This window comes from Oncorhynchus kisutch, linkage group LG11, assembly GCF_002021735.2.
Source record: "Oncorhynchus kisutch isolate 150728-3 linkage group LG11, Okis_V2, whole genome shotgun sequence".
NCBI classification, from domain to species: domain Eukaryota; kingdom Metazoa; phylum Chordata; class Actinopteri; order Salmoniformes; family Salmonidae; genus Oncorhynchus; species Oncorhynchus kisutch.
Window position 1 is genome coordinate 30980268 of NC_034184.2, and position 72089 is coordinate 31052356.

Consider the following 72089-nt stretch of genomic DNA (forward strand, 5'->3'; position numbering starts at 1 on the left):
TGCATTGCTTGCTGTTTGGGGTTTTGGGCTGGGTTTCTGTACAGCACTTTGGGATATCAGCTGATGTACGAAGGGCTATATAAATACATTTGATTTGATTTGATTTGATTTGATTTGATTTGATTCGTGAATTACAGTGCTACCCTAATATTCTTTCAGTTCATCACAATTGCAGTGTCTCCTAACCAGCCTTGGGCCCCCAGTTGGCCCGAAGGTTATCTTAAGAGCAGGTGAGGTGGCGATGACGGCACTGGCTTCCTCTCTCACATCAAAACATACCTGCAGACGAGTGACAGATGGATAGAGAGCCTTGTTTTTTTTATTATAACACGGTCAGTCAACATAATCAGGGGGTGAAATGCAAAACTGACCTTGGATCATTAACTCTGGGACTACTACATCTCTGTATGTATTTCAATGTAAAGCATCTCTTTAATAATACTTCCCATTGACCCTCTGTGTCAGCCAGCTCAGATGCGGGAGTGGTTCACCAAAACAGCTGATATAACCTTGAGGATTTAGGGAGAAGGGGGAGAGAAATGAAGTTAAGAAGAGAGACTGTTATTGGGTTTGTGTGGTCTCACCTGGTGTCCACACTAAGTGGTAACCGAGTACTTTATGCTGAAAAACAGACACATTCGGACAAACAACAGAAGATAATGTCAATAGAAGATACTGTATGTGACGCAGACACCTATCAGAGTGTACCTGAAACATTTAAATATAGAGGGCTATGTGTCTCACCACTTGGTTATTGCAAGGCTAACCCTCAGGGAAATCATGACTTGGCAGCAACAGATAGTCCAGTGAAAATCACTGTGTTTATGTGGTGTAAATCAAAAATTAGCAGCTGACATCTTAAGTTTTTTTTTAATTAATGCATGTGAGACAAGTTCCATGTACAACAAGACAGACAGAGATGGAGAAAAATAACACAGAACAGTTTAATTACCTCTGGTTATGGACACTTTTGCCAGAAATAAAGCTTCCACGGCCTGTTCCTCGGACAGTGAACATCTGGCAATGTCTACATTTTCGATCCCTTGATCAGCTCGCTCTCTGAAAGTAAAGAAAACAGCTTAATTGTTATAGATATCAAAACAATAATTGAGATATGACCGTTCAATCTAAAGCAGCAGATGTCATTTTTAGGATACGTCAATACAGCCCAGTGCCGCTTACCTGAGATGCCATCTTCGTAGGTGTCCGCTTTGACTTCCTTTGTGTTGAAAAAAAGTTGCTTTCAGAACAATTATTTTTTATTGAAAATAAAAAGGTTTTGCTCTCGACAAAAAGACACAAATGTACCTCCATAGCATATAACAATTTGCCTGTGAATAACCAGACCTTCATACAAACGTGCTACTGTATGCAGAATTTTTGATGCACAACCGAAGATGCTGCCATATCCTGCCAACACGCCCACAAGCGAACCACTCAGGAGCAGAATGATGACCCGTGGAAGAGGGAAAGGAATGAGATGGGAACAGTAATTTGTTGCAAGTTGGGGAGAGGGGCTAATAGCTGAACAATAAACTATTCAACCTTTACTAAAGAAGAGTCTAATAGCCGAGCTAGGTGTGAAATAAAAACCTATCACAGACCAGATTTGCCCTAACAACCAAGGGGTAGCTTGCTACTAAATATAATAAAGTAATGACTTTTCAAATAAGTTACCTAACAAGTTATGTTGGCTAACAATTTGTTAGCTACGCTGTCCTTACGAACCACATAGCATATCATTAGAGCAGTATGTACCGGTATGTTATCTTCTTGGCGCACCCATCCCGTTAGCGGGATCCTTTTCGTCAACATCCACTGAATTGCAGCGCACCAAATTTTAATTAAATTACAAAAAAATATTACATTTTCTTTAAATCACAAGTGCAATATAGCAAAACACAGCGTAGCTGATTGTCAATCCACCTGGCATGTCAGATTTCAAAAAAGCTTTACGGCTAAAGCAAACCAAGCGTTTATGTAAGGACATCTCTCTCAGCAGACAAAACATTACAAAAGGCTAGCAGCAAAGTAGATTGGTCACGAAAGTCAGAGAAGCAGTAAATGAATCGCTTACAAGGGGAACAACTACTTCAAGGTCTCAGAGTCAGTGATGTCACCGATTGAAACGCTAACAGCGCGCACCCCGCTAACTAGCTAGCCATTTCACACCGGTTACAGAAGATAGCCCTATTTGGTAAAAGACCAAGTCCATCATTACTTTAAGAGATGAAGGTCAGTCAATACAGAACATTTCAAGAACTTTTAAAGTTTCTTGAAGTGCTGTCACAAAAACTATCAAGCTCTATAATGAACCTAGCTCTCATGAGGACCGCCAGGGTACGCTCAAACCGGTGTGATTAGAACACTTATTTGGAACGTCCAGTTTCGATTGATGCAGAAGTTAGCATTTGACCTGGCCACACTGAAAAATATAGGCTACATTTATCTTAGTGCTAACTGAGGAAAGATTGATGCAACAAAAGCGGTCATATTTAGATTACTCTCGGCTGACAGGAACTACAATATGAATTAGCTAATAGCAATTACTTTATAATTAATCATATCACGGGTGACCATTGATCTGAGTAAAACCCTTTTTAGAAATTGAAAGTAATCTGACGATAGGTAGTTTGTGCACGCCGCCATGTTTGTTTTTTCAAGGTCAACCATAGATAACAAATCAAATTGTATTGGTCACATACACGTGTTTTGCAGATATTATGATGTGTAGCGAAATGCTTGTGAGGAGACAAGATGAGTTTGGTCTGGTTGCAGTATGCATGTTGAAGGGGGAGTGTTGTCTACCATCGTTCACATCCCATCATTCACTTCCGGATGTTTACTCGAAAAATTTGGGAATCCTCCCTCATCTTATTTTGTTAAATTTTTGGTCCGATAGACGTTTACATAAAACCCAGAATGCATTGCTTGTCAACAAACATGGCTGCACACATTAGCTTAGCTCATTATAATCACTACAACCTTCAAAAAAGTATTTTACACAAATAATACGTGTCCATTACAATCTATGCAAGAATTTGAATGCATGATTTTTCACCAGCACTTGAAAATGTGAGAAAGTGTGCTTCAAGCTGTTTCTGACAAGGGAACTGGTGGGAGACATAGTAGAGGAGACCAATCTCTATGCCTTGGAGCTACAGGAGAAGATAAACAGTCATTCCCATGGGAAGAGTAAAGAAGAATTCCCTGAGAGAATACTGGAGCACAGATCCCATGTTTACAACTCCTTTCTTTGTCACCCTCTTTTCTCAAGACCACTTCCTAATTCGGCAGCGTTGTCTGCATTTCGTCCACAATGCTGCTGCCAACCTAAATTACCCATTACATAAAATAAGAAATGTTCTTACCAGCCTGACATCAGCATTTGGTCGGGTCCTTGTCCCATACAACGACCTACGCACTGATGAGTCCCTGATGTTATGGAAGTTGGCTGGCGGTCCGTTAATATATTCCCTCCAAAAGGTACAGGTTTGGGGTCAAGTTCTTTGTTATGTGCGACGTGAAGACAGGATTCTTCCAGGACATTATAGTCTACACAGGGTCCACCACTGACATCCAACATTATGAGGGGCTTTGGGTGTCCAGGTCCATGGTGATGACCATGCTGGCTCCTCATCTCAGCAAGGGACACAATTTGCACGTGCACAAATTGGTACAGCAATCACCCACTCTTCCAGTATCTGCTCTCCAACAGCACAGGGGGCTGTGGCACAGTCAGGTCGAACAGGAACGGGATGCCAGCATTCATATGCAGAGAGGGAAGTGGAGTTCAAGGAGAATGGTCAACAGCTGGCAGTAAAGTGGCATGACAAATGAAACATCCATGTCCTCTCCACTGTCCATACAGCAACCATGTCGGCCACAGGGAAGGTGGACCACCTGACGGGAGAGAGAAAAATCAACTAGACTGTGTGCTTGACAATAACGCCAAAATGGGGGCAGTGGATAAGCCGGGACATGATAAACAGCTTTGTGGAATGCACTCAGAAACCAACAAGTGTTATAAGAAGATATGTTTCCTTCTAATCGACACTGCTGCCCTCAATGGCCACATAGTTCACCGCCAACTAACAGCTGAGATGATTACTGAATAAGGTATTTTTTTGTAATTGGACATACAGTTCACATAGAAATCGTATACGGTTTCATAATGCAATTATAGTGACAATATCTCACCAACCTACCCACTGCCCCCTCATCCTCTCCACTCCTTCATAGGTAAAGTAATTACCTACCAAAAGTACAGAGAAAACCTGAGAGAGCTGCTGGAGGGGCACCACACCCCTCGGCGCCCATCCACTGGGGGACGTCCTGCTCCATCCTACCAATCCTCGACTTTGGCGATGTCATTTACAAAATAGCCTCCAATACCCTACTCAACAAATTGGATGCAGTCTATCACAGTGCAATCCGTTTTGTCACCAAAGCCCCATATACTACCCACCATTGCGACCTGTACGCTCTCGTTGGTTGGCCCTCGCTTCATACTCGTCGCCAAACCCACTGGCTCCATGTCATCTACAAGACCCTGCTAGGTAAAGTCCCCCCTTATCTCAGCTCGCTGGTCACCATAGCATCTCCCACCTGTAGCACACGCTCCAGCAGGTATATCTCTCTAGTCACCCCCAAAACCAATTCTTTCTTTGGCCGCCTCTCCTTCCAGTTCTCTGCTGCCAATGACTGGAACGAACTACAAAAATCTCTGAAACTGGAAACACTTATCTCCCTCACTAGCTTTAAGCACCAACTGTCAGAGCAGCTCACAGATTACTGCACCTGTACATAGCCCACCTATAATTTAGCCCAAACAACTACCTCTTTCCCAACTGTATTTTATTTATTTATTTATTTAGCTCCTTTGCACCCCATTATTTTTATTTCTACTTTGCACATTCTTCCATTGCAAAACTACCATTCCAGTGTTTTACTTATTTTTGTTTTACTCCATGTGTAACTCTGTGTCGTTGTATCTGTCGAACTGCTTTGCTTTATCTTGGCCAGGTCGCAATTGTAAATGAGAACTTGTTCTCAACTAGCCTACCTGGTTAAATAAAGGTAAAATAAAATAAATAAACAGTACACATAACGTTACCCTGATCCAAGATTGACGTACTTCTTCATTTCACAAAGGAATAACCTCAACCTATTTCCAAAGACTCGTGACATCCAGTGGAAGCGGTAGGAACTGCAAACAAGTGCCTTAGAAATCTAGTTCCCCAATGAAAACTCATTGAATTGACAGAGACCTTAGATTCTTAGTCCTCTGGGTTTTGCCTGCTACATAAGTTATGTTATACTCACAGACATGATTCAAACAGTTTTAGAAACTTCATAGTGTTTTCTATCCAAATATACTAATAATATTCTTGGCATGAGTAGCAGGAAGTTGAATTTGGGCGTGCTATTTATCCAAAAGTGAAAATGATGCCCCCTATTCCAAAGAGGTTAAAACCTGTTGAGGCGAGGTGTTCCCTTACGGGAACTCCATCCCCCGTTCAGCTGAAAAGGTGGCGCAGGGAATGCAAAAATATTCTTTAGAAATATTTAACCTCCACACATTAACAAGTCCAATACCTCAAATGAAAGATAAACACCTTGTTCATCTACCCAGTGTGTCAGATTTTTTACATGTTTTACGGCGAAAACACAACATATATTTATGTTAGACCACCACCAAACCAAAGAAAAAACGTAGCCATTTTTTCCAGCAAAAGATAAAAATCACAGAAGCAGGATAAAAAAAATCAATCACTAACCTCTTGAAAATCTTCATCAGATGACAGTCATATGACATGTTACACAGTACATTTATGTTTTGTTCGATAATATGCATTTTATATCCATAAATCTCGGTTTACATTGACGCCATGTTAAGAAAATCCTCCAAAATATCCGTAGGAATTATAGAAAGCTACGCCAGATAACAGAAATACTCATCATAAACTTTGACTAAAGATACATGTTCTACATATAATTAAAGATACACTGGTTCTTAATGCAACCGCTGTGTCACATTTTTTTTTACGTTACGGAAAAAGCCTAACATTGCAATAATCTGAGACGGTGCTCAGACGTAACAATATTTCTCCGCCATGTTGGAGTCAACATACAATCCCCTACGACTCACTGCGCGGCATTTTCCCTGTGAAGTCCCTCAAGCTGCTGCACACGGTTATCGCACACAGCGGCACTGCAAAGACTGCCTGTATGGCACCAGGAGAAGGAAGCAGATGAGGTTGACAAAGTACATGTGTTTAGCTTGTGACACACCTCTGTCTGTTTCACCATGTGCTCATTGAGCAAATCTGCAGCAATTACTGACTGACTGACTTGACCTGTGATCTTCCATGATTCTATACCTTTAGAGGTAGGGGGTGGACATGCAGTTATTGTTCAATCACTGCATGAATAGGAAATATGGGTTATTTCATAAGTATTTTCTTGCAGTTTTTTCCCTCTGGTAAAACAAGTTTTTGTTGTTGTTGTTCAACCACCACGAAATACGTCAATAAAACAGATGACTATTTCATGTAGACCTGTGTGTTTTCATCCAGTAAAACTGTTAAGGTGTGTACACTAACATAAAAAAGCTGGCCTCAATCTTCAGCTCGAAACATTTCCAGTTCCAGTTTTGAAATTGGCAAATAATGTTCAATGCTGTTTGTGTGTGTGGTTTCTGAAAGTACACAATAAAGAGGAAGTATTAGTAATTAGAATACAATATCAGGATATTGCAATAAAACAACATTACAAAGTAACATAACACTGCGATAAAAAATAGTATATTGCATTGACAAAAATCACAAATATGAGTTATATAACAGTAAAAAACCATAACTGTTGAGCTCCACAAGGGGGCAGGGCAGAACAGAGTTATGCTAAACAGGCCAAATGAAAACAAATCATGGTCATAAGACCAGGGTAGCTTCAAAAGACAACACAAGCTTATAAGTCTCTGATGCAATTAGCATTGTTTTACAGAGCTAATATAAGAATGTAGCTAGCTACATAGGCACGACTGAGTATAACACCATAAAGGTTACGAAATTAGTAACGTAACCACTCGTGTCCGCGTTTATAAGGAATACATACAATATATTTTGCTCCATACATAGTGAGCTACAGTAGAAATGACATAACATGACATACAAACAATTTTAACGTAATAAGGCACTTTGATAGAAATGCACACATGTCCAAAGTTACTATCATGTAGTAATGAAAACAACAATGAAGGCAAAGCAGGCACCAAAACGTTTATGCAGGTCCTGTTCTGACTGGAGATGCGCAAATGTCTGCGTACTTGATCTGCAGAAACAATGGAGAAGTGCTCGGGGAAGTTTGTCCGGCACAGTAATGCCTGAAAAATGAATTGTCAGCAAAAGTAAAATGGACTACTGTTATGTGAATTAATCCGGAGGCGGAACACACCTCAATTCAAACTGTTAGAAAATAAAACTTGATATAAAACTAGAAAATCCTTTCAAATTGATAAATTGAAACAGCCTATAAATAAAAGCAGTTTGAGGGCAGTGCAAATTAACTGTCCTGTTGCGTAATTTTGGAACAGTGAGCGCGTTCTGACATCACGTGCATAAGAAACTCATACCGGGGCGACTGTTAGAGATATTTGGAACTCACACTTGGTAAGGTTAAGACATGAAGATCAGTCAATACTGAACATTTCAAGAACTTTGAAAGTGTATTCAAGTGCAGTCGCAAAAACCATCAAGCGCTTTGATGAAACTGGCTCTCATGAGGACCACCATAGGAAAGGAAGACCCAAGTTCATTAGAGTTACCAGCCTTAGAAACTGCAGCCCCCAAAAATGCTTCAGAGTTCAAGTAACAGACACATCTTAATAACATCAACTGTTCAGAGGAGACTGCGTGAGTCAGGCCGTCATGGTTGAATTTCTGCAACAAAAAAACACTACTAAAGGACACCAATAATAATAAGAGAAACGCTTGGGCCAAGAAACATGAGGAATGGACATTAGACCAGTGGAAATCTGTCCTTTGGTCTGATGAGTCCAAATTTGAGATTTTTGGTTCCAAATGCCCTGTCCTTGTGAGATGCAAAGTAGGTGAACGGATGATCTCCGCATACGTGGTTCCCCCCGTGAAGCGAGGAGGAGGTGTGATGGTGCTCTGCTGGTGACAGTGTCAGTGATTTATTTAGAATTCAAGATGCACTTAACCAGCATGGCTACCACAGCATTCTGCAGCGATACACCATCCCATCTGATTTGTGCTTAGTGAGACTATCATTATTTTTTCAAGACACCTCCAGGCTGTGTAGGGGCTATTTTACCAAGGAGAGTGATGTAGTGCTGCATCAGATGACCTGGCCTCCACAATCACCCAACCTCAACCCAATTGAGATAGTTTGGGATGAGTTGGACCTCAGAGTGATAGAAAAGCAGCCAACAAGTGAATCTGGTTGCGAGAATGCCAAGTGTTTGCAAAGCTTTCAAGGCAAATTGTGGCTAATTTGAAGAATCTAAAAACTAAAATATATTTAGATTTGTTAAACACTTTTTTGGTTACTACATGATTTGATATGTTATTTCATAGTTTTGATGTCTTCCCTATTATCCTATGATGTAGAACATTTATAAATAAAGAAAAACCCTTGAATGAGTAGTTGTGTCCAAACTTTTTTGACTGGTACTGTAATTTAAGGCACCATATCTGTAACGGTTCTCTTGTGGTGAAGGAGAGTCGGACAAAAATGCAGCGTGTAGATTGCGATCCATGTTTAATAAACAAACGTAAAACAATATTAAACACTACAAAACAAAGAACGTAACGAAAACCGAAACAGCCTATACTAGTGTAAACTAACACAGAGACAGGAACAAGGACACTAAGGACAATCACCCACGACACACTCAAAGAATATGGCTGCCTAAATATGGTTCCCAATCAGAGACAACGATAAACACCTGCCTCTGATTGAGAACCACTTCAGACAGCCATAGACTTAACTAGAACACCCCACTAAGCTACAATCCCAATACATACACACCACATACAAAAACCCATGCCACACCCTGGCCTGACCAAATAAATGAAGATAATCACAAAATACTTCGACCAGGGCGTGACAATATCAGTTGATTTTTACTTATTTTGTACCTGTTTCCTCCAGCATCTTCACAAGGTCCTTTGCTGTTGTTCTGGGATTGATTTGCACTTTTCACACCAAAGTACATTCACCTCTAGGAGACAGAACGCGTCTCCTTCCCGAGCTGTATGGTGGCTGCGTGGTCCAATGGTGTTTATACTTGCATACTATTATTTGTACAGATGAACGTAGTACCGTCAGGTGTTTGGAAATTGCACCCAAGGATGAACCAGACTTGTGGAGGTCTACAATTTTTTTTCTGAGGTCTTGGCTGATTTCTTTTGATTTTCTCATGATGTCAAGCAAAGAATCACTGAGTTTGAAGGCAGGCCTTGAAATACATCCACAGGTACACCTCCAATTGACTGAAATGACTCAGAAGCTTCTAAAGCCATGACATAATTTTCTGGAATTGTCCAAGCTGTTTAAACACATGGTCAACTTAGTGTATGTGAACTTCTGACCCACTGGAATTGTGATACAGTGAATTATAAGTAAAAAAATCTGTCTGTAAACAATTGTTGGAACAATTACTTGTGTCATGCACAAAGTAGATGTCCTAACCGACTTGCCAAAACTACAGTTTGTTAAGAAGAAATTTGTGGAGTGGTCTCTCGCCTCTGGGTAAGGGGTGGTAGCTGGGGGAGGCGGGCAAAGTGCCTAAAATGTGTTTGGAAGTGTTTTGATGCAAACATTTATAAGACTCTAATTCAAGGCAAGGTCAGAGATGCACCTTCTGATTCTGTAACCATCTGCCTCGCCTCTCAACTCCACATGGCAGCTTTGGTAATCTCACAGGCACCGTGGTCGCTCTGCCTTTGAAATGTCAGCCTGCAGAGTGTCATCAGGGCAACAATTTACTAGACATTTGGGGGAGGGGTGATGCTCTTTTTTGAGTAAGCCGGGAAAGGAAAGAGGTGTGAGCATAACTGTTGCATCGTGACTGACCCCCACTCCTTGTGCTTGTTAGCGCTGAATTCATAGGTGTGTGTGTGTGTGTGTGTGTGGTATAGCTCTAAACATCTGTTCAAGCTCTTCTTGTCTTCCCAAGAATCTCCCCAAGTCTTCCCTCCTCCTTTTTTCTAAGAGATTCGTGATGTTTTTCTTATGAGGGAATCAGGGGTGAAGGGAGATGAACTATACAATATTGTGTGTGGGCAACATTAAAACTGCACCATGTAACTTTTTGGGTAACCTGACCAAATTAACAAATAAATGTGAGTAATAGATCTGTCATTCTCATTGAAAGCAAGTCTAAGAAGCGGTAAGTCTATTCTATGTGTGTTATTTATATGCTTCCCATACTTGCGTTTTGTACTTTTCGATTTTGTACACCATCTTCAAACAGCTAAAAATACAATATTTCTAATCATCTGATAACCACAGACATTCTCTAACCTTCAATGTCTCACTTTTCTGTTTTTCTCTCTCTCTCTCTCTCTCTCTCTCTCTCTCTCTCTCTCTCTCTCTCTCTCTCTCACACACACACACACACACACACACACACACACACACACACACACACACATGAATTCAGCGCTAACAAGCACACCAAGGGTTTGTCAGTCACGATACAACAGTTCCGCTCACTCCTCGCACCTTTCTCTGCGTCTTGGCTCACTCAAAAAAAGAGCACCACCCCTCCCCCAAGTGTCTAGGAAATGGTTGCCCTGATGACACTCTGCAGTCTCATATTTCACAGGCAGAGCGACTGCTGTGCCAGTGAGATTATCAAAAGTGCCAAGTAGAGTTGAGAAGCGATGCAGATGATTACAGAATCAGAAGGTGCATCTCTGACCTTGCCTTGAATTAATGTCTTAATGATATGTTTGCATCAAAGCACTTCCAAATCCATTTTAGGCACCCACCCCCTTCCCCCATCTACATCAGATGGGAGAGACAGGCAAGCCCTCACACACGTTTTCTGAATCAGGGGAGTAACTTGGATGCTACTGCTGCTGCAGCTTCCAATTCAGATCACACCCTCTGTTCACCTGGATGTACATCCCATTTCATAACAGCATCTGATAAACAACAAAGATTAGTCAGAGGTCAGAGGAAGATGAGAGAACTAATTCATCCAACTCATGTTCCCATGCTTGTGTGCCCTTACAGATCATTATTTTTATTTTACTCACCATCAACAGTGGTGGAAAAAGTACCCAACTGTCATACTTGAGTAAAAGTAAAGTTACCTTCACAGAAGTGACTCAAGTAAAAGTAAAAGTCACGCAGTGAAATTCTAGTTGAGTAAAAGTGTAAAAGTATTTGGTTTAAAAAATTCGTAAGTATCAAAATAAAAAGTATACATATTTTCAAATTCCTTATATTAGGCAAACCTGATGGCACCATTTTTTTTTACAGAAAGCCACGGACACACTCCAACATTCAGACATCATTTACAAACAAAGCATGTGTGTTTAGTGAGTCTGCCAGATCAGAAGCAGTAGGGATGACCAGGGATGTTTGGTTGATAAGCGCTACATTACATTTCTTCAGGAATATAGTGAAGTAAAAGTAGTCAAAAATATAAATAGTGAAGTAAAGAACAGATACCCAAAAAAACAACTTAAGTAGTACTTTAAAGTATTTTTACTTAAGTACTTTACACCACTGCAGACAAGCCCAAACACAAGTTTCCTGGATCAGGGGAGTGATTTGGATGCTACTGCTGCTGCAGCTTCAAAATCAGATCATACCCTCTGTTCACCTGGCTGTACATCCCATTCCATAACAGCATCCGATCAACAACAAAGATTAGTCAGAGGACAGAGGAAGATTAATGACATTTCTTGTTAACTATAGTTTTGGCTTGTCGGTTAGGACATCTACTTTGTGCATGACACAAGTCATTTTTCCAACAATTGTTTACAGACAGATTATTTCACTTATATTTCACTGTATCACAATTCCAGTGGGTCAGAAGTTTACACTAAGTTGACTGTGCCTTTAAAAAAACTGGAAAAATCCCGAAAATGATGTCATTGCTTTGGAAACTTCTGATAGGATAATTGACATACTTTGAGTCAGTTGGAGGTGTACCTGTGGATGGATCTCAAGGCCAACCTTCAAACTCTGTGTCTCTTTGCTTGACATCATGAGAAAATCAAAAGAAATCAGCCAAGACCTTAGCCAAATACATTTAAACTCAGCTTTTCACAATTCCTGACATTTAAAATGTAAAATGTACGCACTTATCAAGAGAACATCCCTGGTCATCCCTACTGCCTCTGACCTGGCGGACTCACTAAAGACAAATGCTTTGTTTATAAATTATGTCTGCATTCTGTAGTGTGAACCTGGCAATCAGTAAATAAAAAAAAATTGAAAATTGTGCCATCTGGTTTGCTTACTATATTTTTTTATTTGATACTTAAGAATATTTTTGCAATTATATTTACTTTTAATACTTAAGTACAGTTGAAGTCGGAAGTTTACATACACCTTAGCCAACTACATTTAAACTCAGTTTTTCACAATTCCTGACATTTAATCAGAGTAAAAATTCCTTGTCTTAGGTCAGTTAGGATAACCACTTTATTTTAAGAATGTGAAATGTCAGAATAATAGTAGGGAATGATTTATTTCAGCTTTTATTTCTTTCATCGCATTCCCAGTGGGTCAGAAGTTTATATACACTGAATTTGCATTTGGTAGCATTGCCTTTAAATGGTTTAACTTGGGTCAAACATTTCGGACAGCCTTCCAGAAGCTTCCCACAATAAATTGGTTGAATTTTGGCCCATCCCTCCTGACAGAGCTGATGTAACTGAGTCAAGTTTGAAGACCTCCTTGCTCGCACACGCTTTTTCAGTTCTGCCCACACATTTTCTATAGGTTTAAGGTCAGGGCTTTGTGATGGCCACTCAAATACCTTGACTTTGTTGTCCTTAAGCCATTTTGCCACAACTTTGGAAGTATGCTTGGAGTCAATGTCCATTTGGAAGACCCATTTGCGGCCAAGCTTTAACTGATGTCTTGAGATGTTGCTTCAATATATCCACATAATTCTCCATCCTCATGATGCCATTTATTTTGTGAAGTGTACCAGTCCCTCCTGCGGCAAAGCACCCCGACTACATGATGCTGCCACCCCTGTGCTTCACAGGTGAGATGGTGTTCTTCGGCTTCCCCCTTTTGCCTCCAATCATAATGATGGTCATTATGGACAATTTTTTTTATTTTTGTTTCATGAGACCAGAGGTCATTCTCCAAAAAGTATGATCTTTGTCCCCATGTGCAGTTGCAAACCGCAGTCTGGCTTTTTATGGTGGTTTTGGAAGTGTCGCTTCTTACTTGCTGAGCGGCCTTTCAGGTTATGCTGATATAGGACTTGTTTAACTTTGGATATAGATACGTTGTACCTGTTTCCTCCAGCATCTTCACAAGGTCCTTTGCTGTTGTCCTGGGATTGATGTCCACTTTTTGCACCAAAGTACGTTCATCTCTAGGAGACGTTCATCTCTAGACTCCTTCATGAGCAGTATGACGGATACGTAGTCCCATGGTGTTTATACTTGTGTACTATTGTTTGTACAGATGAACGTGGTACCTTCAGGCATTTGGAAATTTCTCTCAAGGATGAACCAGATTCGTGGAGGTCTACAATTCTTTTTCTGGGGTCTTGGCTGATTTATTTTGATTTTCCCATGATGTCAAGCAAAGAGGCACTGAGTTTGAAGGTAGTCCTTGAAATACATCCACAGGTACACCTCCAATTGACTCAAATTATGTCAATTAGCCTATCAGAAGCTTCTAAAGCCATGACATAATTTTCTGAATTTTTCCAAGCTGTCTAAAGGCAAAGTAAGCGTAGTGTATGTGAACTTCTGACCCACTGGAATTGTGACAGTTAATAATAAGTGAAATAATCTGTAAACATTTTTGGGAAAAATGACTGTGTCATGTACAAAGTAGAAGTCCTAACCGACTTGCCAAAACTATAGTTTTTTAACAAGAAATGTGTGGAGTGGTAGAAAAACACGTTTAAATGACTCCAACCTAAGTGTATGTAATCTTTTGACTTCAACTATATATATATATATTTATATATATGTATGTGTATATATATATATTGATTCTCCATTTTGGAAGAAATTCATTTGTTTAAAACTGTTCAACTAAAGTCTTTATCTTTCTTTGATTCAACTACTCTACACATTTAATGCACTTTAGTGCTAGCTAGCTGTAGCTAATGCTCTCAGTACTAGATTCTATTCTGATCCTTTGATTGGGTGGACAACAAGTCAGTTCATGCTATAAAAGCTCTAATATGTATGAGGACGTCCTCCGGGAAGTTATCATAATTACTGTCTGTGGAAATGGGTGAGAACCATGAGCCTCCTGGGTTTTGTATTGAAGTCAATGTACTCAGAGGAGGACAGAAGCTAGCTGTCCTCCGTCTACACGTTGACCTTCATTGCAAAACAGTGTGTTTTAATCAATTATTTGGTGATGTGAGTATATTTTGTATAGTTTTATCTAAAAAGGATACGTTTTTAACGTGCCACTATTTTTATTTGTATGATATTCACTGAGGATGATGGTCCTCCCCTTACTCATTTGAGGAGCCTCAAACATGTCATGGAACTTCTGGAAACATGGCCCCATCTTGCAAAGTGGCACAAAAGACGTAGCTCACCCAAAGGAGGTCTCACACTCTTTGCATTGCATCCACTCCGGATGCACACCACACACTGTCTCTTGTGCCCTTCAACTTCACCTGCTTTCAAATAAGTTGCATCTTGGTCCACACGCCCTAGTGCTCTTGGCTCCCTCTTTATGCCACTCTATCCATATCACAAAGTGAATGCACAAGCTACATGGTCCCCCAAACAATGTACACATTTATGATGGCAAAAAACACATACTTCCACTATTTTCTGCATGTGCATCCTACATTCTACTAGCCCCTCAGGTGGTCAAGATGGTCAACCCTGCTTATTTTTTGTTGTAATCCATTTCAAACTCTGGAATAAGTTCCTAATACTTTTTAAAACAACTCCAAACCCCCTGCCACCTGTCACTTTATGCCCAGGCTGTTCACAAGGGTGAATGGTGGGATAGGGCAGACACACTCAAGGAAACGTAGGCTCCCCTCTCGGGTATGCTCTCCCTCTTCCCCTCCCTCTTCCTCCTCCTCTCCCCCTCCATGTTACTCTTCCCCTCCCTCTTCCTCATCCTCTCCCTCTACATGTTCCTCTCCCTCCACTCTCCTCTCCTCTCCACTCTACTCTTCCACTCTTGTTCATTCTCCTCTTCCTCTCTCTCTCTCCATTCTCCTCTTCCTCTCTCCCTCCACTCTCCTCTCACTCCATTCCTCGCTTCACATCTCTATCACTCCAATCATCTCTAACTCTTCTTCCTCCCTGCCTTTTGCTGTTGAGCCCTGAATCTCCACAGCCCTGACTCTCTTTTACCTCATGTTCCGAACGCACTAGACGACCAGTTCTTTAAGCCTTTAGCCATACTCTTATCCTACTCCTCTTTTGTTCCTCTGGTGATGTATGACTCGGGCGCACTCATTCCCCGGGCACACTAATTTATTGACTTCTGTAACCGTAAAAGCCTTGGTTTCATGCATGTTAACATTAGAACCCTCCTCCCTACATTTGTTTTATTCACTGCTTTAGCACCCTCCACCATCCCAAATGTCCTAGCCATGTCTGAATCCTTGCTTTGGAAGGTCACCAAAAATCCTGAAATTTCCATCCCTAACTATAATATTTTCAGACAAGATAGAACTGTCAAAGGGGGTGGAGTTGCAATCTACTGCAGAGATAGCCTGCAGAGTTCTGTCTTACTATTCAGTTATGTGCACAAACAATTCAAGCTTCTACTTTTAAAAATCAACTTTTCCAGAAACTTGTCTCTCAACGTTGCCGCTTGCTATAGTCCCCCTCTGCCCCCAGTTGTGCCCTGGACACGATATGTGAATTGATCACCCCCCATCTATCTTCAGAGTATGTACTGTTAGGTGAACTAAACTGGGACAGGCTTAACACCCGTCCTACGATCTAAGCTAGATGCCCTCAATCTCAGACAAATCATCAAGGAACGTAGCAGGTACAACCCTAAATCCCTAACCATGAGCACCCTCTTAGATATCATCCTGACCAACCTGTCCTCTAAATACACCTCTGCTGTCTTCAACCAGGATCTCAGCGATCACTGCCTCATCGCCTGCATGCGGTCAAACCACCACCCCTCATCACTGTCAACTGCTCCCTGAAACACTTCAGCGAGGCCTTTCTAATCTACCTGGCCCGGGTATCCTGGAAGGATATTGACCTCATCCCGTCAGTAGAGGATGCCAGGTTGCTCTTCAAAAGTGCGTTCCTCTCCATCTTAAATAAGCATGCCCCATTCAACAAATGTAGAACTAAGAACAGATATAGCCCTTGGTTCACCCCAGACTTGACTGCCCTTGACCCGCACAAAAACATCTTGTGGCGTTCTGCATTAGCATCGAATAGCCCCCGCTATAAGCAACTTTTCAGGGAAGTCAGGAACAAATATACCCAGTCAGTTAGGAAAGCTAAGGCTAGCTATTTCAAACTGAAATTTGCTTCCTGTAGCACTAATTCCAAAATGTTTTGAGACACTGTAAAGTCCATGGAGAATAAGAGTACCTCTTCCCAGCTACCCACCGCACTGAGGATAGGAAACACTGTCACCACTGATAAATCTACAATAACCAATAATTTCAATAAGCATTTTTCCACGGCTGGCCATGCTTTCCACCTGGCTACCCCTACCCTAGCCAATATCTCAGCACTCCCTGCAGCAACTTTTTCTGAAAGAACTGCAAAATCTGGATCCCTACAAATCAGCTGGGCTAGACAATCTGGACCCTCTCTTTCTAAAGTCATCCGCCAAAACTGTTGTAACCCCTATTACTAGCCTACTCAACCTCTTTCGTATTGTCTGAGATCCCCAAAGATTGGAAAGCTGCCGCGGTCATCCCCCTCTTCAAAGGGGGAGACACTCTCCCAAACTGTTATAGACCAATATCCATCCTGCCCTACCTTTCTAAAATCTTTGAAAGGCAAGTTAATAAACAGATCACCGACCATTTTGAATCCCACCGTACCTTCTCCATTATGCAATCTGGTTTCCAAGCTGGTCATGGGTGCACCTCAGCCACGCTCAAGGTCCAAAATGATATCATAACCGCCATCGATAAAAGACCTGGCCAAGGCTTTCGACTCTGTCAATCACCGCATTCTTATTGTCAGACTCAATAGCCTTGGCTCCGCAAATGACTGCCTCGCCTGGTTCACCAACTACTTCTCAGACAGAGTTCAGTGTGTCAAATCGGAGGGCCTGTTGTCCAGACCTCTGTCCAGACCTCGCACTCAGTCTCAATGGGGGTGCCACAGGGTTCAATTCTCGGGCCGACTCTTTTCTCTGTATATATTAATGATGTTGCTCTTGCTGCTGGTGATTCTCTGATCCACCTCTACGCAGACGACACCATTCTGTATACATCTGGCCCTTATTTGGACACTGTGCTAACAAACCTCCAAACGAGCTTCAACACCATACAACACTCCTTCTGTGGCCTCAGCCACGCGAATACGACAACAGGTTCTTCGCAAGTTCATTTTGCAATATTGACACAGATAGTATTGTTAGAAAAACAAGGCTGTTCGCTATGGGTTCTGAAGAGTTAAAAGAGAATACATAATGTTTTCACAACTCTTTACAATTTCTTCATATCCGCACTCGCTGAAGCTGTGACTGTGCCACCTGATGAAAACAGTGTCTTTGCATCTCCTGGACCCCAGCTATTGGTGTGTTTTGGGGATCAAGCTCTTCAGGTGTTGGCTTTGGATAATCATAGGGAAAAGTGGGTAAAGGCAACTCTAAGGCCGTTATGCTGAGTTAGACAAAGAAAAACTTTCCTAAGCATCGCTATGTACTCAGATGGGGAGATATAATGGAATAGAATTTAAGGGGCTCTACATCTTGGTCCCAACATCATATCAGAAGGAGTCTAGACTGGAGTGTTTCTACAACCTGTGACCCAGGTTGGGGGGCTACAGTCTGTCATGGCCTCCTTGCTCTTGAAATTGGGACCCAGCAGCACTGCTCCTTGGCTCAAGTCAGTGGAGGGAAGACTCCTGGAGCATTCTACTGTCTCAATACCATCCTTACAGAACTAATTTAGCCTCTGGGCCCATCCATGGCCGTGAAAGTGGTTTCACCAAGAGCTCTGCACACCCGTTGGATGCAGGGCATGGGCCTGGATATATTCCCTGTCCTGCAGTAATAGCCACTCAGCTCAGCCAGACACACCCACTCTGCTGGGAAATTGATTCTGGGGAATTTCCCACTGTGGGATGCCAGATCCTCGATTCCCTGCTCATCTCCCTGCAACACCCAGCATTATCTGCATGGTGGAGTGCAAATCTAGGCCCAGGCTAACTAAAATCCTAGCTTGGAGTGAGGAAATGCTCATTATCACCAGTTGTATTGTCCAGAATCAAACACCTATTCTTACAATGCTATTGGGAAATCTACTGTATAGGACTGACAGTTGTACTGTAAGTGGAGCTATAACTGTCTTATGCTAAGGATATTGATGTTATATTCAAGATCTAATATATGTAATTCAATGTCTAGATGATTAAAACAAGATGTTGTTAGTTTGTGCCCTGGAGCTGATGAACACTACTGTATTTTCTGTCTTGAACAGACAGCACACCTCCTCTTTGCCATTGAGGAGAGGTAATGAGCGAGAATTGATTGCTTCTACTGTACTGTACTGCGAGATGGTGTCATGGGTAGGATGAGTGATTGATTCATACTTACTGTTCTCCCACTTCTGCTACTGTATAGGGAGGTAGAGTAGCACGTGTATAGTCGTGGCCAAAAGTTTTGAGAATTACACAAATATTAATTTTCACAAAGTCTGCTGTCTCATTTTGTATGATGGCAATTTGCATATACAGTACTCCAGAATGTTAGGAAGAGTGATCAGATGAATTGCAGCTAATTGCAAAGTCCCTCTGACATGAAAATTAACTGAATCCCCTCAAACATTTCCACTGCATTTCAGCCCTGCCACCAAAGGACCAGCTGACATCATGTCAGTGATTATCTCGTTAACCTAGGTGTGAGTGTTGACGAGGACAAGGCTAGAGGTCACTCTGTCATGCTGATTGAGTTCGAATAACAGACTGGAAGCTTCAAATGGAGGGTGGTGATTGGAATCATTGTTCTTCCTCTGTCAGCCATGGTTACCTGCAAGGAAACACGTGCTGTCATCATTGCTTTGCACAAAAAAGCACTTCACGGGCAAAGATAAGATTAAGCAAGATTGCACCTAAATCAACCATTTATCGGATCATCAAGAACTTCAAGGAGAGCGGTTCAAATGTTGTGAAGAAGACTTCAGGGCACCCAAGAAAGTCCAGCAAGCGCAAGTTGATTCAGCTGAGGGATCGGGGCACCACCAGTACAGACCTTGCTCAGGAATGGCAGCAGGCAGGTGTGAGTGCATCTGCACGCACAGTGAGGCGAAGACTTTTGGAGGATTGCCTACTGTCAAGAAAGGCAGCAAAGAAGCCACTTCTCTCCAGGGAAAAACATCAGGGACAGATATTCAGATATTCTGCAAAAGGTACAAGGATTGGACTGCTGAGGACTGGGGTAAAGTCATTTTCTCTGATGAATCCCCTTTCCAATTGTTTGGGGCATCTGGAAAAAAGCTTGTCCGGAGAAGACAAGGTGAGCGCTACCATCAGTCCTGTGTCATGCCAACAGTAAAGCATCCAGAGACCATTCATGTGTGGGGTTGCTTCTCAGCCAAGGGAGTGGGCTCACTTACAATTTTGCCTAGGCAAGGAAACTCCACAGACCTTAAACAGACCTTAATCCCATTGAGAACGTGGTCAATCCTCAAGAGGCGGGTGGACAAACAAAAACCCACAAATTCTGACAAACTCCAAGCATTGATTATGCAAGAATGGGCTGCCATCAGTCTTGACTCTGCATCAACTTCATGTAATTGTCAATAAAAGCTTTTGACAATTATGAAATGCTTCTAATTATACTTCAGTATTCCATCGTAACATCTGACAAAAATATCTACAGACACTGAAGCAGCAAACTTTGTGGAAATTAATATTTGTGTCATTCTCAAAACTTTTGGCCACAACTGTATGTTGAGAGTGAGTTGGGTGATACAGAGGCTACTGAGGCAATGTGTAGGAGTGAGGAGTGTCTGAGGACAGCAGTTGCAGAGCCCAGAATGCACTAATTAAAGTTCCTATCCATGGGTTTTTATTCTAAGCCTTTCTTTCTTTCTTAATTTCTTTACACCGTATTGTGTGAGTTTGTGTGTGTGTGTGTGTGTGTGTGTGTGTGTGTGTGTGTGTGTGTGTGTGTGTGTGTGTGTGTGTGTGTGTGTGTGTGTGTGTGGGCTTACAGCTTGTCAGTATGGTGGGATCCTAGCAGAGTAACAACACATAACAATACACAGGAAGTAAGGGCCATCCATGTCACACCAGGAAGAGAGGGGCATTCTTCCCAGAATGCTCCCCACGCTCTGTCTGTGCCAAACCATCACCATGGCGATGACATGGCCCAGTGCTGTATATTGTGGGCGTCATTAATGCTTCTAGGACAGAACAGCCAGTCAGCCCTGAGTAAATGTTGAGTGACACGACACATAGAGAAGCTGTTGCACTCCAATCTGTTCAGTCCTACATCGTGGGCTGTCTCGGATAGCATGGCATTGGCTAAAGTCCCCCTCACTCTGAAAAATGGGTATACAAAATTGCTTTAAAGGATAGGGGCCTCCCAGTAGAGTTCAGGTGATAGAAGGTAGGTCATATATGGTAACAGTGAGATTGCTGAGTCGCTGAAAAGTGTGGCTTGTGGTATGGGTTAGGAGATTATTGAGCAACGTATGTATTGTGTTTCCCAAACTTTTTCAGTCATGGCCCCCTTTCATCATGGGGGAACATCCAACAATTCTACCAGTAGCTATGGTGGGATAATTATTTTTAAACCATTAAATTCATCATAGTGTATTATTGAGAGGGTCAAATTGGCCTGCCTCTAATATAGGGGGGAGGGTGTCATGACCCCCCTGTACCCCCCATAAGTTATGTGCCTGTGTGTGTGTGTGTGTGTGTGTGTGTGTGTGTGTGTGTGTGTGTGTGTGTGTGTGTGTGTGTGTGTGTGTGTGTGTGTGTGTGTGTGTGTGTGTGTGTGTGTGTCTGTGTGTGTGTCTGTGTGTGTGTATATATGTGTTTATGCATGTGTTGTATTTGTCTACTTATCTGTTTGTTTGCCGTTTTGCCCTGTCACTTGTATCCTCATATGCCAGGCAGTGTTTCAGAACAAGCAGTGTTAGTGAATGCCACAGAACAAGGTTTCAAATTATCCAAATGGATCTGATGCATCGACATCCTGCTGTCTTCCACATAATTAATTTGCTGCATGTACTACTATTCTGACTGGTGTTTCATTATGCACTGAGGCTACAGAATATGCTTGTCGGGGTGAGAGAGGGAGAGGGCGAGGGCGAGGGCGAGGACGAGAGGGTAGAGGAAGCAGAGTCAGTGTGAGGGTGAGGAACAGGGACCCCCTGCTGAGGCTCATCTCCATGTGAAAGCATCATATTGCTGACCCCTACCTCTGAAACCACAACTGGGAGATATGGAAGTCATAGGGAGCTCCCATTTACTGAACTGTATCCCCTATCCCCTGAGACAGTGTAATAAGAGAGACACTGCAGTATCCCCCTATGTGTGAAGAGCTCAAGGATTACTGTGTCACCCATGGGTAGAGACAGAGACTGATTTTGCTGTGTAGCCTGCAGGAACATATAGACATGGGCTTTACTTTGTTGCCTGTAAGAGGAGGTGGAGACCACCTTTACTGTTTCCCCTGTGGACATACAGTAATTAGGCTTTAGTACTGTATGTCCCCATTGGTAGGAATCTGAGGCCTGAGTACTTCCCCTGTAGGAATATACAGTCTTCACCGAGTTCTCCATTCGAAAAATTGAGCTGTGGAGTTGTTCACAATGTGGAGATGCACAAAAGGTCATAATGTTAGAGCCTTTCAATGTTCAGACAGGGGATAAAGCCTTGTTCACACTTGGACCGTTTGTTTACTTCACCCCATTGAATCTATGCGTCGTATGTGCCTGTTGAGCCCTGAGGCTAAACTGTGATTCTACCAGTATCTTGTCCTTAATTGTGTTCCTCTCATCCATCTTTCCCCACATTTGAGTGACTTGTGGTTTCAACACAGTGTAAACTTGTCAAACAGTGTACCTGGTTTTGACATGACTACCGGTGATGTCATGTATGATGTTTAACATTGTGAGGCCAGCAACTTCCAAGCTGACCTGAGATGACAGTCAGGCTGAGGCAGTCATGTGGTGTAATAGCCCAAGGCTTCTGATGTTTTTACTAAAGCCAATCAAATCGCTGGATCTCATCCAAGTTGTTCACATGTGCATCTGTGCAGAAAGGCCATGAACATCACATATGGCACGTGCCAGCCAGCTCTTCTAAGCTGTGACTCTTAACGTCCATATGTCTAATACTGGGATGGACATAAGAATACTGTTATATAGGACCAGCTAAATGTAAAGTATCGCTGAGTGGATTCACAACTCTCCCATTGTGGAATAAGAATAGGTACTGATCTGAGAATGTCTGGGACACTGGAACGGCCCTGTTGTGCTGGTTCATTGAATTCCTCCCAACCATTTGGCTTGAAATGAAATTGCCTCTATGAATCATGTCGTACTGTAGCTATTGGATTTCCTTCCACTGCAGAGGATAGCCTAATGGCACAAGCGTCAAAAAATGAGAGGGATCAGTAAAGTTTGTTTTGGGAGTGAGTGCTTGTCTAAGATTGTTTACATTGTCTCTGGAAGTCATATTTGTCTCTCAATCCAACAATGTTCCCATTCATAATAGTAGCCTAATCTTTTGTCCCTCTGTAAGGACAGAGGAATAAATCCATAATGTCACTCCCAAATCTGCTTACGGTGTGACACTGAACAAATATCTAACTTCCCTTATCCCACCGTTCCCAATACTATTCTTAGAAATGTTAATTTTCAGTGATGAGACCTTTTTTCTTCCTTCTGCCTAGTAAACCAGGGTAGTATTTCATCAGGGGAATATTTGGGTGCTGTGACAACCCTGTAAACTGAGGGGAGTGTGACAAGTCACAGGGAAACATTTATTTGCCCAGAGGTTATGCTCCATCTCATGTTTATTTACTTCTGTTTAGGCTTATGTTACACCAAATCAAATCAAATTTTATTTGTCACATACACATGGTTAGCAGATGTTAGTGCGAGTGTAGCGAAATGCTTGTGCTTCTAGTTCCGACAATGCAGTAATAACCAACAAGTAATCTAGCTAACAATTCCAAAACTACTACCTTATAGACACAAGTGTAAGGGGATAAAGAATATGTACATAAAGATATATGAATGAGTGATGGTACAGAGTGGCATAGGCAAGATACAGTAGATGGTATTGAGTGCAGTATATACATATGAGATGAGTATGTAAACAAAGTGGCATAGTTAAAGTGGCTAGTGATACATGTATTACATAAGGATGCAGTAGATTATATAGAATACAGTATATACGTATACATATGAGATGAATAATGTAGGGTATGTAAACATTATATTATGGGGCATTGTGGCTAGTGATATATTTTTTACATCAATTCCCATCAATTCCCATTATTAAAGTGGCTGGAGTTGAGTCAGTGTGTTGGCAGCAGCCACACAATGTTAGTGGTGGCTGTTTAACAGTCTGATGGCCTTGAGATAGAAGCTGTTTTTCAGTCTCTCGGTCCCAGCTTTGATGCACCTGTACTGACCTCGCCTTCTGGATGATAGCGGGGTGAACAGGCAGTGGCTCGGGTGGTTGCTGTCCTTGATGACATCGGGTGGTGTAGGTTTCCTGGAGGGCAGGTAGTTTGCCCCCGGTGATGCGTTGTGCAGACCTCACTACCCTCTGGAGAGCCTTACGGTTGTGGGCGGAGCAGTTGCCGTACCAGGTGGTGATACAGCCCGACAGGATGCTCTCGATTGTGCATCTGTAGAAGTTTGTGAGTGCTTTTGGTGACAAGCTGAATTTCTTCAGCCTCCTGAGGTTGAAGAGGCGCTGCTGCGCCTTCTTCACGATGCTGTCTGTGTGGGTGGAGCAATTCAGTTTGTCTGTGATGTGTACGCCGAGGAACTTCAAACTTACTACCCTCTCCACTACTGTTCCATTGATGTGGATAGGGGGGTGTTCCCTCTGCTGTTTCCTGAAGTCCACAATCATCTCCTTAGTTTTGTTGACGTTGAGTGTGAGGTTATTTTCCTGACACCACACTCCGAGGGCCCTCACCTCCTCCCTGTAGGCCGTCTCGTCGTTGTTGGTAATCAAGCCTACCACTGTTGTGTCGTCCGCAAACTTGATGATTGAGTTGGAGGCGTGCGTGGCCACGCAGTCGTGGGTGAACAGGGAGTACAGGAGAGGGCTCAGAACGCACCCTTGTGGGGCCCCAGTGTTGAGGATCAGCGGGGTGGAGATGTTGTTGCCTACCCTCACCACCTGGGGGCGGCCCATCAGGAAGTCCAGTACCCAGTTGCACAGGGCGGGGTCGAGACCCAGGGTCTCGAGCTTGATGACGAGCTTGGAGGGCACTATGGTGTTAAATGCCGAGCTGTAGTCGATGAACAGCATTCTCACATAGGTATTCCTCTTGTCCAGATGGGTTAGGGCAGTGTGCAGTGTGGTTGAGATTGCATCGTCTGTGGACCTATTTGGGCGGTAAGCAAATTGGAGTGGGTCTAGGGTGTCAGGTAGGGTGGAGGTGATATGGTCCTTGACTAATCTCTCAAAGCACTTCATGATGACGGAAGTGAGTGCTACGGGGCGGTAGTCGTTTAGCTCAGTTACCTTAGCTTTCTTGGGAACAGGAACAATGGTGGCCCTCTTGAAGCATGTGGGAACAACAGACTGGGATAGGGATTGATTGAATATGTCCGTAAACACACCAGCCAGCTGGTCTGCGCATGCTCTGAGGGCGCGGCTGGGGATGCCGTCTGGGCCTGCAGCCTTGCGAGGGTTGACACGTTTAAATGTTTTCCTCACGTCGGCTGCAGTGAAAGAGAGTCCGCATATTTATTTGCGGGCAGTGTCAGTGGCACTGTATTGTCCTCAAAGCGGGCAAAAAAGTTATTTAGTCTGCCTGGGAGCAAGACATCCTGGTCTGTGATAGTGCTGGTTTTCTTTTTGTAATCCGTGATTGACTGTAGACCCTGCCACATACCTCTTGTGTCTGAGCCGTTGAATTGAGATTCTACTTTGTCTCTATACTGACGCTTAGCTTGTTTGATTGCCTTGCGGAGGGAATAGTTACACTGTTTGTATTCGGTCATGTTTCCAGTCACCTTGCCCTGATTAAAAGCAGTGGTTCGCGCTTTCAGTTTCACGAGAATGCTGCCATCAATCCACGGTTTCTGGTTTGGGAATGTTTTAATCGTTGCTATGGGAACGACATCTTCAACGCACGTTCTAATGAACTCGCACACTGAATCAGCGTATTCGTCAATGTCCACGTGATGGAAGCAGTCTTGGAGTGTGGAATCAGATTGGTCGGACCAGCGTTGAACAGACCTCAGCGCGGGAGCTTCTTGTTTTAGCTTCTGTCTGTAGGCAGGGATCAACAAAATGGAGTCGTGGTCAGCTTTTCCGAAACGAGGGCGGGGCAGGGCCTTATATGCGTCGCGGAAGTTGGAATAGCAATGATCCAAGGTTTTTCCCGCCCTGGTTGCGCAATCGATATGCTGATAAAATTTAGAACGTTACAGTCTCTGATGTCCCTCTGGAATGCTACCCTTACTCGGATTTCATCAACCTTGTTGTCAAGAGACTGGACATTGGCGAGGAGAATGCTAGGGAGTGGTGCACGATGTGCCCGTCTCCGGAGTCTGACCAGAAGACCGCTTCGTTTTCCCCTTTTTCGAAGTCGTTTTTTGGGGTCGCCGGCTGGGATCCATTCCGTTGTCCTGGGTGAAAGGCAGAACACAGGGTCCGCTTCGCGAAAGTCATATTCTTGGTCGTACTGATGGTGAGTTGACGCTGCTCTTTTGTTCAGTAGTTCTTCTCGACTGTATGTAATGAAACCTAAGATGACCTGGGGTACCAATGTAAGAAATAACACGTAAAAAAACAAAAAACTGCATAGTTTCCTAGGAACGCGAAGCGAGGCGGCCATCTCTGTCGGCGCCGGAAGTGCACAATATGTGATGTGGTTTGACACAGGTGTCACATTATCTGTAATGTCACTCAAACAGTAGACGTAGTAGATTTTGGTTGGTTTCTCGGGCGCTGAAGACGTGGATGTCAATAAAGACAGTCCTCCACATCTCTCTGATTCAGAAGGGATGGGTTAAATGCAGAAGACACATTTCAGTTGAATGTATTCAGTTGCACACCTGACTAGGTATCCCCCTTTTCCAATGGAATTGTACACCAATTTACAATCACAGATTATCATAAAATAATACAATCCTAAACTTGCACAATAATTTCAATATGATCAATGTTAAAATATCCAAAATACACTGAATATACAAAACATTAAGAACTTGCTCTTTCCAGTCTTTCCAGACTGACCAGGTTAATCCAGGCAAAAGCTATGATCCCTTCTTGATGACAATTGTTAAATGCACTTGAATCAATGTAGATGAAGAAGAGGAGACAGGTTAAATAATTATTTTTAAGCCTCGACACAGAAGGAGAGGCACAGCGTTTTAGGTGTGTTTTCCGCTTGTTCTCCTGCCTCCCCAGGTGGACACACCATCCCTCCATCACAAACCATCGATCCACCCCTCCACCGATGTGTTAACCACCCTGTATGTTCTTTCTTCTCACGAGAGAGAGAGAGAGAGAGAGAGAGAGAGAGCGAGAGAGAGACTACAACATTGACGCAGTTTTCATTGACCTCTTTGTGTAATTCCCTGTATCTTCACAGGATCAAGATTGTCTGTCTGGGTGTGCAAGTAGTGTGGTTGTGTCTAGCCATATGTAGCAACGTTCATGCCCCGCCCACCAGAGGATCTGTCTTTTTCAGTAATCTATTTCCTGTGTTTGAGGGGGGGAAATCCACTTGTCACTTAAATATAGCTGGATTGATTGCTTTCATTTTACTCCTCTGACTCTTTCATACTCTAGCTTGTGCCTGTCGTTTTTTCTCGTTAATATTATGACCGTGTAAATGTTCATAATAGCCTGTCAAACACACCCCAGTATTGGCTTAAATGGTCTCAATGGAATACTTTGTCTTTCTGTTGTATCTATAAGAGAACTAAAACTTTGTCAGGGATTTAACACATTGTCGTGACACTTAATGTATCGAGTGTGCTGAGAGTCGGGAAGCAAGTACAGGGGGTGAGTATTTTAATAATTAAATAAACAACACAATAACCACGAAACACAAACAACGCACCGACATGAAACATAGTCAATAACACCTGATGAAAGAACCAAGGGGAGTGACAGATAATCAAGGAGGTGATGGAGTCCAGGTGAGTTTCATGAGGCGCTGGTGTGCTTGACACTGGTGACAGGTGTGCGGGATAATCAGCAGCCTGATGACCTAGAGGCTGGAGAGGGAGTATACGTGACACTTACATCACAAGAAAGAGAAGAAAGCTAACTTAATGTTGATTGGTGTTCATTTTTTAGGAGCTGAAAAAAGTAATATTTTAATACAGTTAAAATGTTTACAAATTACACAGTGTACAAAACATTAGGAATGCCTGCTCTTTCCATGACATAGACTGACCAGGTGAATCCAGGTAAAAGCTATAATCCCTTATTGTCACTTTAAATCCACTTCAATCAGAGTAGATGAATGGTAGGAGACAGGTTAATTAAAGAATGATTTTTAAGCTTTGAGACAATTGAGACATGGATTGTGCATGTGTGCCATTCAGAGGGTGAATGGGAAAGACAGAAGATTCAAGTGACTTTGAATGGGGAATGGATGTAGGTCCAAAGCGCCTTGGTTTGTGTCAAGAACTGCAAAACTGCTGTCTTTTTCACGCTAAACAGTTTCCCGTGTATATCAAGAATGGTCCACCACCCAAATGACATCTAGCCAACTTGACACAACTGTGTGAACCATTGGAGTCAACATGGGCCAGCGTCCCAGTGGAAGGCTGTTGACACCTTGTAGAGTCCATGCCCCAACAAATTGAGGCTTTTCTGTGGGCAAAAGGTGGTGCAACTCAATATTCGGAAGGTGTTCCTAATGTGTGTACACTCAGTGTAGATGCGCTGAAATGAAAGCAACTTCCGAAAATGAACATTCGGATTGTAGTGATATTACATTGCCTTGCAAAAATATTCATCCCCCTTGGCATTTTTCCTATTTTGTTGCATTACAACCTGTAATTTAAATGGATATTTATTTGGATTTCATGCAAAATTGTCCAAATTGGTGAAGTGAAATGATAAAAATGAAAAAAAATAACTTGCTTCAAAGAATTCAAAAAAATAAAAAAAGGGGAAAGGGGTGCATGTATATGTACTCACCCCTTTTGCTATGAAGGCCCTAAATAAGATCTGGTGCAACCAATTACCTTCAGAAGTCACAGAATTTGTTAAATAAAGTCCACCTGTGCAATCTAAGTGTCACATTATCTCAGTATATATACACCTGTTCTGAAAGGCCCCAGAGTCTGCAACACCAATAAGCAAGGGGCACCACCAAGCAAGCGTCACCATGAAGACCAAGGAGCTCTCCCAACAAGGTCAGGGACAAAGATCTGGAGAAGTACAGATCAGGGTTGGGTTATAAAAAAATATCTGAAACTTTGAACATCCCACGGAGCACCATTCAATCCATTATTTTAAAAATGGAAAGAATATGACACCACAACAAACCTGCCAAGAGAGGGCCACCCACCAAAACTCACGGACCAGGCAAGGAGGGCAAAGCTCCCCCGCGGAGATTGGATATCTGGCCATAGGACCACACTAAGCCACACACTGCACACAGCTGGACTTTACAGAAGAGTGGCCAGAAAAAAAGCCATTGCAGAAATAAATAAGCAAACACGTTTGGTGTTCACCAAAAGGCACGTGGGAGACTCCCCAAACATATGGAAGAAGGTACTCTGGTCAGATGAGACTAAAATTGAGCTTTTTGGCCATCAAGGAAAATAATATGTCTGGCATATAATATGTCACCCCGAGAACACCATTCCCACAGTGAAGCATGTGGTGGAAGCATCATGTTGTGGGGATAATTTTCATCAGCAGGGACTGGGAAACTGGTCAGAATTGAAGAAATGATGGATGGAGCTAAATACTGGAAAATCCTTGAGTGAAACCTGTTTCAGTCTTCCAGAGATTTGAGACTGGGGCAGAGGTTTACCACCCAGCAGGACAATGACCCTAAGCATACTGCTAAAGCAACATTTGAGTGGTTTAAGGGGAAACATTTAAATGTCTTGGAATGGCCTAGTCAAATCCCAGACCTCAATCCAATTGAGAATCTGTGATATGACTTAAAGATTGTGTCACGCCCGCTCCCGACCTTTCTCCTCCTGGCGCTCGAGGGTGCCAGGATCCCCAGCATTACGCACTCAAGCCACCATCAGTACGCACAACTGCCTTCCCCTATCACGCGCATCAGCGGTCATTGGACTCACGTGAACTCAATTACTTGTGTAATGACCTTCCCTATATATGTCTGTTCCCAAGCTCTGTTCCCTGCTTCGGGATTAATGTCTCATGTCTGTGTTACCCGTGTCCCGACGCTGTTCCTCTCTTGTTTCCTTGTCTGTTCCCCGAATAAATGTCTGACTCCCTATACATGCTGCTCCTGTCCGGTGTCGGCCCTTACAGATTGTTGTACACCAGCAGAACCCATCCATCTTGAAGGAGCTGGATCAGTTTTGCCTTGAAGAGTGGGCAAAAAGCCCAGTGGCTAGATGTGTCAAGCTTATCGAGACATACCCCAAGAGACTTGCAGCTGTAATTGCTGCAAAAGGTGGCTCTACAAAGTATTGACTTTGGGGGGGTTAATAGTTAACCACACTCAAGTTTCAGTTTTTTGTCTTATTTCTTGTTTGTTTCACAATAAAAAATATTTTTCAAATCAAAAGATACAAACCCCCCTAAAAATCTATTTTATTCGGTACACCACCCCATTCATGGAAATAGATTGCTCCTACAGACAGTGAGTCATGTGACTGTGGCTTGTTATATAAAGCAGGCAGAGAGGCTTCATTGCATTCAGTTACTGTTCGATTGAACGTTAGAATGGGCAAAATGAGGGACTTTAGCATCTTTGAGCGTGTCATGATCGTCAGTGCCAGACCTAGTATCTCAGAAACGAACGCCCTCCTGGGCATTTCACACACGGCAGTGTCTAGGGTTTACAGAGAATGGCGTGACGATCAAAAAACATCCAGTCAGTGGCAGTCCTGTGGGCAAAAACAGTTAATTGATGAGAGAGGTCAAAGGAGAATGGCAGGAGTCGTGCAAGTTTACAGGCAGAGCAAATAATAGACAAATAACGGTGCAGAACGGAATCTCAGAACGCAGAACTCATCGGTTCTTGTCATTGATGGGTGCTTGTAGCAGACGACCATACCGGGTTCCACTCCTATCAGCTAAAAACAAGAAGAAGCGGCTCCAGTGGGCACGCAGTCATCAACAATGAATAATTGAGGAGTGGAAAACATCGGCTGGAATATAACAGCGAGTTGATTTTACTTGAGTGGCCTGTACAGTCCCAAGACGTCAACCTAATACAGCATCTTTGCGATGAGATGGAACGGGGTGTTCACAGCATGAATGTACCGCTATCCAATCTGCAGAAACTGCGCAATACCATCACGTCAGCATGGACCAGCATCCCTGTGGAACGTTTCCGACAACTTGTAGAATGCCCCAAAGAATTCAGGATGTTATGGAGGCAAAGTGGGATCCATCCCAGTACTAGATGGGTGTACCAAAACTGGCCAGTGAATGTTGCTTTTAAAACTTTTTTTACAATTTTGATGACTGTTGCTAATATAAGGGACAACGTGAATGATCAGATTTTCGGAGTGGACCAGAAGGTATGGGTCAGTTTCTTTGGTGTTTAATTTCTCAACAGATATTGATTATGTTTAACTTCTTATGGTATAGGGGACGCTTGCGTCCCACTTGGGCAAAAACCAGGGAAAATGCAGCACGGCAAATTCAAATAAAATTATATACAAATCTAACTTTCATTAAATCACACATGTAAGATACTAAATTAGAGCTAAACTCGTGGTGAATCCAGCCAACATGTCAGATTTTAAAAAGGCTTTTCGGCGAAAGCACAAGAAGCTATTATCTGATGATAGCACAACAGTAAACAAAGAGAGTAGCATATTTCAACCCTGCAGGCGCTACACAAAACGCAGAAATAAAATATAAAACATGCCTTTGACGAGCTTCTTTTGTTGGCACTCCAAGATGTCCCATAAAGATCACAATTGGTCCTTTTGTTCGATTAATCCGTCCATATATATCCAAAATGTCCATTTAATTGGCGCGTTTGATCCAGAAAAAAACAGCTTCCAAATTGCGCAACGTCACTACAAAATATCTCAAAGGTTTTCTGCAAACTTTGCCAAAACATTTCAAACTACTTTTGTAATACAACTTTAGGTATTTTTAAACGTTAATAATCGATCTGATTGAAGACGGGTCTATCTGTTTTAAATAGAGGACGAGAGGAAACTAACGCTACTTTTCAAGTCTTGCGCACTCTCATCAGCATTACCTTTTTCCAAGATGGCCATACTTCTTCATTGCACAAAGGAATCACCTCAACCAAATTCCAAAGACTGGTGACATCCAGTGGAAGCAGTAGGAACTGAAAACAAGTACCTAAAAAAAAAAATCTGAACGGTTAGTCCTTGGGGTTTTGCCTGCTACATATGTTTTGTTATACTCACAGACATGATTCAAACCGTTCTAGAAACAGAGTGTTTTCTATCCAAATCTACCAATAATATGCATATCTTATATTCTTGGCATGAGTAGCAGGAAGTTGATTTATCCAAAAGTGAAAATGCTGCCCCCTATACCTTAAGAAGTTAAACCAATAGCTTTTGTTGCAGTGAAGGCAATAAAGATCCGTGTTAGATTTATTCTTGTTGGGCTCATATATGGGATATGGACCAATAAGCACAGTATTGAGGGTATGTTCTTTAGGCTGAGCTTGTGTATAATGTCTGGACTAGTAGAAAAACAAAACAACAAACAGTATAGCTTGCTACATCAGCTCTTGAGGGCTTCACACTCACAGCAGGCTTTGAATGGAAATATTTAAGCTGTCAAGCTAAGGGCTCTGTAGACGTATGTATGTCAGCCTGCGGAGGCTGTTTGGTAGTTGTGAGCTTGGGACGATTTCAGAGGGGGGGGGGGGGGGGGATGTACTGTCGATTCCAGAAGGGCTTTAGGTGCTCAGCTCACAGATGTAAGAGGATATCCCATGTTACACAGCTGTGTAAACAAAAAACAACTCTCCATGACTCAGTACCATTGAGCTGTGTGCTGAGTCAAACAGTTGTATGCCCACAATCTACAACTTGTACATTGGCTAAGTAGCATTTTCTGCCTCTCTTCTTTCTCCTCCTTTCATTCAGTAATGAGATGAAAACGGCACTCAGGCTAAATGAGAGCTGGGGGGGAAGTAACAAAGGTATGTAACAAAAACAAACACGAGTGCAAAGGATGCTCCAGAGTTCAAGCCCATCTAGCCATTAGAGAACCACCTGTTTCCTGCATTCTCCATGAATCCCAACAGACTCTGTTTAAAGATGGACTTTCAGGTATTTGCAGAGGGAGACTAGGTACCAAATTTACTCTGCCGCATGCATTCTGTAGGTGATGGGTTTTCTTACTCACCCATTCTCTCTCTCTCTCTCTCTCAATATTGTATGATTGTCACATTTGAACCTGATTTCATATGAGTTCACAATGAAAGTCTCCATATGAAGCTGCACTCACAGACGGACGTAATCTGTCATATCCTCGCAAATTGGAATGGTTCAAAAAATATTTTAAAAAACAGGCGCCGGCAGCGAACTTCATCACAACTTCACTTCAATGAATTATTTATTTTTAATGGAGTCCAGGAAACAGTCATGAATATATAAATAAATGGGTATTCATCAAATCATCTTACCAGCTCTTTGTGACCACACAACATTTTCCAATCAGAAGAATCTAGAGAGAAGACAGTGGCGTTGTTACCGTTTGAGATGCAGGGTAAAGGTATGGCATATTGAAGACTCTCGAGGATGAAAGTGTCTTCATTATTTTCCCTTATTTTATCATTGACCCACAAACAGAGATTTTTTTCATACATGTCTGTATGTGACACAGCGACATGTGAACCAGACAAATGAATAAACAGATTGTAAATAGGGGAGATTAGAGATTAAATTATGCTCAATAAAGCCAATCCACTGCCCCTAACCTTTCCATCTGGTACTGAATAATGAACTGAGATGCCTAGCAGGGCATTCAGGATTGAGGTAGCATTTCACTTTGCTGCAGCTCCACAGCCAAAAGAAAAACAGCTGACTCTCCCTCGGTGGTGGTATGCTTGAGTATGGGAAGCCTGTCGCATGTCACCTGCACTGCAGCGTGAGCTAAATTTAGGTCTGTCTCAAATGCAGCTGTGGCTTTGTACCAGTACCAAGTCGATGTGCAGGGGTACGAGGTAATTGAGGTAGATATGTACATATAGGAAGGCATAAAGTGACTAGATAACAGGATAGATAATAGCAACAGCGCATGTGATGAGAAGCACATTTAAAGATGGTGTTGGAATTGTGCGCGGCCACGCAGTCATGGGTGAACAGGGAGAACAGGAGGGAACTAAGCACTCATCCATGAGGGGCCCACGTGTCGAGTGTCAGCATGACAGATGTGTTCTTGCCTACCCTCGCCACCTGGAGGTGGCCTGTCAGGAAGTCCAGTCCCAGGGTCCTGGGCTTAGTGATGAGCTTGGGGGGCACTATTGTGTTGAACACTGAGCTATAGTCAATGAACTACATTGTCACGTAGGTGTTCCTCTTGTCCAAGTGGGAGAGGACAGTGTGCAGATGAATGGACAGACGGATGGACAGACAGACACATAGGGTTTGAGAGATGGAGAGATACAGGGTTTGAGAGATGGACAGATGGATGGACAGACAGACACATAGGGTTTGAGATATGGAGAGATATAGGGTTTGAGAGATGAAGAGATGGAGAGATACAGGGTTTGAGAGATGGAGAGCTACAGGGTTTGAGAGATGGAGAGATACAGGGTTTGAGAGATGGACAGATACAGGGTTTGAGAGATGGAGAGATCTGCAGGCATTCCATTTAGAGTATTAACAGATACTGATATGAATATTATATGTGTGGTTGTGTACAGCATTAAAGAGAGAGAGCGAGTGTGACAGAGTGGGAGAGAGAAAGATATCAGACAGCAGGAGGTAGGTGGTGGGAAGAAGAATCTCTCTCAAGACACTTTGCTTTATGGATTAGGCGCCAGGGTGTGTGGGATGGTAATCAGTTGTGTTAATGCTCAGGCCGCCCGTCTGCACTTTTGTTCCAGCTATGCAGCTGTAAACTGATGGAGGCCACCAAGACAGAACGGAGTACATACAGTCAACAAGACCAAAGGCAGAATATAGATACAGATAGTTCTGAATCCGGGTGATTGTGCTATCAGCTCAATATCTTTCCATGCAATGTATTTTTGTTTTGCAAATAAGTAGCTAGTTATTTACCTGAGATTGTAACCATTTTGTCTGCATCATCATCTCAGTCATATTTCTGGAGGCAGTACGATAATCTGGTCATATTCCCAATAGTGACATTTTCAATGCAGTAAAATTGCGAATATTTCCAACACCCCCCAGGACTATACTGTGTGTGAACTAATGGGTGAAAAATATATCCAATAAGGGGGACAGGCGAAAATAGCATTTAAAAATCACCTCAATAGGAGTGATAGAGCCGGTCACAGACAGTTCAGAATAAGGACAGATTCCTTCCCCCTCATTCCCCATCTCCCCCTCCCTCCCTCCCTGTCCTCCTCTTCCCCCTCCCTCCCTGTGCATTGTACTCTGTAATTGCTTTGACCCTGAGGCTCTGGCTGAGGTGTCCAGAGGCTGCAGAGAAGACATGATATGTCACACCGATGGAGCCTTTCTCAAATCTAGCCTGACCAGAGAGAGGTGGCACTGAAAACAGAGTAGCAATACAGAGATGCTAGGGGACAAAGTCAGGAGTAGGAAAAGTAGGCAGTGAAGGAGATATGGAGTCAGATAGGGAGAGACAGTCAGAGAAAAGAAGGAGAGTGAGACAAGTGACCCCAACCAAGCAGTGGCGGTTCTGGGGGGGGGGGGGGGTGCAGTGCCCCTGTGACAATGATTTTGGAGCCAGCCAGAGATAGAGAAGTGGCTGACAGAGGAAGAAGAGTGGCCGGGAGAGGAGTACGTGTCACGACTTCTGCCAAAGTCGGTTCCTCTCCTTGTTCGGGCGGTGTTCGGCAGTCGACGTCACCGGTCTTCTAGCCATCATCAATCTATTTTTCATGTTCCATTTGTTTTGTCTTGTTGTCGTACTCACCTGGTTTCAATTCCCTAATTACATGTTCCCTCTTTTTCCCCCATGTCCTTGTCGGGAGTTGTTTATTGTAAGTACGTCTGCTTTATGTGACTGGTGCGATAAAGGTTTTGTGCCCATGTGTTTTGTTGTTTTTGTATGCCGGTAGTTATCTTCTTGGCGCACCCATCCCGTTAGCGGGATCATTTTCATCAACACCCGCTGAATTGCAGCACGCCAAATTCAAATTTAATTACTAAACATATTTAATTTTCATGAAATAACACATGCAATATAGCAAAACACATCTTAGCTTGTTGTTAATCCACTTGGCGTGTCAGATTTCAATACAGCTTTTCGGCGAAAGCATAACAAGCGTTTATGTAAGAACATCTCTCTCAGTAGACAAAATATTACAAACACCTAGCAGCCAAGTAGATTGGTCACGAAAGTCAGAAAAGCAATAGATTAAATCGCTTACCTTTGATGATCTTCGGATGTTTGCACTCACGAGACTCCCAGTTACACAATAAATGTTCCTTTTGTTCCATAAAGATTATTTTATATCCAAAATAGCTCCATTTGTGTGGCGCGTTATGTTCAGAAATCCACAGGCTCCAGCGGTCACGACATTGCAGACGAAAATTCCAAATAGTATCCGTAATGTCCACAGAAACATGTCAAACGATTTTTATAATCAATCCTCAGGTTGTTTTTAAAATATATAATCGATAATATATCAACCGGGACAGTTTTTTTGCAATAGGAAAGGGAGAGATCATGGCTGCCCCACTCTGATGACTGCCTTGCCTGGTTCGCCAAGTACTTTGCAGACAGAGTTCAATGTGTCAAATCGGAGGGCATGCTGTCCGGTCCTCTGGCAGTCTCTATGGGGGTGCCACAGGGTTCAATTCTCGGGCCGACTCTTTTTTCTGTATATATCAATGATGTTGCTCTTGCTGCGAGCGATTCCCTGATCCACCTCTACGCAGACGACACCATTCTGTATACTTCCGGCCCGTCCTTGGACACTGTGCTATCTAACCTCCAAACGAGCTTCAATGCCATACAACACTCCTTCCGTGGCCTCCAACTTCTCTTAAACGCTAGTAAAACCAAATGCATGCTTTTTAACCGTTCGTGCCTGCACCCACACGCCAGACTAGCATCACCACCCTGGATGGTTCCGACCTTGAATATGTGGACATCTATAAGTACCTAGGTGTCTGGCTAGACTGTAAACTCTCCTTCCAGACTCATATCAAACATCTCCAATCGAAAATCAAATCTAGAGTGGGCTTTCTATTCTGCAACAAAGCCTCCTTCACTCACGCCGCCAAACGTACCCTAGTAAAACTGACTATCCTACCGATCCTCGACTTCGGCGATGTCATCTACAAAATAGCTTCCAACACTCTACTCAGCAAACTGGATGCAGTTTATCACAGTGCCATCCGTTTTGTCACTAAAGCACCTTATACCACCCACCACTGCGACCTGTATGCTCTAGTCGGCTGGCCCTCGCTACATATTCGTCGCCAGACCCACTGGCTCCAGGTCATCTACAAGTCCATGCTAGGTAAAGCTCCGCCTTATCTCAGTTCACTGGTCACGATGGCAACACCCACCTGTAGCATGCGCTCCAGCAGGTGTATCTCACTGATCATCCCTAAAGCCAACACCTCATTTAGCCGCCTTTCGTTCCAGTTCTCTGCTGCCTGTGACTGGAACGAATTGAAAAAATCGCTGAAGTTGGAGACTTTTATCTCCCTCACCAACTTCAAAAATCTGCTATCTGAGCAGCTAACCGATCGCTGCAGCTGTACATAGTCTATCGGTAAATAGCCCACCCAATTTTACCTACCTCATCCCCATACTGTTTTTATTTATTGACTTTTCTGCTCTTTTGCACACCAATATCTCTACCTGTACATGACCATCTGATCATTTACCACTCCAGTGTTAATCTGCAAAATTGTAATTATTCGCCTACCTCCTCATGCCTTTTGCACAATGTATATAGACTCTCTTTTTCTACTGTGTTATTGACTTGTTAATTGTTTACTCCATGTGTAACTGTGTGTTGTCTGTTCACACTGCTATGCTTTATCTTGGCCAGGTCGCAGTTGCAAATGAGAACTTGTTCTCAACTAGCCTACCTGGTTAAATAAAGGTGAAATAAAACAAATAAAAAGCAAAACTCTGCGAACAACCAGCTATCCATTGATGCAATGTTATCTTTCTCGCGCATTTTTCAAAATAAAAGCCTGAAACTATGTCTAAAGACTGTTGACACCTTGAGGAAACCATAGGAAAAGGAATCTGGTTGATATCCCTTTAAATGGAGCGAAGGCAGGCTATGGAACATGGAGCATTCAAAATAGAAGCCACTTCCTGGTTTGATTTTCCTCAGGTTTTCGCCTGCAATATCAGTTCTGTTATACTCACAGACAATACAGACAACTTTGACAGTTTTGGAAACGTTAGTGTTTTCTATCCTAATCTGACAATTATATGCATATTCTAGTTTCTGGGCCTGAGAAATAGGCAGTTTCAAATGGGTACGTCTTTTAGCCAAAAACGAAAATCCTGCCCCCTACACTCAAGAAGTTATGTACATTAAACGGCTCCGGCTATTTACCAAGTTCTGCTCTCCTGCTTTTGACTTCCATGCGACCAGTTACGCACCCCTGACAGTACGTATGCGTGGTAGAAGAAGACTGAGAGGAAGATCAAGAGCTGTAGTCTCAGGTGAGATTATGGCTACTATAATTGATCATGTAATAAGTCATCACATCTGCAACGCTCAACAATGGCATCTATTGTGGGAAGTTTCCGGCAAAACAACAACTCTTAAGCCTACGGGGGCGCTATTTCATTTTTGGATAAAAAGACGTTCCCGTTTTAAGCACAATATATCATCACAAAAAGATGCTCGACTATGCATGGAATTGGTAGCTTTGGAAAGAAGACACTCTGACGTTTCCAGAACTGCAAAGATTTTCACTGTGAGTGCCCCAGAACTCATGCTACAGGCGAAACCAAGATGTTTCTGCAACCAGGAAATGAACAGGATTTCTGAGGCACCGATTTGCATCATCTCCTTATATGGCTGTGAATGGGACAGGAATGAGCCTGCCCTTTCTATCGTTTCCCCAAGGGGTCTGGAGCATTGTGACGTATTTGCAGGCATATCATTGGAAGATTGACCATAAGAGACTACATTTTCCAAGTGTCCCGCACGGTGTCCTGCATGGAAATTGATGCGCAAAACTCAGGTGCTGGTATTTTTCCATGGAATTCAGAGAAAAACCATGCTTCCACGAACGGCATATCAATGAAGAGATATGTGAAAAAACACCTTGGGGATTGATTCAAACAACGTTTGCCATGTTTCGGTCGATATTATGGAGTTAATTCGGAAAAAAGTTCGACGTTTTGGTGACTGAATTTTCGGTTCGTTTCGGTAGCCAAATGTGTAGTAACAAAACAGAGCGATTTGTCCTACACAAAGAATCTTTCAGGAAAAACTGGACATCTGCTATGTAACTGAGAGTCTCCTCATTGAAACATCTGAAGTTCTTCAAAGGTAAATTATTTTATTTGATTACTTTGCTGGTTTTTGTGAAAATGTTATGTGCTAAATGCTACGCTAAATGCTACGGCAGCCATTATCACTCTTACACAAATGATTGATTTGCTATGGTTCAAAAGCATATTTTGAAAATCTGAGATGACAGTGTTGTTAAGAAAAGGCTAAGCTTGAGAGCAGGCATATTTATTTCATTTCATTTGCGATTTTGAGAAATCGTTAACGTTGCGTTATGGTAATGAGCCTGAGGGTGTAGTTACGCTACCGGATCCGGTATCAGTAGTTCAGAGAGGTTAAGACATGCATTCTGCAAGGGCATCTGACTGAACTGCACATTACAGAAGTAAGTTGAGCAAAGCCTCCAAACCAACTTGTGTGTAATTGTTTTTGTGTTTCTGCTTAGGAACCAATGGTTACCTACCACAGGCGGGAGAGGTAGGATTTTCACTGCTGTGCAGGAAACTGCAATCGTTGATATGGTCATCAGACACAATGGTATAAAACTCATAGAGATTTGGGACAGAGTGTTGGCAGACAATATTACATTTGGAAATATTAACAATGTAAGCATAACAACTATTTCCAGAGTCCTGAAACAACATAAAGTCAGGAAAGCAGTTGTCCCCATTGAGAGGAACTCAGAACGAGTCAAGCAACTCAGGAACCAATATGTCCAGGTAAATGACTATAAAATATAGAACTGGTTTTGAACAGAACCAAACAGGGCAGGGGCACACAAAGGCTTGTTTGTAGGTATAATGTAAACTACCGTAATGGCCTAACCCTTGTGGATTTATTCTAGAGTCATGGAGAATGAAGCCAGGCGAACACCCCACATATTCATCTTTGTGGATGAGGCTGGTTTCAACTTAGCCGAAACACAATGTGTACAGCAATATCCTCTGATGGATTGCTCTTACAAACAGCTAATTGGGCCATACAACACTGAGCGTCTCATTTAATTCCTGGATGACCTCTATGGAAGAGTTGTGCCAGGTGAGGAAAGGGTGAGGAGAAATCGGCTAACATTTGTAATTATCTGGAACAATGTGGGATTTCACCACTCCCTGTGCAGTCAGAGTGGTTTGCAGCCCATCCCAGGATGGTGTCACTTTTCCCACCTTACTATCCATTCCTCAACCCCTTAGAGGAATTATTTTCCTCATGGAGGTGGAAGGTTTATGACCACCATCCACATGATCAAATGTCCCTCCTGGATGCAATGAATGCTGGATGCCTGGACATATCTGCAGAAGATTGCCAGGAATGGACCAGGCATGACGAAAGATTATTTCCTATGTGTATTGCCCAAGATGACATAAGATGTGGATGGGAACCTGTGGCCAAATGCAGAAGACAGGGTTGACTAGTTAGGGAGGCTGCGAATTTTCACAGCTTTTTGTTAAAAATCGCGCAAGATTTGTGGATAGAAAACACTCTGAAGTCTCTAAAATGGGTTAAATGATGTCTGTGGCTATAACAGAACGTGTTTAGGAGACAAAATCGCAAGGAAAACTGTTCATCAAAAACACAAAAAAAATATCCATCCGCCAGTCTCTGAATTGTCTATGGCAAGGGAAAATAGATAGAGCCCCGTTTACAATGCCTACAGCTTCCACACGATGTCGCCAGTACTGGCAATCAGTTGCAGTTTATCCTTGGTGTGATGACGAATAGGCACTTCCTGTCTTGGGGTCCACCGAAGGAAGTTATGAAAGGGAGAATATGGACGATGATTTCAAGACTTGCTGCTATCGAATACAGATCGCCCCGTGATCAATTTGATCGATGATTAACGTCTATTAATACCTAAAGTTGGTTTACAAAGGTAGTTTGAAGTGTTTTGTTGAAGTTTATAGGCAACTTTTTTAATTTTACAAAAAACGCTGTTGCGTTTTAGAAAAGTGCTTTTTCCTGGATCAGACGGCTTCATAAATGGACATTTTGGGTATACATGGACAGATTTAATCGAAAAAAAGACCCAATTGTGATGTTAATGGGACATATAGGAGTGCCAACAAAGAAGCTCGTCAAAGGTAATGAATGTTTTAGATTTTATTTCTGCGTTTTGTGTAGCGCCGGCTACGCTAATTATTTCTGTTTACGTCCCATTTGGTTATTTCGTGGGGGTTGCATGCTATCAGATAATAGCTTCTCATGCTTTCGCCGAAAAGCATTTTACAAATCTGACATGCTGGCTAGATTCACAACGAGTGTAGCTTTAATTGAGTACCCTGCATGTGTGTTTTAATGAAAGTTTGAGTTGTATCGAGTACTATTAGTTGGCGCTCTGAAATTTCCCCTGATTTGGTCCCTGTACAGGGACAGCAGCCGTGAAAGGCTAGCATTGCTATTGTATCTGTATTGGTAGATGGTGTATATACACATTTTTGTATTTTGGAAACAATCAATGCCAAAAAATGACATCAAATGTATTGAGGCATATTGCATCATGTCTGATTTAGGTCATTGTTTTATGAGTGACAAAGTGTGCTTGTTGGGTGACAAAACCGTTGCTAGTGTTATGGACAAATTAGTTGATTTGAGACATGTATGAAGTGTTTTGGTAGTTTTAGTGCATTTTGGATGTGAAATGTACTGCTGTGCCAAGCCGAAAGTTGGTTAGGAGAACTGTTTTGAGAGTTTTGAAAAAGTAACCTAAGTATTGAGAAGGGTCCTAGCGATTGTAAATAAAATAAAAAACTGGAACACAATTCTTAGTTTTTGCTCTGTATGTGAACAGGGCAGTTTTATAGCCCGCCATCTTCCATGTTACTGAAGCTGCTATACTGTATCTATTCTAGTAGTGTGCATGTTAATTAACCTGTTCACACCACCAAGTACCTCTAGGTCGTACCATCCCCCCCTGCTCAACTGACACAGTGGCGCACAGAACGCAAAAATATTCGTAGAAATATTTAACCTCCACACATTAACAAGTCCAATAGCTCAAATGAAAGATAAACACCTTGTTCATCTAGCCAGCAAGTCAGATTTCTAAAATGTTTTACGCCGAAAACATAGCACATATTTATGTCAAACCACCACCAAAAGATAGGCTAATTTACATAGCCATATTTGTAGAACAATAGATGCAATCACAAAAGCAGGATTAAAAGAAAAATATTTCACTAACCTTTTGAAAATCTTCATCAGATGACAGGAATAGGACATGTTATACAGTACATTTATGTTTTTTTCAATAATATGCCATTTATATCCATAAATCACTGTTTACATTGAACGTCATGTTCAAAAAATGCTACTAGAATGTCCGGAGAAATTATGATAACTCTGCCAGATAACAGAAATACACGTATCATATCATAAACGTTGACTAAATATACATGTTCTACATATAGTTAGGAAGATACACTTCTTCTTAATAAAACAGCTGTGTTACATTTATTTTTAACGTTACAGAATTCGTTCACTTGTCAATAATATGAGACGGCGCTCATAGATTAGCAATATGGCTCCGCTATTTCGGAGTCCACAGAAACACATAATAACCACATAAATATTCCCTTACCTTTGCCGTTGTTCGATCAGAAGTCGTGGAAGAAGTCATACTTACCAAAACCAGCGTTTGCCTTTCAAATGTGTGTCTTTGGGTTATCAAACGCGACTAATTTCGGCTGAAATGCACCCAAAATTCTATTGCGCATCAAAACTTCAAAATTACATATTATATGTCGACTAAACTGGTCAAACTAAGTTCAGAATCGAGCTAAAACATGTTATAAACATACATAAAAATCCTTAGCCCGAACAGACAAGCCTATATCGTTTGGTGGATCTTGGAACAAAGAGAGCCAAACACCCGAGGCGCGCACGTATTATTGCGTGACCCGAGGGTTTCTTCCCGCCAAAGGGTGAGGGAGCGCACGATCTTCACAATGAAGCGCCCCATTGAAAGAGGACATCGCGCTGAAGAGATAGGAACTGTTCCCAGATCTGTAGCTGGTTGGGAAGGGTGGGGGCGATGACGTCAAAGTTGGGCCAACTTTTCTGCTGACAGAAAGAGTTTGGAAGAATGGCTGCCCTGTGAGTTCTGCTTTACATAGAGACATAATTTGAACGGTTTTAGAAGCTTTAGAGTGTTTTCTATTCAATAATATTTATTATATGCATATATTAGCAATTTTTGACAGATTTTTTGTCAGTTTACTATGGGCACGCATTCCTCCAAAGGGGGCAGTATTCTGCCCTAGCCTTAACAGGTTTTAACATGGTTCTGAACATCTTCATGTTCTGTCTGGATACTTGGAGAGAGAGATTGTTCAGCTTGTTTGGTCACAGAGGACAGATCTGCTTATCTAGTGGCTTTTCTTGCCCTCTCACCAGAGCCTCCCCTGGTAACAATACTGAAACAAAACTATTATGAATCGCTAACACACAACAACACAGGAGGAATGTGTGAGAGTGGATCCGTCAAAAAGGGAGAAACAATTTTAAGCCGTTGTAGTACAAAATGTAACTGAAAACACATATCTTCGATACATGCCGGGTCATTTTTTTGTCTTCCATTTTATGTCGCTTAATTAATCAAATGACTCGCTGGGAAGGTCTCCGCCTTCGGAATTTGTTTTCTGCTTCCAAACGCATTTAGAAAAACACTTTTGTGAGTGTGTGGGCGTGTTTGTTGGTGTGAGTGTTTGTGTGTGCGCATGTTTGTGTGAGTGAGTGTGCGCGTGTTTGTGTGTGAATGTGTGAGTGTGTGTGCGCCTGTTTGTGTGAGAGTAAGTTTAAGTGTGCATATTTGTACACACATTTACATGTGCTAGCTCTCTCAGTTTCGATACTGCATGGGTTAATTTATTCAATACATCTCTAAACCTCCTTTTATTCCACCATATTTCTGGACCACATTGCTGAAGCTTTAATCAAGTTCTACTTTAGATCCTATTATCCCATCAACTGTATCATCTTTCAACCTGAGCTCAGTCACAGAGAAGTTTTCTCTGGCCTTGGAACTAATGTCTGTGTTCCCATAGTTAAAGCCCACCAGTGGGCCATGCAATGGAGGAAGACCATAAAACGGTGGGTCAGTTCTGGGGATTCTCTCATCCCTGAAACAGTCTGGGAAGAAATTAATAGCCCTCCTGTCAGAGCCTGATAGACTCCTTTTTATAATGAGATTCCCCTGCCATGCATGGGCTCTGTGTCCCTATGTCTCCCTGTGTCCATTCCTATAAGGGATGAACGACCACAGAGACTATCTTATGTGTCTGGGAAAAGTAACTTTTTTTTAGATGACATGGATTTGGTTGATTTACTTCCTTCTTCTTCAAAACGTAAAAAATGCTGTCCCCAGTCCACCTGGCCATGCTGCTGCTCCAGTTTCAACTGTTCTGCCTTATTATTATTCGACCATGCTGGTCATTTATGAACATTTGAACATCTTGGCCATGTTCTGTTATAATCTCCACCCGGCACAGCCAGAAGAGGACTGGCCACCCCACATAGCCTGGTTCCTCTCTAGGTTTCTTCCTAGGTATTGGCCTTTCTAGGGAGTTTTTCCTAGCCACCGTGCTTCTACACCTGTATTGCTTGCTGTTTGGGGTTTTAGGCTGGGTTTCTGTACAGCACTTTGAGATATCAGCTGATGTACGAAGGGCTATATAAATACATTTGATTTGATTTGAAAACGTACAATGTTGATCATTCAAGGAAAGCATACAGTAAATAGACAGAACCGTCTAGGCAAATGTATGTAAATGTTGATAGAAGAGTCAATAAGGGAAAACAAGTCAGGAGGACATATTGTACTGTTGTGTTCTGATAGAAGAGTCAGGAGACTTATGCAGCTGGAAGAGACAATACACATCAAAAGGATTAACGTTTCCCAAAGTTAGCAAATGAACACATCATAATCCCCCCCTAAGAATAAATTACATAAAAATAGTAAGATTAAGAATACTTAAGTTTCTGAGTTGAACCCACTAAGTGTGGTGCAGTATAGGGGCCCCACAAGGGTACGTTCTCAGCCCTCTCCTGTAATCCCTGTTCACCCATGACTGTGTGGCTATGCACGCCTCCAACTCAATAATCAAGTTTGCAGACGACACTACAGTGGTAGGCTTACCAACAATGACGAGACGGCCTACAGGGAGGAGGTGAGGGCCCTCGGAGTGTGGTGTCAGGAAAATAACCTCACACTCAATGTCAACAAAACAAAGGAGATGATTGTGGACTTCAGGAAACAGCAAAGGGAGCAGCCCCCTATCCACATCGACGGGACAGCAGTGGAGAAGGTGGAAAGATTTAAGTTCCTCGGCGTACACATCACGGACAAACTGAAATGGTACACCCACACAGACAGCGTGGTGAAGAAGGGGCAGCAGTGCCTCTTCCACCTCAGGAGGCTGAAGAAATTCGGCCTGTCACTAAAAACACTCACAAATTTTTAAAGATGCACAACCGAGAGCATCCTGTAGGGCTGTATCACCGCCTGGCACGGCAACTGCTCCGCCCACAACCGTAATTCTCTCCAGATGGTAGTGAGGTCTGCACAATGCATCACTGGGGGAAAACTACCTGCCCTCCAGGACACCTACACCACCAGAAGTCACAGGAAGGACAAAAAGATCATCAAGGACAACAACCACCCGAGCCACTGCCTGTTCACCCCGCTATCATCCGGAAGGTGAGGTCAGTACAGGTGCACAAAACCTGGGACCGAGAGACTGAAAAACAGCTTCTATCTCAAGGCCATCAGACAGTTAAACAGCCATCACTAACCCTGAGTGGCTGCTGCCAAACTTCTTAATGACTCAAATCTCTAGCCACTTTAATAATTAAAAATTGGATGTATTAAATGTATCACTAGTCACTTTAAACAATGCCACTTTATATAATGTTTTCATACCCTACATCACTCATCCATATATTTTTATGTACATATTCTTATTAATTCCTTTACACTTGTATGTATAAGGTAGTTGTTGTTAGATATTACTGCATGGTCGGAACTAGAAGCACAAGCGTTTTGCTACACTCGCATTAACACCTGCTAACCATGTGTATGTGACAAATACAATGTGTGTCCTTGTTTAAAAGCCTATCATCCCTGGGCCTGAATGTTTGACCATTCCTTAATGAGGGAACTGATTGACGGCTCAAGCAAACAGCTTGATTAGGCTAAAATGTTATCCTTCATGCACCGTGTCTTGGATGAATTAATAATTAAAACAATGTAGTTGGACTATCTGGGAGTCAAACCATCTTTCTATGTTTCTGAAGTAGGTGGCATAGGCGGAAGTGGAGTTATTTCTGTGATATATGCTGTCTAGATGGTAAACTGAGAGTGGTGTCATGCTGTCAGGTGGGAGTGAGGAGAGAGCAGCCAGCTTGAGGGACCTACAGCATGGAGATCCAGCAGTGACAGACGACAGGTGTCTGGATGACACATGTCTGGGATGAAAGGAGAGCACTGGCTGCTGTCTCCTCTGCATGGCTTATAGACAGTAACATCTCTCATTAACAGTGTTTTTGAATGTCTGTGAGGGAGTGCGAGTATGTGCGTACAAGTTTGCATGCATGTGTTTGCATGTGTGTGTGTGTGCGCGTGTGTGTGCCTTCAATGCATGCGTGGGTAATTTCATTAAAAAAAATACATTTGTATATGATCACGTGTCTCTATTATGTGTGAAAATACTTGGCAACAGATTGGAGTTGATTTCCTGGTGTTTTTACATTTTTGCATGTCCAACAATGAAAATTAAACAATTATTATTATAATTTAGATTAGAAATTGGCTTCCCCTCGAACTTCATTCACAGAGCTGACAGAGCCAGAAAGGAAGAGAGAGAGACAGAGATGGAGGGAGATTGAGGAAGAGCAAGAGGAAAAGAGGGATGAACCCCTGGGAGCCCTGCCCCATGGAGGCTAATTAACCTTTCAGGTTCTCCACATCCCTTCACTGAGCAACAGAGGGGGGCAGGTGGCGGCACAGGGACCAGATGACTGGCTCAGTTTGAGACAGACCTTTTCCCCGGGACTTCTGACCTCTCCTTCCATCCGTCCCCCTCCTTGTCGCCCTCGCTCTCTTTACCGCTCTCTGCCCCTCTCTCACAGGGAGACCCTGTGCAGAGCGTCATATCCTGCTGCACTGGTGTCAGATGCAATCTTAATAAAACACATTGGTTAAGTGTTGCAAATAATCTCATTAGGTACAAGTTCGTCAGCAGTGATGGCCAATGTTCTAGGGGCGCTTTGGTGACTCATTCCTGGGCCTGGGCTTTATGAGTGCTTCCTTCTCTAAGGAAGGTCTTACAAGAGGGGAAATATTGGTGCAAATACAGTATAGGCCTACTTGGTGCCTCATTGCCACATTCTAATTTATCAACTCATCCATCCATCCATCTGCATCTATCTATTCTCATTTGTCTGAACTGACACCTCCGCCATCTGCTCTACAGGGTAATGACTCCAATCTCCCAAGCCGGCATTGAGCTCCAGAGAAGCACGCGTAGATAATCACTTTCTTAATATTCGTTTGATCTAACAATAAAATAAAATGTAGGCACTGCATACCTGCATGTAAGAGTATCACATATTTTCATGTGCGATGTACAACATTAGAATTGGAAGCTACATTACAGAGGCTCCAGTCTCATTTCAACAAGACAGAGCAACTCGTGGATATCAGGGCCTTAACTAGTAGACTGGTGTTCAAATAGTCACTTCTTGAGTGATACACAGCTCTTACCTAGTGGCTACATTTGTCTTTGTATAAAAGAGACATTGGCTATGTATTGAGAGATAGAATTAAACGGACACCACAGTAGACTAATTGAATATGTGTATGTCCTGCCCATCCAGCTCCACCACATCAAAACATACTCTTTCTCCATCCTACACATACAGGGCAGTGCACAGACCATTCAGTGGGCAGGTGCTCAAACTGAAAAAAGGGCACCCCCCTCCACAGCTTAGAAAATACTTTCAGTATTCATATCTCCAGATTCATTACATACCAACTACCTCTGTAGCGATTTCTGTTGAATTTCTTTGTATTTAGCTTATTTATTTATTTCTCAACATACTCAAGCTAGCTAGTTACAGTGCCTCCTAAAGACATGATTGACATCGGGAAAAGAGGGTGGGCTCCCAGCTAACAATTCTAGGGAGAGAGAACATTTTGTTTAATGTTCCTCGTAATGTTACCCTGATGTTTGAGAATCCAGGTTTCTGTTAGTTAGTCTATGTTAGCAAAAACCTTCTTAGAATCTTTTTAGAATGTGTTGGTATTAATGTTCGGAGAACTTTCCCATAACGTCAAACAGAACACATCTAGAATGTGGTTACAATGTTCTCAGAATATACTGTACAACATTAATGTTCTAGACACAACAAATGAAAAATACTACAGGATTTTGTAATTCTATATGTAATTCTATAGTGAACTGTACTATACTATAATGCACACTGTAGTATCCCTCAATCATGTTTTGAACTTACTAGAGAATGTTGTAGAATACTACAGTAAACACTACAGCATTATTCACACTAATTATTATTCACATAATATACTACAGCATTATTCACATTAGGCACTGTAGTAAATACTACAGTAATGTCCGCATAAACTTTACAGTCCATAAAAACAATACACTTTTTTAAGTCCCCCATATCACAGTTTGTGCCAGCCATAAGTAAGAAACCTACATGCCAAGTATATACCATGTTGTGATCCCTACAGGTTATAGAAAATATCCATTCAGACCCCAGTACTTCCTACAGTTGAAGTCGGAAGTTTACATACACTTAGATGGGAGTCATTAAAACTCATTTTTCAACCACTCCACAAATTTCTTGTTAACAAACTATAGTTTTGGCAAGTCGGTTAGGACATCTACTTTGTGCATGACACAAGTAATTTTTCCAACAATTGTTTACAGACAGATTATTTCACTTATGTATCACAATTCCAGTGGGTCAGAAGTTTACATAGACTAAATTCACTGTGCCCGTAGGGGTGGGAGGGCTAAGGGTTGGGGTATAGGGTGTAGGGTTTGAGCATAGCTTGAAAGTGGGGATAGGCAGTTCCTCTTGCTGTTCTATAGGTATGCACAACAGTCTTGTAGAGGATGACAGCTATGGCTGGATGCCAGTGGAATTTGAGGTGGAGCGGGGTGACATAAGAGAATTTGGGAATGTTAAAAACCAGTCACTGCAGCCTTTTGGATAAATTGCAGTGGGTTTGATGGCACAAGTGAGAAGCCCATCCAACAGCGAGTTGCAGTAGTTCAGACGGGAGAGGACAAGATCCTGGATTAGGACCTGCGCCACTTCCTGTGTGAGGTAGGGTCGTACTCTACGGATGTTGTAGAGCATGAACCTTCAGGAGCTAGCCACTGCTTTGATGCTGCAGTGAACGACAGGGTGTTGTCCAGGGTCACGCCAAGGTTTTTGCACTCTGGGAGGGCAACACTGTGGAGTTGTCAACCGTGATGGTGAGGTCTTTGAGTGGGCAGGCCTTCCCCGGGAGGAAGAGCAGCTCAGTCTTGTTGAGGTGGTGGCCCGACATCCAAGTTGAGATATCTGCCAGGCACACAGAGACGGGTGTCAGAGAGGGGGAAGGAGAAAAGTAGTTGAGTGTCATCCACATAGCAATGATAGGAGAGACCATCTGAGGATATGACGGAGCCGAGTGACTTGGTGTATAGAGAAAAGAGGAGAGGGTCTAGAACTGGGTGACACCAGTAGTGAGAGTATGTGGTGGAGACACATATCCTCTCCATGACACCTGGTAGAAGTGGCATGCCAAGTAGGATGCAATCCAAAAGTGTGCAGAGCATATGACGCCCAGCCCTGAGAGGGTGGAGAGGAGGATCTGATGGTTCACGTTGTTGAAGGCAGTGGATAGATGTAGGAGGATGAGAACAGAGGAGAGAGAGTCAGCTTTAGCAGTGTGGAGAGCCTCCGTGACACAGAGAAGAACAGTCTCGCTTGAGTTACCCATCTTGAAGCCTGACTGGTTAGGGTCAAGATGACTGAGAAAGATAACAAGAAAGTTGATCAGAGACGGCACGCTCAAGTGTTTTGGAAAGAAAAGAAGGGATATACTGTACCAGGCAAAAGTTTGGACACGCCTACTCATTCAAGGGTTTTTCTTTATTTTTACTATTTTCTACATTGTACAAATCAAATATATTTTGTATTTGAGATTCTTCGAAGTAGCCACCCTTTGCCTTGATAACAACTTTGCACACTCTTGGCATTCTCTCAACCAGCTTCATGAGGTCGTCACCTGGAATACTTTTCCAACAGTCTTGAAGAAGTTCCTATTATGCTGAGCACTTGTTGACTGCTTTTCCTTCACTCTGTGGTCCAACTAATCCCAAACCATCTCAATTGGGTTGAGGTCAGGTGATTGTGGAGGCCAGGTCATCTGATGCAGCACTCAATCACCCTCCCTCTTGTTCAAATAGCCCTTACACAGTGGGTCATTGTCATGTTGAAAAAAAAATGATAGTCCCACTAAGCGCTAACCAGATGGGAAGGCGTATTGTTGCAGAATGCTGTGGTATCCATGCTGGTTAAGTGTGCCTTGAATTCTAAATAAATCATTCCACCAAACATACATAGAAAATGGTTGGCCACCAGCACCAATGATGTCCGCACTAACTACTGTCCCAATAAGGAATATCTTTAGGGCCTGTGCTTATTGGGCCAGTATAGTTGGGCTATGTCAGAACAAACCCAAACCCCTCCTCCTTAGGCACTAGTGAGATCTGAAACAACTTGATAGGTGTCGGCAACAGTGTGAATGCAAATAGAGTTAAATGTTAGCTCTGTTAAAAGTATACAGAAGAACATCATTAGTTGATAAGTCAAATCAAATCGAAGTTTATTTGTCACGTTCCGCCGAATACAACATGTGTTTACAGACCTTACAGTGAAATGCTTACTTACAGGCTCTAACCAATAGTGCAAAAAAGGTATTAGGTGAACAATAGGTAACTAAAGATGTAAAAAGACAGTAAAATAACAGTAGCGAGGCTACATACAGACACCGGTTAGTCTGACTGATTGAGGTAGTATGTACATGTCGATATGGTTAAAGTGACTATGCATATTTGATGAACAGAGAGTAGCAGTAGTGTAAAAGAGGGGTTGGCGGTTAGTGGGACACAATGCAGATAGCCCGGTTAGCCAATGTGCGGGAGCAACAGTTTGTCGGCCCAATTGAGGTAGTATGTTCATGAATGGATAGTTAAAGTGACTATGCATGTAAGATAGTTAATCAGCAGTTTCATTAAATCACGTTATTCTGCCCCACCAAAATTTTAAAACAATACAGAAATCCCTTACATTTCTGAAATGTCATGTTCTGACCTTTATTTCCTCTGTTTTGTCTTTATTTAGTATGGTCAGGGCGTGAGTTGGGGTAGGCAGTCTATGTTTGTGTTTCTATGTTTTTTCTATTTCTGTGTTTGGCCTGATATGTTTCTCAATCAGAGGCAGCTGTTTATCGTTGTCCCTGATTGAGAACCATATTTAGGTAGCCTGGGTTTCACTGTTGGTTTGTGGGTGTTTGTTGCCACATGGTACTGTTTTGGTTTGGTTATTTCACATATTCGTTTATTGTATTTGTTAGTGTTCAGTGCGTTTCTTATTAAAATCGTCATGAACACTTACCACGCTGCATCTTGGTCCGATCCTTACTCCTCTTCAGACGAAGAGGAGGAAATCTGCCGTTACATGAAAAAAGTAAATATCAATTATGGGATAATTGTCAGATTAACTGATACTTGGTGTAGAAGGAAGATCGAGTACTATGAACCAATAAATTGTGAGTTCATATCCCAGGTGAGGACATGGTGAATAGTAATTACTGATTAATTGAACATGCACAATGTAATCATGTACACTACATTACCAATGACACCTGCTCATCGAACATCTCATTCCAAAATCATGGGCATTAATACAGAGTTTGTATCCCCTTTGCTGCTATAACAGCCTCCACTCTTCTGGAAAGGCTTTCCACTAGATGTTGGAACATTGCTTCCATTCAGCCACAAGAGCATTGAGAATGGGCACTGATGTTGGGCGATTAGGCCTGGCTCACAGTCGGCGTTCCAATTAATCCCAAAGGTGTTCGATGGGGTTGAGGTCAGGGCTCTGTGCAGGCAAGTCAAGTTCTTCAACACCGATCTCCACAATTCTAATGTTAATTTGCATAAACTACATCCACTGTGCATGCTACCAAGCGGTCCCTCTGCTCGCTACCCGTTCGTCTGATGTAATATACTCTCAAAGTTCGGGTTAAAGGTAGAGGTAAACACAGATGGGTGTGATGTATTTCCATTTGTAATGCACTCCACAGGATTCTGTTAAATATCAGTTGAAGCTGTGGTAGCAGAAATGGGGTGAGCTGTTGTAACTTCCAAGGTTTATGGTCTGATTTGTGTTTTAACTGTGATGTTATGCATTTCATATTATCAGCTCCCACTACATAAGGGACATGTAATCATTTACTCTTCAAGCTCATTCCCTAACTGCAATCAGAGATGGATTAACTTTGCAGCTGCTTGTATTAATGATTCCTAATACCTCATAATACCTTGAAATAGTCTGCATAGATTCTTTGGATACAGTTTTCAACAAAGTGATCTAGATTTCTATCACAGGAGGAGTACATCACAGGGAAACCCAGCACTCTGAAAGCCGTGTGTCACAAAACAAACAATACCTCACAGCGATGGGGCGCAAAGAACTGAACTAAATAGTGTGTGATAATGATATACAGGTGTGTGAACATGTGATTAGAATTCAGGTGATTGGGATCTGGAGAGTGAGCTGCGTTCAGGGGATCTACGTGTTTGAGGGTGTGAGTTGGGATCAGACATTACAAGAATATTCCAGACAATCCACAATGTGGAATAAGGAGGAACTTCCCTGATGACCACGGCTCCGTTTACACAGGCAGCCAATTCTGATATTTTTTCCACTAAGTATTTTGATCAATCACATTAGATTTTTTCAAGGCTGATCTTATTGGTCAAAATACCAATTAGTGAAAAAAAGATCTACATTTGGCTGCCTGTGTAAACGCAGCCCAAGAGACCTAGAGTTACTAGGTGAATACTTGCCCACTCATCATTATCCAAACATCCTCTTGGGTCAACATATCCAAGAGGTTGCAAGATCTTAATTTGATCAACCTGTTATTGCAGGAAATGCAAACTTGTAGTGTATTGAAGGTTTAAAAATGCTTCTAAAGTTTGTAATTTCCACTTTAAAATGTCAGACTTTATTTGCGCTAACTAAAAATGTATCAACTACTACAAAATTGTCCTGAATTATAATCACAAAATAATTTCCTGATGCTGCAGGATTACCTTTCGGCTGTGAGAAACTGGTCAAATTAAGATCCTACATCTGTAGGACTGAAATGCATCAGCAATGTCTGCTGACAACCAAGATCTGTGAATTTGTTGATGCCATGTGGTGTTGAAATACTTAAATATATATTGGTATCGTGTAGACTGTGATTGCTTACTTTGGTCACACAACACCATGCTCATATGGGGAAGCCTTTGTGTAGTTCTTCAGTGCAGCAGAGCTTGGGCTTATCTAACCAACACTAATTAAACATTAACATAATTAGGATTCTGGGATGCGCCTCCGAAATACACAATTACTCCCAAAACAACAACTCAGCTGAGACCACTGAATGGAAGGCTGATTCACAAGGCTTTACTAAGAGAGGACCTGGAAGTTTCCATACACTATATGTATGTCCTCTTTTCATTCACCCTCCTCCTTCCTCTCTGACCATCTTTTCTCACTCAAATTGTCGACGATAACCCTAAATGTTTTCACTTCAGTAAACATTTTTGTACAAGATCCTCAAGGGGAAACAAATTTGTGAAATTGTGAAATAAAGTTAACTAAAGACAGTTGCCATGTTTGTAAAGGCATACAGTACATGGTTGCCAATGATAGCTTGTAATTGTCTATGATCTCAGATCTGAAAGAGAAGTTGTTCAAGATGCCATTTTCTGCCAGTCATAATTGTGTGTGTGTGTGTGTGTGCGTGCATTTATACATATTTGTGTGTGTGCGTGTATTTGATTTTGTCCGGTAGAGTGATCTATCTTGCTTTCCATCTCACCCCCCTCAGATGGGTTGCTCACAGCCACATTGCTGGAATAATGAAATTAATGGTTTATAGGCAATTACGGTGGTAAGATGGGGAACTAGGACACACTTCCCAGAATATGAGCGGAAACCTCTCCCTTCCTCCTCCCTTCTTCTTTTTGTAGTCTTTCTGTTTCACTTTTTCTATTTTTGCCCCTAAATGGCTCTCTGCATCTGCGTGCTAAGGATAAACACATGTATGAAATTGGAGTATTATTTAAAATGTGTTTTTATCCCACTGGATTCTTTCTTGCATTCAAGATTCCAATAGATGGAAAGTAAGTTATGCTCTCAGCGGGCTGCCAACGTATTCTATCTGACAGGGATAAACATTCGCTGGAGAGTAGATACTGTATATCTGTGCCTTGAGTTCATCTGTAATCTGTTCATTCTGTGAGTTATTTATTTGCCGGCATTCAGACTTTGATTGCATCTACACCGCTCTCCCCACCTTCGCTCTTCTTCATGTTGTCTCTCTCTCTCTTTCTCTCTGACTTTTATACCTGAAAGTAAACATTTTACTGAATTAATTAGCTTTAGTCACAGGACCAATACATTGGTCCAAGCAACATCAAATAAGTCAATAGGAGAAAATCAGCTGGTATATAAAAAGGAGACGTTACTGGATAATACACAAACTTGCTGCCCAGACGCCAACAGCAATTTATTAATCATGGCAGAGAATATCTCATCACTCTGCACATTTCTGGGTCTGGCTCCGCTCCAGCTCCTCAATTAGTCTGTATTTTCCTGGAGCCGCCAGACCGGGCCTGCTTATTCATTGATCAGGCCCCTGGATAGCTGCCCAGCACATTGTCTGCTAAGATTTAGCAGATGCAGGATCCTGAGGCAGGGCTAGAAAGACTTCTGCCCTGGATTCCTCCACCAGTTTTACTGGACAAGGGACTGTATCTGTTTTATGACAACTTATTTTCAACCAAATATGTGTCAGGTTTGGGATATTAATGCTTTGCCACATTAGTTGTGTTTCCATTAATTTGTCGACATTCAGAGTGTTTGCACATAAAATAGTTGTGACAATTGCATGCTCTACATTTCCATTGAACTATCTTGTATCTTATGTTGTTAGAAACAGCTTAAAGGTGGTTTTAAGATTATCCTTACGTATTGCCACGGTCCGTGAAACTTGCTCTCCTGTATATCTGAAATAATTGGGTGGTGAAACTTGCCAGCCAATCTGGAGGCGAAAGAAACGCACACCTATAGGTGAAGTGCTGGCTAGCGGAGTAGAACACTTGAAAAAGAAAAGGAGAACCTCGTACTCAATCATTTTATAACCAACATTTCGACAGACAAGCTGTCTTCATCAGAGTATGATGACAAACAATGCAGGTTGCTAATTTATATAGTTTGGAAGGACACACAGGTTTCTGTAGTCATGGCAGGGTGTGGCTTGATGTCATTGTTTGATTTACAGATATAAATACAACATATAAAGAGCATGAATGGATAGCATACGATCATAGATACAATTTGGCTACATAGGCCTACAAACATTTACAATGAATAGCAAAATCACAATAATCACATGAATGGCTTTAGATCAAAGTCCACATTGAGACCGAAGGGAGCAAGAGTTTTAAATTAAAGATCCTGCCACGTTCTGACCTTAGTTCCTTTGTTATGTCTTTGTTTTAGTATGGTCAGGGTGTGAGTTGGGTGGGTTGTCTATGTTCCGTTTTCTATGTTTTGTTTTTGCGTTTGGCCTGGTATGGTTCTCAATCAGAGGCAGGTGTCATTAGTTGTCTCTGATTGAGAATCATACTTAGGTAGCCTTTTTCCACCTGTGTTTCGTGGGTGTTTATTTTCTGTCTTTGTGTATGTCACCAGACAGGACTGTTTCGTATCATTCTCGTTGTTATTTTTGTTTTAGTGTTCTGAGTTGAATAAATATTGTCATGAACACGTACCACCCTGCGCTTTGGTCCGATCCTTGCGACTCCTCGTCAGAAGAAGAGGACGAGCGTTACAGATCCAGGCAGCCTCTAGTTTTAACAAAAAATTGTAAAGGTCACACCCCCTCTCCTAGGCAGGGTGACATGTTCAATTGATATATAGTGAAGAGATGAAATAGAGTGGTTCACTTCCAAAACGTGGACTTCAACTGGTTATGTTGAGTTTTTGCAAACATGCTAGCCAACCACAAAATCATGGCAAAGCACTTCAGGCATTCTTGAAAGTCAGGACACTCCTTGACCTGCAAAGAAACATGTATTTTAGAGGTTATAATATTTACTTTGTAAGAAGTAGGCATTTAGAATTAAATGTGGAGTGGAGCATTATAGTAACATGGTGAAATCCAGTGCCCCGGGAACCTTAAATTATACAGCAATTATTATTTTTTAGCAAAACAAAGTTTCCATAATTTGTCACAAAATAGATAAAGAAAAATCCTGTAAACCTGCCTAGTTTCATTTCAAATTAGGTTAAACATATCTGGTGTGGCATACAGTAGCGTATTACTCTTTGTAAACTATATGATAGTGCAAGGCTACTATGTCCTGTTTGATACTCCTTTGGGATGTAAAACATTTCCAAACACTCACCCATCATCATCCTCACAACACAATGTACAGTACAATTCTCTGTTGATCAGCTGATCCTGGTTGTAATGCAGTACTATGCTTTGCTGTGCTATGCTAGCACCCAGAACAAGACTGGCAAAAACTATTAGCTTTGAATAAAGAGCAAGAGAATCTGTTTTCTCTTATTTTCTTGGGAAGCAGGCAGTCAGACGTGTATTGGCAGCTGGTAGACAGTGTTTAGCATCCCATAATCTTCTCTTCTGGGGTCGTGTCTGTGTGATATTTCAAATTTGCATGTGCTAAGACAACAGAGCTTTTGAACACTGCATAAACCTCTCCCCTGCTCCTGACCCCTGTCAGTTAAAGCAGTCTACACAGTCATGGCACTGCAGACCAAGACCCTCACCCACCTCGCTGCACTGCTCAACAACCTCAGCTCCCTCAATTATTCACCTGGAGGTGATTCCTTCATGAAATGCCCTTTTAAGAACCAGCTTTGTGTGTCTTATGTAAAACCTTTTAATTATTCATTCCTCAGGTCTTAACTCTGCCTAACTGTTTTTTTCTCTTTCTTTTTTCTCTCTTTCTCTTTTGTTTTCTGTTACTGTTTTCTTGGGCGGTGGCTTGCGTTGCGATGTCAATTCAACCTTTTCCGTGGCATTCTGCAGGTAAGTGTGTGCATATTGCACTCATTTTTATAGAAAAATTATTTATAGACTCAATTAAAATCGGCCTGCCTTGTGTGTTATTATTCAGTCATGCATCTAGACAGTATGAGGTTCAGGAGACTGTTGGATACAGTTAGTGTTAGCTGTTGACTAACTTAGAGGCAGGGCCAGGCATGTGGGCAGATTATGTTACGTGGGGGAAACGCATAGGGTCCTGGCCACTAGCAACATTGAGAAAAGTGTACATTGGTCAAGCGATCATTCTGTAATGTACTATTTTAATTTGTAGTAGATTGTGTTTTATGGCATGATGCATGTTTTATTATGTACGGTTGGCTACACAAGATACGTTTTGATATACTTTTAAGGAGTTTGGTCCATATGCAAACGACAGGTGTCGTCATTCCACTGCCACCATACAGAGTGTTGTTAGGCCACTGCTAAGACTGAATGAGATCTGACATTTCTCACACTTCTCATAGGGAGGAACTGCCATTTCACCATCGAGGACATAACCATTACATCGTGCTGACATGCTGGCCTGGCAAATCTGTCACACTTTACAAAGCTTCTCTGACATAAACTAGAACATTGTCTAGAGATACTAGAAATACTGTCAACAAGACTTTGTGAATGTTGTTTCACTTTATTTTCTCATTGTTTTGTGAATACACAATTGTTCAAAGTCGTCAGATAAAGAGAATCAATAACGGCAACACAGAACTGTTCTCAATATTGAGAACTTGTTTTGCGGTTGCAAATGTCAAGATTAAGAAAACTGTGTCGACAAAGAATAGACAAGCCCCTTTACAGGATTCTATCTCATGGTGTGTGCCAACTGCTGGAGTATGATAAGGTAGGAGGTTACCCCGCTCTAACATACCACTGTCTTGTCAGTAATTGCACTGGGTTTTAAACACCATTTAACATTCAGCTTGTCAGAGATATTTGAGAATAGATGGGGTTTACCCTCATGTGTTTTTCTCTATTTCTTTATCTCTTTTCATCAGCTTGATTTATTAAAAAACAAAACTAAATTCAACCTTGAGATTCACTTTGATATGTTTACATACGTCGCTGAAGGCCTCTTGAAGTGCAAGCTGATCTTGTCTCCCTCTCCCACCAGTCCCAATTCACATGGATCTTTCTCAACAAGGAACAGAAGTCATGTCTGTCTTTGTGTGTGTGTGTAAGTGCCTGTGTGCATACAGTATGTGTACACGCGTGTGTGTCTGTGTGTGCAAGTGTGACTGTTTGTGGGTTTGTGCATGTGTGTGTGTGTAATCCATTGAGATTAACTCAAAAGTTCACCCTGGTTGGGAGGACACGAAGACTAGCTAACCCAATGGCCTTTTATCGCATCTCTTACTGGGTGACACCATATTGATGAAGTCGATTTGGACCTAAACTCGGTCTCCTCCTTCACACTCAGTGAAGTGAAAGAGGGATGGAAAGACGCGCAAAGGAAAAATGGAATGATTGGGACAATAAACAAAGAGATATGGATTGATAAAAAATATCCATCTGACCTTGTTTGTGCTAGCCAGATACAGGTAGTAGAAACTCTCTCTCTCTCTCTCTCTCTCTCTCTCTCTCTCTCTCTCTCTCTCTCTCTCGTGCTCTCTCGCTCTCTCCATCCATCCATTTGAACTCTGTTGTGAAATTAATTTGGAGCCTCCTTCCTTGTGGCCTCCATGGGGGAATCATCAGTGGCTCCTAATTAATCCACAACAATAATGGGTTAGTGAGCCATGGCTTAGTAATATAAATGAGACCGGGAGAGGTTAAAGAGCTGATAACACGTTAATGTACACCCCACCCATGTGCTAGTTGCTGACCATTAATAGCTTCATAAATAGGGATCAAAACGCTGGAGTTGTCGTTCAGAGTAAGGCCAGTCATGCAACAACTACAAACAGGACAAAGGATAAACAAGAGCACAAGACTAGCTAAGAAAAGGGCATGGAGTGTTTTGTTTTTGTGCTTGCAGGTTCTCATGACTCACAGATTGCACTCACAATGGTTCATATGCCAGTGCATCACATGATCTATGACACTAAGGTAAGAGTGTGATAGGGGGAATACCCACTGTCAGTGCCAAAAGGGGGCTCAACTGGGATCAAAAGAAAAACAGACCTATTTTCCCCACCTGTAATTCCTAACCCATACAGCGGGGTTGTCTTAAGAACCCTGACAAAGGTGTCCCAGAAAGTTTCTCAACTGACCAACAGCACAGGGAATTATATCTAATATCAAAGGAGGCATTTATTTTATTTTATTATTCAAATCTTTATATTATTAAAGCCGAATCTGTTGTACTGATCCCAGTTGGTTTCCTCAGACCAGGAATATAATTAGTGAGAGGAACTGTCTTACACACTGTTTAAAAAAAAAAAAAAAACACATCCTAGATCTGAATGAATGAAATATTCTTATTAAATACTTTTTTTCTTTACATAGTTGAATGTGCTGGAGAAGAAAATTCACGCAAAAATGATCAATGTCACACTCAAAATTAAAGTGGAAAACCACACTACAGGCTGATCCAACTTTGATGTAATGTCCTTAAAACAAGTCAAAATGAGGCTCAGTAGTGTGTGTGGCCTCCACGTGCCTGTATGACCTCCCTACAACGCCTGGGCATGCTCCTGATGAGGTGGCAGATGATCTCCTGAGGGATCTCCTCCCAGACCTGGACTAAAGCATCCGCCAACTCCTGGACAGTCTGTGGTGCAACGTGGTGTTGGTGGATGGAGCGAGACGTGAAGTCAAAGATGTGCTCAATTGGATTCAGGTCTGGGGAACATGCAGGCCAGTCCATAGCATCAATGCCTTCCTCTTGCAGGAACTGCTGACACACTCCAGCCACATGAGGTCTAGCATTGTCTTGCATTAGGAGGAACTCAGGGCCAACCACACCAGCATATGGTCTCACAAGGGGTCTGAGGATCTCATCTCGGTACCGACCTTCAGTCAGGCTACCTCTGGCGAGCACATGGAGGGCTGTGCGGCCCCCCAAAGAAATGCCACCCCACACCATGACTGACCCACCGCCAAACCAGTCATGCTGGAGGATGTTGCAGGCAGCAGAACGTTCTCCATGGCGTCTCCAGACTGTCACGTCTCTCACATGTGCTCAGTGTGAACCTGCTTTCATCTGTGAAGAGCACAGGGCGCCAGTGGCGAATTTGCCAATCTTGGTGTTCTCTGGCAAATGCCAAAAGTCCTGCACGGTGTTGGGCTGTAAGCACAACCCCCACCTGTGGACGTTGGGCCCTCATACCACCCTCATGGTGTCTGTTTCTGACCGTTTGAGCAGACCTGCTGGAGGCCTGTGCTCCTCCTGCTCCTCCTTGCACAAAGGCGGAGGTAGTGGTCCTGCTGCTGGGTTGTTGCCCTCCTACGGCCTCCTCCACGTTTCCTGATGTACTGGCCTGTCTCCTGGTAGCGCCTCCATGCTCTGGACACTACGCTGACAGACACAGCAAACCTTCTTGCCACTTCTCGCCTTGATGTGCCATCCTGGATGAGCTGCACTACCTGAGCCACTTGTGTGGGTTGTAGACTCCGTCTCATGCTACCACTAGAGTGAAAGCACTGCCAGCAGTCAAAAGTGACCAAAACATCAGCCAGGAAGCATAGGAACTGAGAAGTTGTCTGTGGTCCCCACCTGCAGAACCACTCCTTTATTGGGGATGTCTTGCTAAATGCCTATAATTTCCCCCTGTTGTCTATTCCATTTGCACAACAGCATGTGAAATTTATTGTCAATCAGTGTTGCTTCCTAAGTGTACAGTTTGATTTCACAGAAGTGTGATTGACTTGGAGTTACATTGTGTTGTTTAAGTGTTCCCTTTATTTTTTTGAGCAGTGCATTTAGCTGTCTTTCTCTCCCTCGGGCCCTCAGTTTGGCTTGGGAATATTCAGTGTGACATGCTAACATGAGAAGAGAGAGACTAGTTTAAAGGAAGTAAATGTAAATATGAGCGGGAAATGGCTAAGAAATAGGAAATGAGATGCAGAAACAGTATAGAGGGATACGAGTGAGGGAAGAAGAGAGAGTAGGGGATATACAAATGGAAAGAGGGAGGAGGAGGAGAGGAGAAGAAACATTAATGCTGTGACTTTTAATCTGCACAGGGCCAAGGGAGGCCAGAGGGGGAGCGATAAGAGCCGGGATAAGGTCTCCCTCAGCAGAGACATTGTGATCAGGTCTACAGTGCATTTGTAATGTATTCAGAACCCTATACTTTTTCTACATTTTGTTATGTTACAGCCCTATTCTAAATGTATTAAATAAAACATTTTGTCCTTATCAATCTACATACAATACCACATAATGACAAAGTCAAACATAAAAATAGTGCCCCCTAGCTTCAAGAGGTTAACCTCTTGCGATGAGCAAACCCGTATCCGGGAGCGTAATCATAGCCTCAAACGAATTAGCATAACGCAGCGGACATAAATACCCCTAGAAACGTTTCCTATTCATGAAAATCGCAAATGAAATGAATGAAATATATTCAAACACAAGCTTAGCCTTTTGTTAACAACACTGTCATCTCAGATTTTCTAAATATGCGTTACAGCCAACGCTAGACAAGCATTTGTGTAAGTTTATCATGGCATAATGCTATGCTAGGCTCTGCTGGCAGCAGGCAACATTTTCACGCAAATAAAAGCAACCAAATTAAATAATTTACCTTTGAAGAACTTCGGATGCTTTCACTCAGGAGACTCCCAGTTAGATAGCAAATGTTCCTTTTTTCCAAAAATATTATTTTTGTAGGCGAAATAGCTCCCGTTTGTTCATCATGCTTGGCTGAGAAATCGGACGGAAAATGCTACCACTACAACGCCAAACTTTTTTCAAAATTAGCTCCATAATATCAACAGAAACACGGCAAACGTTGTTTAGGATCAATCCTCAAGGTGTTTTTAACATATATATTCGATAATATATCCGTCGAGGCAATTGGTTTCTCATAAGAAGCGGTTGGAAAAATGGCTACCTCAGTATTTTACGCAAGATTTTCTGCGGGAGATACCATGTGACCACTTGCTATATATGGTCCCTTACGGCTATTCTTCAATCGAAATGCGTAACAAGACGTCACAATGCTGTAGACACCTTGGTGAATACGTGGAAAACGTAAGCTCATTCGTAGCTCCTTCACAGCCATATAAGGAATCATCGGCATGAGGCGGTTTCAAAAAATGCGGTACTTCCTGGTTGGATTTTTATCTGGGTTTCGCCTGTAACATCCGTTCTGTTGCACTCACAGACAATATCTTTGCAGTTTTGGAAAAGTCAGTGTTTTATATCCAAAGCTGTCAATTATATGCATAGTCGAGCATCTTTTCGTGACAAAATATCTTGTTTAAAACGGGAACGTTTTTCATCCAAAAATGGTGATAGCGTCCCCTTAAGAAAAACTGAAATAGCCTTATTTACATAAGTATTCATACCCTTTGCTATTTGACTTAAAAATTGAGCTCAGGTGCATCCTGTTTCCATTGATCATCCTTGAGATGTTTCTACAACTTGATTGGAAGCCACCTGTGGTAATAATTGGATATGATTTGGAAAGGCACACACCTGTCTATATACAGTCCCAAAGCTTCCCATCCAACCTGTCAGAGCTTGAGAGGATCTGCATAGATGAATGGGAGGAACTCCCCGGTTACAGGTTTGCCAAGCTTGTAGCGTCATACCCAAGAAGACTCGAGTCTGTAATCGCTGCCAAAGGTGCTTCAAAAAAGTACTCAGTAAAGGGTCTAAATATTTATGTAGATTTTAGTTTTAGATTTTTTTTATACATTTGCAAAAATTTATCAAATCCAGTTTTTGCTTTGTCATTACGAGGTATTGTGTGTAGATTGATGAGGGGGAAACTATTTCATCCATTTTAGAATAGGGCTGTAATGTAACAAAACTTGGAAAATACTGAATGTGATTAGCCTCTCTCTGAGATGCTTCTTTGGTCTGTCCTCCTCCATTTCCCATTCCCCCTCTCCCTCTCGGTAGAGCAGGCTAGGCCAAATGGAGCAGTCACCACCAAAGATGGATTGAAATGCTGGCACTCCCAGTCCCACTCCACTCTGAAGGCAACATTAATCTTCACTCTTTCAGATGAAAGTCTCCCCTCTCTCTCCCTCTTGCACTGTAAAACTGGATAGTTCTGGCTCAAACAAACACTCAAACATTTTGAGGAAACCGAATACCCCCCAAAAAGTTAAGAAACTTAAATAGCTGAAGTGAGCAGTACTACCTTCATATGAGTATACAAATGCAGTTTTTTTTCTATAAGGTATACTTACATTTTCACTAAGCCATGCCTCCAATAATTTCCCAGTGTGCACTGCCTTTTCGAGTTACCACCCATGACTGTATTTGTTAGTGACAGAGACACGATTGTTGAATTCATTCATTTCAGTTCTGTGGCCTTCACCAAATGAGTTCCAAGGTGAATATCATCATTACAATTGAAGCATTACATACAGTATATCATAAGGCATTTTACAGTGGCCTGAAACTCATAGTACACAGGCCACATCGAGGTTGCACTTGTAGGTTGCAAAATTCTAGAATCCCCCCCCAAAAAAAATTTAAATCCCCAGTAATTTTCCAAACAGTGAAACCTGGGAAATTGACCTGAATTTTGCAACCCTACCTGTTAATCACATTATGCTGGCTGGCAAAGTGATGTGTAAATCCTATTGCAATCTAGCCAGCATTAGGCTATCTAACATTTGTATTCACCCGCAACATGCATTCATAATGCTTGCCAGTGTTAAGATCAGTGGGACTCTAAGCCATTTAAACTGGAACAACCATTTCAGTGACAGGTGCAAACATTCAATGATTGGATTAGTTTAGAAAAAAACATATCTTTGTGTAGCATAACATGTAGTCAATCAATCACTCAATGTACATGCAAAAAAACAGATACTCAAAATAATTCCATTTTATATCTTAGCTTTTAAAAAAAGTATTGGTGTGACTTCTCATTTAGTTTTGAGTCAGTACCACAAACATTTGAAGTAATCATAACTTTTATTTGATTTAGAGTACAACTTAGTAGAAGTATTTGAGTTAAAAATGCCTTGAGGTTTACAGTGTGCTCCATCTCTTTCTTTAGCTCTATAAATATACCAACTCCCCCTTCCTCCACTCCTGATAGCGCAATCTGCAGGTGACCTCCACTGTGTGTGTACTTGCATTCATGTGTGTTTGTGTTTGTGTTGGGGTGGTGAAGTGGTGATGTTGGTGCGAGGTATGTGCTCAGGCTGGTGAGAGAAGTTGAAAGTTATATTTTCTTAGAACTGGTCAGATCACCGAGAAAGTGTCCCTGATTATGAAAGTTCCTAAAAACAAATGCAGTCTGCTTTATCCATCTCATCGAGAAAAAAAATATTGTCCTCTTTTCTCATCTGGTTTAACTGTTCTCCAGCCTTGTTTTGTGGAGATATATCCTGCAATCAATTGATTCATAAAAAATACTTGTTAGGAATGAACTGTGGTATAATTGTATAGCCAGTATTAGGAGAGATGGTTATTTGGAAATACATTGCACATAAATCTATAAATACTGTATTTATTCTTAGTTCATCAGAGAAATCTCTGCCTCACCAAGGCACACAGAATAGAAAACCACAACAACTCTCTCTGTCCACAAAGTGGTTGATAATGAATCAAGTGCTAAAAATTATTCCTCTTTTTCAATCTCCTTCTTGGACTGAATAGCCGTATGCTATCTAATATTCCCACCATGTCTCTTTCAAGTTCTGGATAATATAGGGAGTTCCATTTTCCTGCTCATATACCCCTTATTGTATTACAGTGTCTGTACAACCAGGAAGGTAATATAAAGGCTACTTTGTGGTATTTTGGGATATTTTGATATTCCTCAGTCTACCCGGCATCCCTCTCCTTCCAATGCAGCCACAACGTCGATGTGGTTAGAGCTCCCAGAGATGGAAAAGGATCTAATTTGCCAACACTTGCTGCTTCTGCAGCAGAACAAGCTACAGTACCTGATTAAAATGTCCCACTTTATTAAAATAGTTAAGGAAGTCACTTTTACCCTTGGGTGACTGGGATTGCCAAGCGGAACCCCCTCCATCCCTCCCTCCTTCGCTACTCTGTTCACTTAACTGAATATGATGAGAGACTAACTGAATGGGGAAGCGGCAGTAGAGCATGACCGCTGTTCACATCTCATTATAACCCCTGCACCAACCACCGAACCACAGGCCAGCACATACGTACATGCTGGAGGCACATGCAACAGCAAGCTTAAACCGTCATGATGCTGATGACCAGCCATCCATCCCCCCCGCTGAAAATGACATTTGTAGAATGAGCTTCTTCTTCTATTCTAGTCTTCTATTCCCACACCTGCTTCTAGGATGTTTAGCTCTGGGGAATAGATAGAGATGAGCCGGCCAGGGTTGGCACAGTGGTTCAACACTGATGTAAGGTTAGTCTCTCAGATGCTATGAGGGCCATAACTATTCTTAAATCTCTGTGATATTCATAAGGGAGATACTGTATGTTGGTGACCAGAAGGTCAGTGAATGAATACCTGCTTAAAGTAGAGGAAGAGAAGGCCTATCTGTAATTAGCTAGTGAGGGATTGACAGGTGTGTATGTAGTAAGTAAGTATGTGAGTTTCTGGCTTGTCTCTGAGAGATTGGTGTGTGTATTATTACTGGCCGTAGACCATGAACACCTAGTGATCAGCTCATATAACTGCCTGGATCAGTGACAAGAGACAGTAGTGGGTTTGTATGCAAGTGGTGACATCACTTACTCAGACAATGTGGTTTACAAAGACACATACACACTCCTACACCATGATTCAGTATATATGACTGTCTAGCTCTGAAACGTCCTGACTTGACAGTTGTCTTGAGCTTCATTCAAACTTGACCATTACTGTCATCTATCTAATGATGGAGGGATAACTGTAAAGCAAACAGTAGGCATAACAAATGAAACAGTACATTTGGTCTAATCAACATTCTTCAGTGTTTACTAGTTAGAAAGCAAGGCTAATAGAGCCTGTCTTGTGTGAAGGCTCATTACTGTACTCTACATGCCCACATAAGAAATACTATAGTTTAATTCTGTAGTAAACTGTTGAATACTGTTGTATACTGTTGAATCCAATACTCCACGCTGTAGTATCCCTCGATAGTGTAGTGCTTACTATCGACATTTGTATTATACTGTAGAAAACTATACTACACACTGTACTATCCCTTGATCATGTGTAATACTTACTTTTGCATTTTGTAGTATACCGTAGAATACTATGCTACAGACTGTAGTATACCTCGATCAAGTGGTGCTTACTTTAGAATTTTTAGATCGATTGTACCTCTAGCTAGCTTTACTGCTGACTGACAACTTGGTTCGACGCTCTTTTTATTTGAATGTGCTGTCCTTGGGAAGCTCATGCCATGGATTTCCTCTGATGTTCCACCTTGGTCATGTAGTGCTTACTACTGTATTTACTTTTGTAGTATACTGTAGAATACTATACCCCACACTGTAGTATCACATGATTGATTGATTTCATACTACTATTTATGTGAAGACAATGCATTAAGACATTTTTCAAGAATGACAAAAAAAGTACAAAATCCATTGTAGTCCTAGATCAAACACCAAAGATGTTACAGCTAACCACATGAAAGAAATAATATAGTATACTATGGTCTAAATACTGTAGTATTATTGTATTTATATACTCAGGTGTTCACAAGTGTTTTTGCAGCTCTGACTGTAGTATACACTGTAGTGTTTTTGTGGGCATGACTGTAGTATACTATAGTATTCTGTAGTGTTTTGCAGACTTTACTGTAGTATACTGCCGTATTTACTGTAATGTTTTTGTGAATTTGACTGTAGTATACTGTAGTATTTAGTGTAGTGTTCTTGCGGACATGACCCTAATATACTATACTATTCACTGTGTTTTTTGTGGAATTTACTGTAGTATTTTACTGTAGTGTTTTGCACTGTAGTTGTTTTTTAGTCTCTCGGTCCCAACGTTGATGCACCTGTACTGATCTCGTCTTCTGGATGGTAGTGGGGTAAACAGGCAGTGGCTCGGGTGGTTGTTGTCCTTGATGATATGTTTGGCCTTCCTGTGACATCGGGTGCTGTAGGTGTCCTGGAGGGTAGATAGAATTCCACCGGTGATGCGCACCACCCTCTGGAGAGCCCTGCACGTGTGGGCGGTGCAGTTGCAGTACCAGGCGGTGATACAGCCCGACAGGACGCTCTCAATTGTGCATCTGTAAAAGTTTGTGAGGGTTTTAGGTGACAAGCCAAATTTCTTCAGCCTCCTGAGGTGCTGTTGCGGCTTCTTCGCCACACTGTCTGTGTGGGTGGACCATTTCAGTTTGTCAATGATATGTACGCCGAAGAACTTAAAACGTTCCACTTTCCCCACTGCTGTCCCGATGTGGATAGATGGGTGCTCCCTCTGCTGTTTCCTAAAGTCCACAATCATCTCCTTTGTTTTGTTGACATTGAGTGAGATGTTATTTTCCTGACACCACACTCCCAGAGCCGTAATCTCCTCTCTGTAGGCTATCTCGTCATTGTTGTTAATCAAGCCTACTACTGTTGTGCCGTCTGCAAACTTGATGATTAAGTTGGAGGCATGCATGGGCACGCAGTCATGGGTGAACAGGGAGTACAAGAGAGGGCTGAGCACGCACCATTGTGGGGCCCCAATGATGAGGATCTGCGAAGGGGAGATGTTGTTCCTTACCTTCACCACCTGGGTGCGGACCATCAGGAAGTCCAGGACCCAATTGCTCAGGGCTGGGTTCAGACCCAGGGCCTCGAGCTTAATGATGAGCTTGGAGGGTACTATGGTGTTGAATGCTGAGCTATAGGCAATGAACAGCATTCATACATACGTATTCCTCTTGTCCAGATGGGATAGGGCAGTGTGATGTCGATTGCATCGTCTGTGGTCCTATTGGGACAGTAAGCAAATTGAAGTGGGTCTAGGGTGTCAGGTAAGGTGGAGGTGATATGATCCTTGACTAGTCTCTCAAAGCACTTCATGATCACAGAAGTGAGTGCAACGGGACGATAGTCATTTAGTTCAGTTACCTTTGCATTCTTGGGTACAGGAACAATGGTGGCCATCTTGAAGCATGTGGGGACAGCAGACTGGGATAATGAGAGATTGAATATGTCCAGCTGGTCTGCGCATGCTCTGTGGATGGCCTCTATGCCAACAGCCTTGCGAGGGTTAACCCATTTAAATGTGTTACTCACGTCGACCACGGAGAAGGAGAGCCCACTGTCCTTGTTAGCTGGCTGCGTTGCTGTCACTGTGTTATCCTCAAGTGGGCAAAGAACGTGTTTCGCTTTTCCGGGAGCAAGATGTCGGTGTCCGTGACGTGGCTGGTTTACCGTTTGTAGTCCGTGATTGCCTGTAGACCCAGCCACTTGGGAATTCCACAGTTCCCTCGTCCTTCATTTGGCAAATCTAACCATAACTCTATCCTCCTAATACCTGCTTACCAGCAAAAACTAAAGCAGGAAGTACCAGTAAACCGCCTAATAAGGAAGTGGTCAGATGGCACAGATGCTAAACTAAAGGACTGCTTTGCTAGCACAGACTGGAATATGTTCCGGGATTCTTCTGATGGCATTGAGTACAGTCACTGGCGTCATCAATAAGAGCATCAATGACATCGTCCCGACAGTGACCGTACGTACATACCCCAACTAGAAGCTATGGATTACAGGCAACATCCACACTGAGTTAAAGGGTAGAGCTGCCGCTTTCAATGAGCTTTTTTCTTTTTTCTAACCCGGATGCTTATAATAAATCCCGCAATACCCTCTGATGAACCATCAAACAGGGAAAGCATCAATACAGGACTAAGATTGAATCGTACTACACCGGCTCTGACGCTCATCAGATGTGGCAGGGTTTTCAAACTATTACGGACTAAAAAAGGAAGCCCAGACACGAGCTGCCCAGTGACACAAGCCTACCAGATGAGCTAAATAACTTCTATGCTCGCTTCGAGGCAAGCAACACTGAAGCATGCATGAGAGCATTAGCTGTTCCCAACGACTTTGTGATCACTCTCTCCGTAGCCGATGTGAGTAAGATCTTAAAACACGTCAACATTCACAGCTAGACGGATTACCAGGACGTGTACTCCAAGTATGTCTTCACTGACATTTTCAACCATGTCAATGACCGAGTCTGTAATACCACGTTTCAGGCAGACCTCCATAGTTCCATAGTTCACAAAGGTAACCTGCCTAAACCCCTCTAGGCAGGTTACCTACACCAAGGTAACCTCCCTAAATGACAACCGCTCCATGTCACTCTTTTTCTATTTTTCTATTTTATTTTTTTCACTTTATTTTTTCTTAACACTGAATTGTTGGTTAAGGGCTTGTAAGTAAGCATTTCACTGTCATGGCACACCTGTTGTACGTGGAGCTTGTGACAAATAAAAATTTACTTGATTTTAAAGGCCTGGATTTGGATGCTCTGTGTGAGGCTCCCTTTTGAACCCCTGGAGTCTGTGGATCTGATGATTGTCTCCTACAAAATCTTCTTGTGTTTGGCTTTGATCTCAGCTAAACACATTGGGGATCTCCGTGCCTAACAGCATTCCTTTACTCAATTCGCCCCTGACAACTCTAAGATGAAGTTGTGTCCTACTGCGGCCTTTGCTCTAAAGGTAATTACTGTATTCTAACTTTGAGCTAATACCATTTTCACCTACTCCATTTGCTTCTGAGAAGCAACTGCGATTGCATGCCCTCTGTCCAGTACAAGTTTTACGCACATACATTGAACGGATCTGGGATATCCAGTCATGTGACCAGCTTGTTGTCTGTTTTGCTAATCCAGCTTGCGGCAGGGCCCTCTCTAAGCAGCATCTCTCCCACTGGATTGTGGAGGCTATCTCCCTGGCATATAGTGGCAAGGGTTACCTAGTGGTGCACTCCACCAGGGGACTGGAAGTATCTTGGGCAATTTTTAAATGGTTGACTGTAGGGGATATTTGTGCTGCTGCAAGTTTGGCATCACCACACATCTTTCTGAGGTTTTATCACTTGGATGTCACTGCTCCCAGTGCTGAGGCACTGCAGCGTGCAGTGTGCGCAATACTTAGACTATTGCATCTTATTGGGTGGAGGTCTGGGTGGTCTGCCATGGGCCATTTCATTTAGTATCCATTGGGGTTGGCTTGGGGCAGGATTCCAATTCCCCATAGTTGTGTTGTACTGAGAGTAATGACTGAAACGGAATGTAACATTATGGCTATAACTACCTATCCCTGAAGGAGAGAAATTAGGTACAACACCTGTTTATCCCTGTGCCTCCAGGTTTTGGGCTCGGTGAAGGAATGAATTTGAGCCTCAGGTGCAAGGCAGAGCTTCCAGCGAGGTGTGGATGTCATTGGCCTTGTCAGGCGTGATTCTAGTTCTTCAATTGAAGTTGCAAGAGCGAAACTCCCCATAGTTGATTTGTACCTTGCTTCCCTTTCTCAGGGAACAGTAGTTATAGTCATAACGTTACATTTCAGATCATCATCTCCAATACATATAGTCACAATTCCTTTCCCGCCCAGACTTCATGGCGGCTATCACATAGTATCCACATGGGAATGTACCATTTGTGCTTAATGCAGCATTAGTCGAATGTGAGCTATCTACCTCTGAGGATCCCTGACAGCCTTGTGAGGACCAGCAGTCTCAACACACTTGGCTGCTCTGCGTCTGTTCTGTCCTATGAGGCTGACAGGAAGCATCCACCTACGCTTTGACTCCAGTTGTCGTGAGTGACAAAATCTCTCATGACACTCTCCAACTGTCCATGTTTTTCAGCTCATCTTCCCTCTCATCTTCTCCTACCCGTTTCAGTCCGGGGGTTCAGGCTGGTGTTAGTGTCACTGGTCCATGGAGGGATGAACAGAGGCCCAGTGATACTATCGCAGTGGTTCTATCCATGTAGTTTATTTTCTTGGAGTTAATAGTTCTCTATTTTTCCTGTCAGTCTTCTGCTCTCTGTAATAAAGCTGTCTAAGTGCTCAGTGAGTCAGTGAGTGACTCAGCCTCCCCCCTCCCAGTATTAGTGTATTTTATGTATTTTAGTTATTTTACCAGGTAAATTGACTGAGAACACGTTCTCATTTGCAGCAACGATCTGGGGATTAGTTACAGGGGAGAGGAGGGGAATTAATGAGCCAATTGTATTAGTTGATGGACAATTTTTGCTTGACAGTTTCTGCTTGTAAAATTGTAGAATGGGGTCCA